General features: G+C 36.9%; 1 protein-coding gene across 1 annotated transcript; it reads right to left on the bottom strand.

Moving 5' to 3' along the window:
- Positions 1–12,804: 12,804 nt before the first annotated feature.
- Positions 12,805–41,622, bottom strand: FAM171B (family with sequence similarity 171 member B). Its single transcript, XM_042993903.1, has 10 exons — positions 41,562–41,622; positions 41,199–41,374; positions 38,586–38,709; positions 37,641–37,874; positions 31,588–31,680; positions 28,268–28,426; positions 24,274–24,444; positions 20,827–20,943; positions 15,270–15,393; positions 12,805–15,009 (listed from the first exon to the last, which is right to left on the bottom strand). Exons 1-10 carry the CDS (start codon positions 41,620–41,622, stop codon positions 13,665–13,667), a joined length of 2,604 nt encoding a protein of 867 aa, XP_042849837.1. The 3' UTR covers positions 12,805–13,664.
- Positions 41,623–65,359: the final 23,737 nt, after the last annotated feature.

The raw sequence follows: 65,359 nt of genomic DNA, 5'->3' as shown, positions 1-65,359 counted from the left end.
CACGCCAGGCTCTGTGCTAACAGCTCAGATCCTGGAGCCTGCTTCAGATTCTGTGTCTCCCTGTCTCTCTGCCCCTCCCCTGCTCACACTCGTACACTCTCTCTTTCAAAACTAAATAAACTTTAAAAAAATTTTTTAAAGGTAAACATTTTTTAAAAATTAAAAAAAAAAGATGAATGATATTATTTCAGTTTTCTTAAATTTATTGGGAATTGTTTTGTGGCCTAACATATGATCTATGCTGGAGAATGTTTCATGTGCACTTGAAAAGAATGTATATTCTGCTGATTTTGAATGGAATGTTCTGCATGTATGTTAAGTCTATCTAGTCTAATGGAGTGTTCAAAGACCCTGTTTTCTTTAATTTTTTAATGTTTTTATTTATTTTTGAGACAGAGGGAGACAGAGCATGAGCAGGGGAGGGACAGAGAGAGAGGGAGACACAGAATCTGAAGCAGGCTCCAGGCTCTGAGCTGTCAGCACAGAGCCCGGCATGGGGCTCAAACTCATGGAGTGTGAGATTATGACCTGAGCTGAAGTTGGATGCTCAACTGACTGAGCTACCCAGGCGCCCCAAAGACACTGTTTTCTTACTGATTTTCTGCCTAGATGATTTATCCGTTGATGTAAGTGGGGTGTTAAAGTCCCCTACTATTATTTTATAACTGTCAATTTCTCCCTTTATGTCTGTTAATATTTACTTTATGTATTTAGATGCTTTCACGCTGGGTGCATAGATATTTACAATTGTTATACCTTCTTGTTGAATTGTTTCCTTCTTTTTCTCATATTACAGCCTGCTTTAAAGTCTTATTTTTTTCTGGTATAAGTATTGCTACCCAGCTTCTTTTTTTTCCTTCCATTTTTATGGAATATCTTTTTCCATCCTTTATTTTCAGTCTGTGAGTCTGAAGTGAGTCTCTTGTAGGCAGCATATTAGATGGGTCTCATTTATTTATTCATTCACCAACCTATATTTTTTGATTATTTAGATAATTTATTGATTACTGATAGATATACAGTTATTGCCAGTTTTAAAATTTGTTTTCTGGTTGTTTCTGTGGTTCTTCTCTGTCCTTTTCTTCTTGCCCTCTTTTTTTTTGTAATTGATGACTTTCTGTAATGTTATGTTTTTCTTTCTTTCTCTTTTTGTATATTTGTTAAAAGTTTTGGGTTTGTGGTTACCATGAGGTGCATATATAACATCCTAAGTGTATAATTGTCTATATTATGATCACTTATGTTTGAGCACATTCTTAAAAATCTTTTTTATTCCCTCCATCATGTTTTATATATATGTTGTCATATTTTACATCTTTTTATTCATAATTTTCTTCTAATTATGTTATTTTCACTTAAGGAAGTCCTTTTAACATTTCTTATAAGACTGTTTAGTAATGATGACCTCCTTTAACTTTTGTTTGCCTGGGAAACTATCTCTCCTTCCATTTTGAATGACAGTCTTGCTGAATAGAGTATTCTCAGTTGTGGGCCTTTTTCTGTTAGCAATTGGAATGGATTATGGTATTCCCTTTTGGACTGTAAAGTTTCTGATGAAAAATCAGGTGATAGCCTTATGGGGTTTCCTATATATAAACTTTTGCTTCTCTCTTGCTTCTTTTCAACTCTATCTTAAATCTTTGACATTTTAATTATGTGTCACAGTGTGGACCTCCTTGGGTTCACCTTGTTTGGAGCTCTATCTGCTTCCTGAAACTGGATTTCTGTTTTCTTCCCCATGTTAGAGAAGTTTTCAATTATTATTTTTTTCAAATAAGTTTTGAAAAAACTTATGATCTTTTGATCATTTCAGTTGTGTTTCTCTTTTGATCATTTCAGTTGTGTTCTTCAACTCTAATTGCTTCTTTTTTATATTTTCTATCTCTCTGTTGAAGTTCTCACTGAGTTCTTCTATTCTTCTCTCCAGCCCAGTAAGCATCATTATGATCATTACTTTAAACTATCTATCAGGCATATTTCTTATCTCCATTTCATTTAGTTACTTTTCTAACATTTTATCTTGTTCTTTTATTTGCAGCATATTCCTCTGTCTCATTTTTCTTGACTTTCTGTGTTTATTTCTATCAATTAGGTAAAACAGCTACTTCTCCTAAATTTGAAGAAATGCTTTCCTGTATGGTCACCCCTGTGTGTAGAGTGTGTGCCTGGGGACTTTGGCTGGCTGGCTGGTGCTGTGGCTGATGTGGACAGGAGGTCCCAGAGCACTCCATGCTGGGGTTGCTGTGGCAGGATGGCTGGAGCTGAAGTAGACATGTCCCAGGTGATGCTGGGGCTCTTTGCATAGAAAATGCCCTATTAGTACAGCTAAAGCTAAATTTGGGGGCAAAATTTTGGTGCAAGCCAGAGGGCCTTAGGGTGTTCCACACAGGGAGTAGACTGGCAGAGTGGCGGTAGCCAAGCTGGGGTGCAGGCCAGGGGGTGACAGAGTGCTCTGTGCAGGGGTTGCTCTGGTATGGTAGCTGGAGCCTAGGTGGGGCTCTCGTAAGACAGCTCTAGCTGAAGTGGGTGCAAGGCAGGGTATCCCGGGGTACTCTGTGCAGGGGGTGCCTTGACACAGCAGCTGGAGCCAAGGTGGAGTGTGGACCAGGGTGTCCCAAAATGCTCTATGCAGGGCATGCTCTGGTGGGACAGTTGGAACAGAGCACAGGCTATGGTTCATGGGGTGATCCATGCAAGAAGCACCCTGGCAAGGTAGCTGGATCCCAAACAGGCATGAACTAGAAGGGCTCAAAGGACTCTGCACTGGGGGTGCCCTAGGAGCCAAATTGGGGTGGGCCTGGAGTGTTCCAGGGTGATTGGCACCCGTGTCACCTTGGCAAGATGCCTGGAGCTGTATTGTCCCAGTGCATGCCATGCTGAAGTCACCTTGTGGGGCTCACCAAGGCAGCAAGCCAGCTCGAACATCTGGACCCTGTTCCTGTCCATACTATCAAGGTAGAGAGGGAACATAAACTATGGTATTTGCCAACCTCTCTGACCTGGAAAGAGTTCCAGCAACTCCCTTGCCATTTGAGAGGGTTCTAGGGGCTAGTTCCTTCATATTCTAGGTGTTTAAACCATGGCTTTTTTTTTTTTCCTGTAGCCAGGGCATCCAGGGCCAGAGTAGAGTAGGGTCCCAAGGCTCACTGAGGCACCAGGCCAGCTATGGTTCCCATCTGTGCTATCAAGATGGAGGGGGGGTATAAACCATGGCTCACCAGCCCCTTGAACCTGGAGAGTTCTAGCAGCAACCCCACTGTTTGGCAGGGTTTTAGAGCTGGTTTCTTTATATTCTAGTTGCCTTTTTAGACTATTGCTTTTTTTCTGTGCTCCAGAGCAAATGAATCTGTTCATGGTCCTGTAGTACTATTTCTCCCCACTGTAGTTCACAGCAGGAGGTTGGTTTTTTTCCTTACTGTGTCTTTGTCTTTCTTGCCATTCTCTATCTCTGTGTGGTCTGTATTTTGTTGTGCAGAAACTGTCCAGTCAGTCCTCAGTTCTTCTTCAAGAGGAATTATTCTATAAACAGGTGTAGATTTGGTATGTCCAGTGGGGAGGTGAGTTCAGGGTCTTCCTACATCACCGTCTTGGATTGGAACCCACATCTTGCATCTTTTATTTTATGGACTTCATGTATTCCTTAATTATTATACAGTAAAACCTTGGATTGTGAGTAACTTGTTCTGCAAATGTTCTACAAGACAAACATTTCTAATAAATTTTAACATGATAAACGAGTGATGTCTTGCAATACAAGTAGAACGTGACACTGAATGTCACATGATCACAAGTAAGCCAATGGTTCTGAAATTCGCTTTGATATATGAGTCCTTTGAATTTCAAGCATGTTTCCAGAACAAATTATGCTTGCAAGCCAACTTTTTAGCTTTTACTGCATTTTTTTAAAATTAATTTTACTACTATCTTTTATCCTTCATACTTTTATAAGTAGTTGATCTACCACCTTTATTTATAAACTTCTTCTGGTGACACATCTATTCTCCTATATTTTCTTATTATTAATTAGTGCCTTTTCTTTTTAGCTCAGAGAGGTCCCTTTAACATTTCTTGCAAGGCTGGTTTAGTGGTGAAGAACTTTGGCTTTTGCTTGTCTGGAGAATTCTTAATCTCTCCTTCAATTCTGAATGATAACCTTGCCTCCGTAGAGATTTCTTGGTCGGTGGTTATTCCCTCTCAACACTTTGGATATCTTATGCCACTACCTTCTGGCCTGTAAATTTTCTGAGACATCTGCTGACACCCATATGAAAATTCTTTTATCCATATGTTGCTTATCTCTTGCTGATTTTAAGATTCTCTTTATCCTTAAATTTTATCATTTTAACTACAATGTGTTTCAATGTGTTTCTCTTTGGGTTCATCTTGTTTGGAATTCTCTGGGCTTCCTGGATCTGGATGTCTGTTTCCTTCCCCAGGTTAGGGAAATTTTCAGGTATTATTTCTTCAAATAATTTTTCTGGCACTTTTTTTCTCTCTTCCTTCTGAGATATCTATAATGTGAAAGTTATTTCCCTTTGATGTTGTCCCTGAGCTCCCTTAAGTTATCCTCACTTTTTTTTAACTCTTTTTTTCATTCTGCTGCTCTGTGTGGATGTTTTCTGTTGCTTTGTCTTCCAGCTTCTTGATTTGTGCTTCTATTTCATCAATAATGCTGCTGTACCCCAATAGTGTATTTTTCAGTCCAGTTATGACTTTTGTTTGGTACTTTCTTTTATTTTCTAACGCGTTGTTGAAGTTCTTGCTGTCTGTGTTCATCTAATTCTCCCAAGTTCAGTGAGTGTCTTCATGACCATTACTTTGAATTCTGTATTACATAGGTTGCTTGTCTCCATTTTATTACAGTCTTTTTCTGGGGACTTGCCATGTTTTTATCTTGGAACATTTTCCTCTGTCTCATTTTGCCTGTTTGTTTGTCTATGTGTATTAGGCAAAACAGCTACCTCCCTTAGTCTCGAAGGACTGGTCTTGTATAGGAGCTGTTCCATGTGGGCCAGAAGTACAATCTCCCTTGGTAACCAGAACTAGGCTTGGTCACCAGAGCCAGGAACTATATGAGCATCCCTCATATAGGCTATTGCCCAGCAGCTGTGATAGGGCTACAGCTGCTGTGCAAAGCCCAGGGCACTCATCCAACCCACTTCTGTGCAGAATAGCCATGGTTCAGGGTGCTCACCTAACCCAGTTGTATCTTAGGTGCTGAATAGGGAGGGAAGGGCTCAGGGTACTCCCTTGGCCAGTTGTAGCTTCATATCTGTGAGGGCTGGGCAGGACCTGATGCTCTAACTCAGTCTGTCTCTCCACTGCTGAGCAAGGAGCATGGGGCTCAGAACTCTGACTTGGCCCTGTTGGGGGTTGGGTGTTATGATTTATGAGTGGGGTCTTGATTCTCACCCAGTTCAGTTATGGCACAGGGTAGGCAGATCATTCCCTCTGGTGCTCGCAGGTTACAGGGAGGGCACCAAAAATTGTGCCCTTTGGCTCTGTTACTAGCACGTTAAGAATGAGATTGTAAAAATAGTGTCTGTGAGGACTTCCATCCCTGGATAAAGTCCCTGAAGATTTCTGCCTCTCCAGAAACTGCTTTAAAATTAGTAAGTGTGTAGGGGTGCCTGGATGGCTCAGTCAGCTGAGCGTCCGACTTCAGCTCGGGTCATGATCTCACACTCCATGAGTTCGAGCCCTGCGTCAGGCTCTGGGCTGACAGCTTGGAGCCTAGAGCCTGCTTCAGATTCTGTGTCTCCCTCTTTCTCTGCCCCTCACCTGCTCATGCTCTGACTCTCTGTCAAAAATTAATAAACATTAAAAAAAATTTTTAAATAAAATAAAATTAGTAAGTGTGTCTCCCTTGCTTATGGCTTAGTCTTAGATCTCAGGGCAAATGAGTTTGTGTGCAAGCCCTATGAGAGTGGGATTTCTGTTCCCTATAGCTCTACGATTCTACTGATTTTTATTGCCCAGATTTTCAATGCCAGATATTTTGGGAGTTCATCTTTCCAGTGCCAGCTCCAAGTGTTGTGATGCCTAGTGTGGGAATAGGCCCTTCACTTCTCAAAAGAGAGTCCCATATTTTGGAGATCCTTCCTGATTGTGGGGTCACCACATCTTCAGTGGGATCCATAACAAGGTCATGTCTTTGCCTCTTTTATTCTTCTCAGTGCATCTCTTTGTTGTGAATATGTTGAATTGTTGTGAATACATCGTTCATCTAACTCTCTGGTTCCTCCCTTTCAGAGGAAAATTATTCTATATATAGCTGTAAGTTTGTTGTGTTCCTGAGAGGAGGGTCTTCCTACACCACCATCTTGGATCCCCTTCCCCCTAATTTTAGTGATTCTCTTTTTTTCCCCCAATATCTAGTGGTCCTGATGGAAAACACAATAATGGCTGTAAGAACTCAGTCAATTATCAAAGTGTAGCCTTCAAATACCAATTAGTTTGCAGTGATGCTAATGAAATCTTAAATGAAATAATGTTGGTTAACAAGGTTGAACCACAAAAAGCAACCCCTTATAATTTGAATTCATCAAATGTAGTGTCAAAAAACAATAACCAAGAGTACCTAGGTGGCTCAGTCAGGTAAGCGTCAGGCTCTTGATTTCGGCTCAGGTCATGATCTCACAGTTCATGAAATAGAGCCCCATGTTGGGCTCCGTGCTGGGCATGGAGCCTGCTTACGATTCTCTCTCCCTCTCCTCTGTCCCATCCCCCACCACGTGCACATGTCCTTGCTCTCTTGCAAAACAAACAAACAATAACTAATATTTGCCTAGCCTGTGCTTTTCCTCTATACCACCTTATTTAAGTTTTCCATCAGCCATGTAAAGGAGGTATTACCGTTGTGGGCGTAGCTAGATGGCTATAACATGAGGAAATTGAAATTTGCTAGAAATGTGAATCACCATGATTTGAACCCAGATCCTCCTGACTTTTGTTCCTATGTTTGTCAAATGTTTACTGAAAATCTACATTGTGAAAATGCTATACAGAAAAAAATTTCAGTGAAGAGGATAGAAATTAACATAAAAATAGTTATTCATCACTTTTTCTTAAAGTTTATTTTCAGAGAGAGAGAGAAAGAGAGTGTGCACATGAGTGGGAGAGGGACAGAAAAGAAGGGAGAAAGAGAGCTCTGCACTGTCAGTGAGGAAGGAGCTCAATGTGTGGCTCAGTCTCACAAACCATGGGACCATGACCTGAGCCAAGACCAAGAGTCAGACACTTAACTGACTGAGACACCGAAGCTCCCCGCCACTTATTTTTAAATAAAATTCTACTTACAAAAATTGAATTTATACCCAATGAGATATAAAGGGAAAGTCACATTCATAAAATTTAAGAGGAGACACTGAAGTCACTCTTTTTTCCAACTTAAATACATGTTTATTTATAAAAGTTAATATTATTGATATTTTATTTATATTTTTAAGTTATTTATTACACAAATAATTTAATGATTTCAGTGGAAATCTTTTCTCACCTTACACACTCTTTCTGAGACATCTCCCCTTCACCTTTAATTCCAAACAATCATCTGGAATTTTCCAAATCTCTACTATCTGCATAAGAACTAACATCTGATGTTACCTGAGTAGCTAACCCAAGATGGATTCAAAGATGCAGTGGAAATCTAGATGCCCCACCAAACCTTGTAACTCAGAACATCTGAAAGAAAAGGACTAATCTCCCCCCAGACACCCCCAAAAATCCGTAATAAACACTAAATGAAAAAAAATTAGTAACAAGAACTAAGTATCTATAAAAGTACATGTTAATAATGAAACATTTCTGTATCTAATTTACACAAATCTTTCAGAAGTTATCTAAATTAGAAGCCAGGGTTTCAAAATAGCATTTATAACAGAAAGCTGGATATTGGAGGCAAATTTAAGCTGAATAAATATACTTGAAAGAAATATTTCCTACGTAAAACAAAAATCTACATTTTCTGGACTGAACTATAGAAATATATAAAATAAAAATTATTTTCAGCCAAATACTCTATGTTGCTTAATAGCCACAATTATGCTTTTCAATACAGTATTTAGGAAAGGTTTTTAACAAAGCTGTTCAAGTGTAATAAGCCCAGAGACTCCTGGGAATGTAATTATCTGGTTTGTTTTGAATCGGACTGTCTGAGGTTAGTCGAGTGTTTTAATAAGGTCTATAAGGATTAGAATCAGTCAACATATGAATTATGAAACTTCTAGTTTCAGGCTGAAGTACAGACAAAAAAAACCTAAATCATGTGGGAAATTGGGTATCCCTACAGGACTATGAAGTATTATTTGCAACCATAGCAAGTATAGGTTTGAAAACCAGGAAATAAAAGCTTCAATCAAGAAAGGTTTTATCAAAGGGAAAAAAAATATCATATATTTCTCAACATGTAAACTTTCCCAACAGAAGCAGGTAGGTATTTATCTACTATAGCTAACAAAGTGAAAAGAAGTGTTATTGCAATGTTTTGATAAACAACTCAAGTAATTTTAAAATATGATCCTTAAGTTTATCTAATTTAGAAAGAAAATAATTATCACAACTTTTTCTCTAAGAAAATTGCCATATATATAAAGTGAAAATGTTTTTCTATCATTTGAATTGATTTTGTTACCTTTTTGGTATTTAACATTATAAATTGATTAAAATCAATATGGTTTATTTCTAGATGACTTTTTTCTAGTCAAATTCTGAAAATGTTTTTATAAAAAAAAAAACAATGGACATAAGTCCATAATCCTAAAATAAGCAGAGGTTCAAAATAAAGGATAAAGAAAGTAAGCAAATCAAGGATTTTGATGGAGCAAATAAATCCAAATCTAGGGACAATAGAGCAGAGTTCTTGAATTAACCCCACAATTGATTCAGAGAGAGCTAACTCATAGAATTAGTTTATTTCACTGTAAACCATAATAGAGAAATCTACCTATAAAAAGAAGGCCAAAAAGTGATTTTAAGCAGTCTGGATAAAAGAACACTGTGGTATAATTTTAATGGGCACTATATTAACAGCATGTAGTTTAGGGAAATGTCCTTAATTAGCTGTCACGATTATCAAGTACTAATAGATTTTTTTTTTAATGTTTATTTATTTTTGACAGAGAGAGACAGAGCATTAGCAGGGGAGAGGCAGAGAGAGAGGGAAACACAGAATCCGAAGCAGTCTCCAGGCTCTGAGCTGTCAGCACAGAGCCCAACGCAGGGCTCGAACTCACAAACCGTGAGATCATGACCTGAGCTGAAGTCCGAGGCTTAACCGACTGAGCCACCCAGGCACCCCAGTGTTTATCTACTTTTTGAGAAAGACAGAGCGTGAGTGGGGGAGGAGCAGAGAGAAAGAGAGACAGAGACACAGAATCCGAAGCAGGCTCCAGGCTCTGAGCTGTCAGCACAGAGCCCAATGCAGGGCTCGAACTCACAGACAGCGAGATCATGACCTGAGCCAAAGTCGGACTCTCAACCGACTGAGCCACCCAGGCACCTGTGATAGGAGATTTTTTTAGTGAATTTATCAGAAGTGATTAACCTAACTTCATCCAACTACCTCTCCTATAGTTCTTACATACTAGTCGTCCCATATTAATTTCCCTTCTGAGATGAGCCTGTGATGACCAGCTCATGAACATCATCTGTTTGGCAGCTATGTTTGTGATTTATGAAATCTATTTTCTATTACAATCCATTCCCTGTGAGCTTGGGTCTTCCATGACTCCTCCAGAAACTGCATTATTTCTGTTAAGACTCTATACTATCCAGTGGGAGATCAGGCCTTGGAAAAAAGGTAACCACAGCCTGGCTTATACTCTGCAGGGATCCAAATGGAAGTGTCTGTCTCAAACAATAGTGCTGGGTCATAATCTCCACTATAAATGTAAATGGATTCAGAGCCCAATTCCCATTAGAACTAACCAAAGGTATTTCTACTACAATATTAACTTATATAAGTTATACAAAATGTCTGAAAACATGGCAGCCAAGATAAGGATTCTAAAAGATATTCTAGGTGTCCCTGGCTGGCTCAGTAAGTAGAGAATTTGCCTCTTGATCTCAGGGTTGTAAATTTGAGCCCCATGCTGGGTATAGAGGTTATATAAAAAAATCATACATACTAAAACCCCGAAGTGCAAACTGCCTGAACTTAAGTATGGTTCAACTAGGTGAGCAGAAGACCTCTTGAAGTTCTAACACTCTTAATTGTGAACAACCTTTGTGTTAGTATCTTGTATCTGCTCTTATGTTTAAAGTCCAAATAATTTTTTAAGTGGAGAGGTGATATTGTATCTTGTTCTCACTTAGGAATTTTGGGTACTGCAATTTAGTTTATATTCTATCACACAATCTTAAGAACTCTTCTCATTGAATGGAAAAATAATTTCTCTATACTTAGCTTTAACAGTAAAAACGTGAACTTTGGAAAACATGAAATATAAAGAGAAATCAAGTTCATTATATAACCAAATGGTATTCAAATATATAATATTTATTGTTCCATAGGGAGTGTAATAATGGGTGAAGTAATAACTGAATTATTATTCATTATTAAATGACAGTTTAGGGAGAAATGTTTTGTAGTTTACCCAAAATTAAAGAATGAATCAAGTACATTTTTATATTTATTATCTTTAATGAACTATGTTTAACATTTTACAAATCTTCAGATTGTTACAGTTTTCAGCAGTAAATATAGTAATAATGGCAATAAACACAGTGAAATGTGAGATTTCTCTGTTGAAATACAAAAGATAGAAATACTTGGAAACAAGAGGGCAAAATGTCAACTTAAGATTCGAGATGGAAATTAAAATGGTCAAATTCTTTACAATGTCAATACATTTTGAGGGACATTATTTGACCCACAGATTCCTAAAATTCTATATGTATTGATATCAGAGGATTCAAACACAGAGAGTGATCTGAAAACGATTGCCAAAGCAAAGAAGTGCTTTTATTCCTCAACATTTGTGACCTTCGTGGTATACTGTGTATTATATAAAAGGGCATAAACCCTAAACTGCATAAATGTCGTAAAAATTGATTTTATAAAGTCTCAAGATCATAATATGTATTCAAAAATACACACAGCTGTGCTTTCATAAACGAATCCATCAGTTAATTGAGGGATAATTTTGCTTTTAAGATATAGCCAAAGTATATACAAAGGATACACAAATGTTAACAATTTGTGATCAAAATTCTCTAGAGTTACATTTGCAAAAAACTGTGTTGGTTTTCAATTTAAAAATTTAAGAAATGTGAATATTGTAGGCTTATTATTACTTGGGTTAAGAAAAAGTAGATGGCTTCAGCTTTTTTAACAGGAAATTTGTGAACTACTCAAAATGAGAAGTTACACATTTTTGATCATTAGAAAAGGTAAATTGCCTATACTTCCCCACTGAGAACAGAATGTGCAGTGTATTAAAAAAAAATAAGGTTTTATTCTGAAACCAAAGAAAAGGTATTTCTAGAAAAGCCCCTGGGGATACGTCTTCTCATTTCCTTTACATAAGAATGAATAAGTGGCATACTTCAATGGTGTACCATTATGTCAACATGTGTATTCCATTACCAAACTAAAAGATGAAATATTTTTATTTAAAGGTAGAGAAAATATAAACTTAAGATATTGAAGTGCAACATCTTACTATATAGTTTCTAACTTCATTCCAGCACAACATAATTTATCAATATAACCTGGATTCAAAGAAACACACAAAAGAGAGAAATGTTACTTGCATGCAAAATTCATTGTTCCAACATGAAACACTAGGTCTATATTTTTTAATTAAAACCTGCACATCTGTTTAATTTGGCTAACAAAGAAAATGCACATTAAAGAAAGATGTTCTCATATCCTTCCAATAAAGCAAGTCTATATCAAAGGCACTTCAGCAGAGCACTAACTCCTTAACCTTTTCCAAGTCCTTTTCATTTATGCCGCTTTTAATGCATCTTTCTGTAGACCAAGAAACCTCCTCCTCAAAAAACTAGACCTAGGTATTACCCCAAATATTTAGCTCTTCTGTGGATTGGGTAAAAAATGGGTTTTTAAGTTCTTTGGGTTAATACAGAATGGGAGGAGTGTGATCTGACAGGTTAGGTGTTACAGGAAAAACTGAAGTAATTGTAGGAAAAAACTGGCTGAAGTCTATCTTGGGGGAAAAAAAGCTGTTGTCTTTCACTGGATATCCATCTGTAATTTGACTACAGCTAATATGGCTAATTTTGCTTCTTTCAACTTGTTTATGTGCCTTGCGTGTCTATGTTGCTCCCATGTTGAGTAGACACGAATGAGAAATAAAGCAATTTAGTTTTATTTTTCCCCCAAGGGACAGGGGAAGCTGCTTCAGACATTTGCCTTCATGGGGATTTTTAGAAAATTGGATGAGTTGATTTTAATTAACAAGGAGCTTTATTTTTAGGACATATGAATGACAATTCAGAGTTGAAGACACTTATAATTAAAAACAGCTGTTGAGTGTGTTCATACTGAACTCTTTGCTATGATGAAAATAATATGGATATATTACTTCCAAAACTAGAAAAAGAATTGTAAATTCTATAAGTGATTTAAGAAGAGACCATATGGATATATACCTAAATTCTGGAGATATTTTTGAGTCTTAGGGAAATAGAATTTCTTCTCCTGTTTATCAAAATTTCAGAAAAAAATGAAATATTTTAATAAATTAATATTTAGGTGTTCATAAGAAACTTAATTTTTTAACCAAGTTTAAAAGGTTTAAGTGAATGAATTAAAAAATATCTTAAAGCTGCCTACATGTATCAATGAATCTTAAACTAAAGATATGGGTTGTTTTTTTGTTTTGTTTTGTTTTGTTTTATGTTCAGACTGGTAAGAAGTTTTCCTTGACAGCTAAGCTCATTTCTCTTTAGAAACAGGGGGAAATTTTTTTAAATAAAAATGAAAGTATCAGAGCATTCATTTTCCATATTTCTAAATAACAAATTAACACCTTATTATTCTGTGAGGTTATATCTAAAAACAACCAAAGAGCTGGCATTTTCCTCTCTAACCACCAAGTAGCTTCTTGCCCATCTTAAAAGTAAGATTTATTTTTGGGTTGACACAGTACACATGCTGTTGACTGCAAAAAAAGAAAATATTGTTTGGCCTTTATGTTCTAGAATAACATCAATTCCCAATATTTGTCCTTATTTTCAGGGACAGGCAGAGGAGAACATAATAGTAACATTTCACAAGACTATGATGCCTGAAGAATACAGTTTCATTCCTAAATGTTTCACAGGGGCAGTCATCAAAGCAGAAGCAACATTTTTTGAAAGCAACTTTAGGAGTACACATTTCACAGTTGTTCTTTAGAGAGGACTAAAGTGGCTGAACATTTTCAGATAAATTACATCTTGAAACTATTTTACATTTTGAACTCTTGGATACTTCAAATTCATCACCCAAAAATAAATGAAAAGAATAGGCCAGAAAAAGCATTCCTTGGTATCTTTCTCTTTTGTTAGTGAATTGCCATTTTACTATTTACTCTGCTTGAGACATGTCCAGGGACCATGAGATTGCTCAGTCTCAACTTCTTAGAAAGTTCATACAGCAATTTACACGAAGCAAGAATAAACAACACGAGAGAGCAGAGACACAACCACCCTTGATGTTAATTTATGGGAATCAGTGGACGTTCCTCTCGCTTCTTCCAGATACTAGTCTTGCTATCTTTTTTGGCTAGTGGTGGTCTGCCCCTCTTTTTAGTGGGGGACATATTGGCTTCAAAATCTTCAACAGTGCTTTTTCTTCCTGGAGACTCTTCCCCAGGGTGTTCCATGATAGCTCCACTCCCTCCATCTAGAATGTGTCTTAAAGCTGGGTCCTCGGGGGAGCAGACAGTGGTTCCACTCTCACTGCTGCTCAGGTCTAAATCTTCTAAGTAAAGGATCTTAGGCTGATGCATGCTTTTGATGAAAGTTTTCTCCCTCTCGAGTTTTCTACTTGAGTGGTGCTCATTCATGTCCACCCCAGAGTCCAAACTCGTGTCATTGCTCTGGGCTCTCTTGCCCTTTTTCAGGTCTATGAAGGAATGTCTCACTTGGGCAACTGGTTTTCCATCAAGAGATACAAACCATGCTCTGGGATGGGGGGAAGGCTTTCCTTTGGACAACTCCAGGAGGGTCTGTTCTGAAATTCCTTGAAGCTCTGATGAAAAGGGAGTCATTACAACAGCTTCATTTAGTGTTCCAGGAACAGAAACAGATTCTAGTAAGCTGTTTGAATACCGGCTCCAGTCTGAAGTTTGGGATGGCAGGCTCTGTTGACCTTCGAGTGGAATATTCTCTTCCCTCGCATCTGGGGGCTGTGTGTGAGAATGCACTGGCATTTTGGGCAACGTCTGTGTAAAGTTCTCTCTACTAACTGGTTCCATCAATTGGCCATAGACTAACTGTCCCTTTCTTGGCAAAGTAGCTGACTTAGCAGCATGTAACTGCTCTGGAGTGGAGAAAAGGTCAGATGTTTGAAGGATGGCGATGGGCTGGCTATAGATGTGCATAAGCTGTTCAGGAATGTGGGAATGTCCATATACCTCTTCGTTACCTGTGAGATACCTCTTTTCCTCTTGTGCATCACCTAGAGATGAAGATGGTTTGTTGTTAATGTGTTTAGGTTGTTTGGACCCTACATTGGGCTCCAAAGACTGTGTTGGGTTTCTTGAGTAATTATTTGGATTGGCTGATAGAAATGAAACCTCTTCATTGTAGACTTTAAAATTGTCCCGAGTTTTTACCATGGAAACTCTTTCTTCTGCTTCTGCCTTTGATGGTTCCTTTTTCTGAGGGCTATATGAGGAGTTTTTGGCATTAAATAACTGTGACTTGTCCTCGGCTTTTAATGCAACTTTGACTGAACTGATGTGGTTTATGTGTGTTGTTGAAGTTGTCTGGTCTCTCTTGAGGACCTCGAGTTTAGTGATATTTCTTTCTCTCTTCTGCGGAGTACCACACTTGTCCCTAAAGGAGAAGAGATAGCAGAAAGTGTTCAAAACTTATGACCTAGAAAATTCATTTTTAAAAACCATCCCATGATATATTATATATATATAATTATATATATTATATATGCAGTGCTCTTAGACTGTATCCAGTTTTATTTTAATCAACATATTTTAAAGGTCACACTGATTTTTATAAACTGTCATACCCAGAACACACTGACATGATACTATGATCAGATAGTTTTCTGTGTTTATGCATGTTAATATTCTTCTTACCTGCAATAACAAAGAAGCACAGCAAAAAATCCAATGACAATGACTATTGTTCCTCCTAATATGGCTGTAAGAAACACTGTGTGGTAGGCAGTTATATCCCTTGAGTCTCCATTTATACCTGAACCTAAATGGTTCAATAGAAACAAGTAAAACAGAGAATTTATTATTTTAGGTAGATCAGATTTTCAATCATGTCCTATCCTGGGTAAAGCAGATTAAGTGTGTGTACACAGCTATACTTGTTTGCTCCCATCCAATGGCGGCTTCCCTGTGGGTAGAACATAACTCCCTATGTGTTGGGCTTAATCAGTTCTTGTTCTGTTCAATGAAATGTGAGCACCTTAAATGAAGTGGCATGAAATGGCCCTGCCCTCTTGCTAAGATTTTCTAGTATCCAGACAGAATATCCAAAAGTGCTGCTATTCCTTCAACCTAGGTTCTGGAATGAAAACAAATGCTGAGCTGAACCAAGCCAGGCCCAAAAGTCATGAGGCCCTGCTGCTGGGCCAGTGAGGAAATCTGCTTCAAGAGGCAGTAAAACTGACTCCTGTTGTGTGGTAGCAAGATATGTAGTGGAATAAACTAGGGGAAAATATTTCTGTGCAGAGAGGTTTGGGGATAGAATGTTGGTAGCGAGGGTTGACTTAGTAGCTATATTCAATTATAAACGAAAATCTAAAGATAAATTCAAAAAGGAATTTGCCAAGGTAAATAGGTATGAAAGGTTTTCTAGAGAGAATCTAAAAATTGGGCACTCGAAGGATTCAGAGTTGCAACTTTCAATCTGGCCTTTAGAATAAGACACCATGCAGAGGCACAAGATACCCACCGTCTTTCTTTATGAGAGCACAGATATACACTGCTGTTGTAATCACCTTAACTGCAGTAAAAGTAGATTAATGCACTAGGATGATCAGTGTAGGCTATTAAGATTCTACATGAGGGGTGCCTGGGTGGCTCAGTTGGTTGAGCCCCCAACTCTTGACTTCAGCTCAGGTCATGATCCCACGGTTGTGGGATTAAACCCCACACTGGGCTCCACACTGAGCATGGAGCCCGCTGAAGATTCTCTCTCTCTCCCCTGCATGTACTCTCTCTCAAAAAAAAAAAAAAAAAAAAAAAAAAGGAAAAAAAAGATTCTGCATGAGCATAAATGCAATTAATTTTGAGGTAATCTGTTTTAATATCACTAAGATTTCACTTTGTTAAAAAACGCATATAGGGGCACCTAGGTGGCTCAGTTGGTTAATCGTCCGACTATGGCTCAGATCACGATCTCATGGTTCAAGAGTTTGAGCTCCTCATCAGGCTCTGTGCTGCCAGCTCAGATCCTGGAGCCTGCTTTGGATTCTGTGTCTCCCTCTCTCTCTGCCCTTCCCCTGCTAGTACTCTGTCTCTGTCTCTCTCAAAAATAAACGAAATGTTAAGAAAACTTTTTAAAATACATATAACAAGTCTACTGATCATTATCAACTAGAGTCTAATATGAATTCAGGGTGATAAAGTGATAAGACTGGTCAGACAGGTGGTTCTCTGGCAATCTCTACCACGAGAAACATCCAGAATGAGGCTTTCAGCTTCACCAAGGACCCTAGAAAAGACTGAGGATGACAGACTTTAGATCCTTTAACTTTTGCATCATCTTATTTGATAAAAATAAAATAATAATAATGGTAGTAAGAAAGGTTTTGGAGAAGTAGTATTGTGGTTATGCATACAAACTTTGGAGCCAGAGTGCCTCAATTAGAATCCCAGTATCACTATTTCTTTTTTCTTTTCAGAGAAACTTATTATCAAAATGTAATTTCTTGGGGCGCTTGGGTGGCTCAGTCAGTTAAGCATCCCAGTTCAGCTCAGGTCAAGATCTCACGGTTCATGGGTTCAATGATTCTGTGCTGACAGCTCAGAGCCTGGAGCCTGCTTTGGATACTGTGTATTCCTCTCTCTCTCTCTCTCTCTGCCTCTCCCCCACTCACGCCCTGTCTCTTTCTCTCCAAAATAAAATAAACATTAAAAAAACTTTATTAATGTAATTTCTTTAAATATATACCCTTCTCCCACCCTCTACCCTCTCTGGGGAGGAACAGAATATCCCCAGGAGATTCCATGTATAAAGTCTTATATGGTGAGGATGAAGTATAAAAATACTATTAAAAAAAGGGAAGAAGGTACCTGTTGCTACCTTAACCTTCAGAAACCCCCAGCCTGCATTACCACATGCCCCTTTTGCTCCTTTAGATTTGAGTGTAGAATAAGCCCTTCCTCTAGAGGAGGACTCAAACCCAACATCATCACTTATTTCTTTGTAACATTCTCATTTAGTTTTGGGGCAACTTTCATTACTTTGTGTCTCATTTCATATCTATAAGATCTCACCTATATGGCTTGTTATGAGGATTAAGAGAGTTAATACTTATTAGGGGCATCTGGTTAAGTATCCAACTCTTGATTTGGGTTCAGGTCATGATCTCATGGTTCCTGGGTTTGAGCCCTGAGTCGGGCTCTATGCTGACAGCACGGAACCTGCTAGGGATTCTCTCTCTCCCTCTCTCTCTCTGCCCCTCCCCCACTTGCCCTTTCTCTCAGAATAAATAAATAAACAAAAAAAAAAAGAGTTAAGTACTTATTAAAACACTTAGTGCTTGGCACATGATAAGCACTCAGTGTACAACATCATTGTTATTAAATGAAACTTCACTGGCACTCCAGTATTAGCCACACTTTCCTATATATATGGTAAGTGTTAACAAAGTATTTATCATATCTGATAGACAACCAAGTACAGCACTCACAACATGAAATTCCTTCAGAAAGAAAAGAAATAAAAGTAACATTTCTATCTGCAGATTCTTATTTAGGATCCAGGGTTGCAATGGAGTTTGATTATAACTGGGTGAAATTCAACTTCTCTAAAAGTCTATGTTTCCACAATACAGTAACACTTTTCATAGCACACAATTCCAACAGAACTCCCTTTTGGGCACACGAGGCTGATACTTTTGGGTTTCTCCCAAATTTTATATACATGACAACACCAAAAAGTATGCATCTGTGTGTTTGTGTGTATGCCTAAAAAGAGTCAAAAAGGCAGGAAATTATATTTTCATTTAAATATATTTGAAACTGCTTATTTAAAAACTGTCATAAGTACTTGTTTATTAAACTCTACTCAGCTGTCTACTTGCCTATAGCAATCACTTGATTTTAATTTCTTGCACTTATTTTCCAAGGAATTCTAGAATTCCATTCAAAATGTATTTAAAAAACAGATTTAGTATGTTATTGGCTAAACTTTACATAGCTCCAGCACCTAGTCCATCAGAAGACCAATGTTGATTTTACAAAATGTGATTTTACTCACAATCTAAAATTTTAGGGGGCATTAAGGATCATCATATCCAACTCCTACCATTTAGAAATAAGAAACCTAACACTCAGGCAAGTACGTATTTCAAACTCAGCCGGATAAATTATCAGCAAAGCCAGAGCTACAATCAAGCTATCCATATTTCTAGTGGAGTGTTCCTCTGTGATAGGCTCGCAGAATGGATTTTTCAAAAGCATCACTAGAAGGTATCTAATTCAAACTAAATGGGAATCCCACATTTCTATTTTCATACTCTGATTCACACAAAATCTTCTCTGAACTATAAGCTAAAACAAAACTGCCACCTACTTTGGAAAATTTGGCTTTTGTAATTCATAGTCATCTTCTATAAATTGATTTCAGGTATATTTTTAATGGAAGGTACACTTCTCTATAAAACTCAAGTGTTCCCTGGGTTATTTTTATTGGAAATGAAATAACTGGGATTTAGTTGAGCTGAGTATTAAATATTAATTGTTCTTTTTCATCAATATTTCATTATAGTTGCAAATCTAGAATGAAATATGGCCAGACAGCTGGCAAGACTGCAGGATATTTTGCATCATGAAGAACAAAAGTAACCACCCTCTGGTTTCTGAATAAATAATCTCACAAGTACTAAGTTCAAACAAAAACAGAGAGAACATCCCCCTTGATCATAATGGTTAAATGGCTCATATTTCTTCTATTGGAATATTACATGTTAGCTTCATTGAAAAAAAAAAAAAAGTCTTGTTACCTTGCATGGTTTAAAATTCAAAGGCTGTCAATATAAAATGATAAAAATTAAACTATCGAAAAAGACATCTTCAGAAAGAACTGAGAGCCTTCGAATTATTAACAGGCCGCCATAACAAAGTTAGGTGATAGAAGGCTGCAGAGAAATGTACAATGTCATCCACATCCTGGGTCAGGGTGTGCACTGGGGCTGTGCCTGACTAGCGTGAAATAGCCAGGTTGCAGCTGCCTCTCAGCTGGGAGCCAAAACACTCAACAAACCAAAAGAATTCTCTGACACATGATTAAAGATGTAGGAACGACATATGCATTCAACCTTCACACTCCCCCAAAGCTTCACTAAAATGACCCTGATGGTTTTGCTTGGTTTTGTTTTTATAAACAAACCCACAGGTTAAAGGAGAATGTCGTAAGAGACCAGAGCAAGAAGATGATGAAGGCTGGAAGCTGACTTAGCAAAGCTGGCGACAGGCAAAGCCACGAAGCAATTCAATTGATACGGTGAGCACCCAAAAGGCCCAGAAAATGATACTAAGCCCGTGGTGCAATCAGACTACACTACAGCAGGTTAGAAGACTTTAAGAAGATTTCATGGATAAAACATGCAATGTTTGAGTATTTTGAGAGATTTACACAACTCAAGATGCATGTATAGGATTTCCTTACTTTAAATCATATAAATAATCTGATAGCATGTCCAATCTAGGAAAAATAATATACTCATTTGACCTAGAACATGAATAGATCATTCCTAGTGGACAAGACTTAGTTTTTGTCCACCCTCAGCTCCTATGTCAGGCCAACCTTCATTTGGGGTATCACATGTCTTATATTGAGAAAATCTGGGGACACTATTTTTCAATAGCCCTCACCCCAGGGGTGTGCTCATGACCCATGTCCGGGCAAACCAAACTCTTTATCTCTAGAATGAAGGAACAGTGTGAGGAAAAGATCACAAAGGGTTGGAGTCAGCTGTACGTGGAGCAGCAATTCTGCAAAGACAGTCAAGTAGGCCTGGTAACCGGGTGCCCTAGGATTCCTGCCTTTTAGAACCTAGTTCTTCAGCCTTCCCTGGGATCCTATGAACTCCCTGCATCCTAATACATCTTATGTAATTATCTGAGATCTGTTCCTGTTGCTTGCAACCCAACGCTTTAACTGATCTGGGTAAAATTTATTCGTGAAAAGTAAACGCTTTATTGAACAAACTTTACACTTTACAGATTCATCAGACATCATGCTATAAAAACCTCGGAGTTCACAGAGCTTAATCTTTTCTTATACACATGAAAAAAATTAAAAGAAAGCGGAGATCAACAGACTAGAAGCTTTTTCCAACATCATACAGTCTGTGAGTGGCAAAGTTTAGAATAAAATTGAGATCTAGTGATATCAATTCCAGTTTGACTATTTGGATTTTTTCAAATGCCTTTTGTTTCATTTTTACAATACCTCTAGTTCCTGGAAGTGGAGCAGCTATCCAGTAGCCCAAACGTGGTGCATCATATGTCCAGACGAAGTGATTGTTATGTTCCTTGACCATTCCCTGGCCATGGTTTACCCAAGCACCTAAAAAGGTAAGTAAAAAATCCCAATCAGTTAGTGTATAGATCTTTAAGGCTGATAGGAGTTTGCTGATAGTCATGTATAGACTGTTTTTGCAGAACTCTTTCAAAAATTATGAAGACTCTGGCAATATATTATCATGAGATAATACATATTATATCAAAATATAGTTTACATTATAATATATACAGTAGGATGATTTGAATGATTGTTATGACTAAAGGAAAGAAAATCATTATAAATAAACTAAGAATGTACACATATTTAGAGAAATCACAACTCTCCGAATAATGTTTAAATTGTACATATTGAGATAGGTTTTAAGGATGTGAATAGTGAAATTCAAATTTATCAATAGGTGGCTATTTGTCACCTGTTCCAGGATTCTGATTAAACACTTGTAATATATGTTTTATGGCCTCATTAATTTTTTTATTAAATACTGTTTTGGTCTATTACTGTTGGCATAGCTCTTTTAGAATGAAATTTTTAAGAATGTTTTTAAAAATACTATCTAATAAAATGCCATCCATAGAAAAAAATTCAGTAAAACCCAGATCTTTTATAAAGTTCAGCATGACAAAGTTTTTTGTAAGTTCAGTGTATATTTGTACTTGGTTTATTAATTCACTGTAATGATATACCTACAGCATGTAAAACAGTATTTAATAAGGTAGACAAACTTGAAATGACAGAAATGGATCAACTTACTGGTTTTTAAATAGTCATACAATTAAGCATTATATATCGAATATATGAATTTAAAAATTTTGTTACTGGAGGGTACAAAGCCTCTGTCAGGACGAATAATCAGAAATCAGAACTCAAAACAGATACTCTTTAAAATGTTGTTTTAAAACAATTCTTTCATTCAACAAATTAGGAAATTCAGGCCCAAATAAGTGATTAGTTCAAAATCACACGGCTGGTGGGGTGCCTGGGTGGCTCAGATGGTTAAGCACTGGACTCTTGATTTCGGCTCAGGTCATTATCTCATGGGTTCGTGATCGAGCCCCGCCTTAGGCTCTGTGCTGACGTACAGAGTCTGCTTGGGATTCTCTCTCTCTACCCCTCCCCTGCTTGTGCTCTCTTTCTCTCGCTCACACTCATAGTAAATAAATCTCTCTCGCTCTCATAATAAACATTTTTTTAAAAAATCACACTGCTGGTGAATGGACTAGAATCTAGGGCTTAGAGCTCTTAATCCAATGATTACAATATATTATATTTGGTTTTAGTCCCCAGTCCTTACACAGAGCTTTGGAAATCCTTGGAGTTATCTATGTAATAAAATGCAATGTTACCTATGGAAAGAGTACCTCTTGTAGTTCCTAACAAGCCACTTTCAACCACACCTGAGTTCATGTTAATGAGGTGACTTTTGGAAAGTCCCTGTGGATTGGGCTGGTTGCCAGGGAAACCCACCAAGTGATTAGAAGGTTGGAATTTTCAGCTTCACCCTACTCCTGCAGAAAGGGGAGATGGGCTGAAGATTAAGTTCAATCACCAATGGTCAATGACAATCATGCCTACATAAAAATACCTGAACTACAGGGTTCGAAGAACAGAGCTGGTGAACACATGGAGGTGGTGGGAGGGGATGCACCCAGAGGAGAGGATATTCTTCTATAATAAACTGATAATATAGCAAGTAAACTGTTTTCCTGTGAGCTGTTCTAGCAACTATCAAGGTTGAGGAGAAGATCATGGGAACCTCCAGTTTATAGCCAGTTGGTCAGAAGCACAGATGATAAACTGAACTTGTAATTGGCCTCTGAGGTGGGGGTTAGGGGATACTCTTGGAAGACTGAGCCTTTAACCTGTGGAATCTGATGCTAATTCTAGGTAGGTAGTGTCTGAATTGAATTTTAGGATACCCAGCTGGTAGAGAACTGCTTGGTGTGAGAAAAACACCCCCACATTTGGTGACAGAAGTGCAGTACTGAGTATAGAATCACATTGAGAGACTTTCTCTTACAACTATCCTTTTTACTTATATACATGTTTTTAAAAACAGTGGCAACTATATATTATTGTTTACATTTTGTAGTAAACAGGTATTTGGATTTTTTTTTTTTTTTTTTTTTTTTTTTGCCTAACTACCCTTCCAATCCAACTGCAGTGAAATCTCATTCCAAATCTCTTTTGAAGGTTAACTGCTCCATATTCTCAGTCCACATGATTAGTTTGGGCCTCCAACACAGAATCTTAAGCCTAAATAAATCTGTACATTCTATTTGCAGACCACAAAGGCTGGTTCGGAGATGGGCATGAAAATTCTATAATTGCAGTGAATCCAAGAGCTTGCACAATTGCTACTGGGAAAAGAATCTCTTTCCATTGGACTTCAACCTGTGTGTCAAGTCAGAGCACCTATACTCTCTTCTTGTCACTCTGAAGGTAAATCTTATCCCAGAAAGGTATTAACACAGAGAAAACATGAGAGAAATCAAATCCTGTGAAACTGTCTTGGCTCTGTATCTTGACTCATCCAAAACAATTGCGGATCATATCCCCCGCCCCCTCCCCCCTTTTTTAGTAATTTAAAGACACTCCTCTTATTTACATGGAAACACAAGAACAAAACCAAGGGAAGCAGAGAAGGAAAAAGTACTTCTACTTAGGAGACTAAACTCAGGACCAAAACTGGTACCTGAGATTTTTTTTTTTAATAACCACTCTGTATCTTAATAGCACAATGTCATTTATTTTCATGAAATTAACATACATTTCTTAATTGCCTTAACCAACCTTTTAGATATAAGTTCATATTGCTTATCGAAACAAAAACCTAGAAGAGTAGAAATAGTTTTTTAAAAATTTATTTATACTTTTCTGTTAAAGATCTTGGGAAATATAAAAGGCAAGGGAGGGGTGACTGGGTGGTTCATCCAGTAGAGCACACGACTCTTGATCTAGGTTATGAGTTCAAGCCCTATGTTGGGCATAGTGCTTACTTTAATAAAAAAGGAATGTGAATAAATAATACTATTCTTTACATGTAACATATTGGCATCATTTTCCCCACAATTGTATTATATTAATCAAAGTGGGGCCAAATTCTGGCCATTGATAAAGTGCTTAAAATTGTAACATTACTGATTTAGTGCTCTACTAAAGATAAATCATTCAAATATAAATGATATATTTTAATGTTTTAAATAAGACACATTAATTTTTAATTATTCTATAGTCAGCATATAAAAATTTGCCAATTATACCTCAATAAAGCTGAAAAAATCTTTAATAGTAATATGGAAACCTGTCTTTAAGATCAAACATTCAAACACCCAAAAGGAAAATATTCAGAGTATTTTCACGTAGTTCACATACCTATGTTCATATCAAATGTCCAGGCAGGTATCTGATCCCCTGCACTTACATCATTTGTATGTATAAGGGGAAGAGAAACTTGAATAGAGCCATCCACCTTTAATTCTTTTCCTCCAGAATATATTTTCACGCATATTGCAGCAAGAGGAGTCAATTCAGTACTTTCAAAACCTGAAAAAGAAGACAGTTTATTAAAACCATATGTAAAATACACGTTGTAGTTACATATTAATAACAAAGTAATATGGGCCTAAAATATCTAATTCATTTATTTCACCTATGGTTATCCACTTTAATATTAAATAGATACTGGGTCCTCATGAAAGAATTGTAAAGTATATCATAAATATAGGTTATACTCATGTAACTTGACAAATCAACATGAGCCCAGAGATCTAATTCTTTCAGAGTCATGTGATTTAAGGTCACCAGAACCTAATTCAATGTTTTAAAAACCTACAAAACAACAGCAAAAAAATACAGTTCACAAGTGTCCTACCCAAATAAAGGTTCTACCACCTCAAGTCATCAATGCAGATTTGGGTCTATAAGCCAGTTTCTCCTGTCCCCAAGAGTGTCTGTTTCAAGTACAAGAACCAACAGACTGAGCTGTGTTCCTTGAAGTTACCTCGTGGAAAAAACATTCTGATTCAAAATGCAAATTTTCACAGGTTTGACAAACATGAAACAAAATCAGCAATATTGTTTGCTGATAAAAGTAATAAGCTTTGATATATATTTGATTAATAGCATAACTGAAGGAATATAAACAGACTAAATATTAATAATACAATATTACTTAGACTTCAAAGCTTGAAAGGAGGGAAATGAGATTAAGAGAAGAATTGGTTATAGTGTTTTGCCTAAGGTTTTAAAGTATAATTATACATACAATTTATAATATGCCTTCTTAAACACCAGGAGCTACCTATATTTCTCTATTACTGACAGGAAAAGAGTAGAAAATGCCTTTGTTTTGTTTTTAAATATTAGCGATGCCAAAAATAATCTATACCAGAATAATTATAATGAATAAAGTAATATGGTTACAGATGTTAAAATTTAATATAAATTTTCTACAAATAATTTGATAATTTTAGATTTTCCAAGTAATTTACTAACACATTAGAAAGAGTTGACTCTAGTGTATTTATTATATATAATTTGCTCTTTGTAGATAAACCTGAATCTTTGAATAAAAGCTAGAGTTTTGTTCATCATTTAACAAATATTTATAACAGAGCCCCTATTGGCACCACCTACTCATCTTGGTTCCAAAGACACAGTGCGTACATGATCTCTTGAGATATGTTTTTCACAATCTGCATTACCATCAAGAATGCTTTTTTTCCATTTCTTTGCTCATTGTCAATTTTTCCTCCACCGGAATGTAAATGTATGGTAGAAGCTGCTTTATCAGTGCTTTAAGGAAAATCTGGAAAGGCAATGTAATTGCATGGTCATAAAAGTTGCCTCTCTAAGGAGGGGATGTTTGAGCTGCGGCCAAATGATAAGATGCCATCCATACAAAGACCTCAGAGAAGAGCTTTCCAGGAAGAAGAAACAAGTGAAAAACCTCCAAATCAGAGGTGATCTTGGCATGTTTAAGAATGAAAGAAGGTTGGAGGGCAGAGAGGTAGAAATAACAGAGGGCCTTCCAGGCCCCGGAAAGGAATTCTCATTATCACTACTACTATATCTGGTGTGTATCTTCACCTGTCAGAGCAATTACTGGCTTAATGAAAAACTTCAATGAAATAGAAGACAATTAGCCTTGGTAAACTTCCTGAAACACTAATATAAGATAAGCAAAGTAATGGCATACATATTTTGTAGACCAGTTACACTAGTACAAATCCAATGTAAGCACAAATAAATTACTATGTAATCTGTAAGTAGTTATAATTTCTTATGTCAAACTGTTTAGTAAAGCCAGCTGGCTTTCTGAGGTGCCTGCTCTTCACTCCACTCCCACCCCTCGGTTCTGTGCATCGGTGGCTTTACATCCTAAATGCAGCTGAAATTATGAGATCAATTCCCCACCATGTGAGATAAGGCCAACTCAACTCAAAAAAGAAGGAAAAGAGAATGGTACAAGAGAAAAAGAGACTAAAAGGTAATGATAAGGACGCAACTTGAAAAAAACTTTTACTCACAGACCACTAGAACTATACAATACAATAGCCAATCCAATACAGTAGCCACCCGCAACATGCTGCAATTTAAAGGACGTTAGTGCTTTAGTTCCTCAGTGTACTAGTTATATTTCAAGAGCTCAACAGACACATGTGGCTAGTAGCTACCATATTGGATAGAGCAGAAGAACATTGCCATTGGCGGCACTGCTGTAGAACTTTTAAAATGTTAGCAGCACTCTCAGGATAACTGAAACAGTGAATGAATAGTCTCAAAAGCAGGTGGTAGAGGAATGCTGGAAGGAAGCACCCATTATGTCCCCTTCCCACTGGGCCTATTCTTGACCATAAAAACTCCTCAGGACCACATGAGCTTCATTTGTGATATGGTAGACTGGTCCCATCCTTGTAAATGTTTTTATTTTGAGCATCCTATAACTTCCATCTGGAAAATTTTGGCAGGTGTCTTAGAATGGCTTCTTGAAGAAGCTAAGCCTGAGATATCAATTTGGGAGGAAGTACCCACCATTGAGGGAGTGGAGACATATAAAGAAGAAGAAGACAAAAAAAGATTATTAAGGAATAGATATGTACTCTCTTTGTACTCTTGTCTATTAGTTGAGAGCTTGCCCTAGTGAGGGCCTCGCCTGCTTGCTGGACCACAGAATGCCTTTAGGCAGAGTCACAGATGTGTGCAGCAGGAAACACAGGCCCATAACAGAGGAGGGACAGTCATCTTGCTGGAGTACCAATAGCATCGGCTACAATAGGTAAGAAAAAAAAAACAAAACTAACCAAAACATCTATACGCTTATTACTCTAATTTCTGGTTGTTCCCCAAATGAAATGGAACAAAATTTGACCTAAATGAAATCCTCAAAATTATAGACTGAGGTGATTTTTAAAAACAGTGGAGTTTCAGTTATATGTTGCCACAGGTGGTAGAAATAGTGGAACAAAGGTGGATGTACAGAGAAGAGAGATTTTACAGGGTTTATTCATGGGTATATTAAATAAAATGTAAAAGCCCATCATCCTCTTACCTGTTAGGCTGTGACAGCCCTATACTGTGTGTGTATATATATATAGAGAGAAATATATATATATATATGCTGCTGAATCTGGAATACAGCTGACCCTTGAATAACATGGGTTTGAACTGCACAGGTGCACTTACGTGCATTGTTTTTGATAAATGCAGTACCGTAAATGTATTTTCTCTTTCTTAGGATTTTCTTAACACTTTCCTTCCTCTAGCTTATTGTAAGAATACAGTAAATAACACATATAATATACAAAATATGTGTTAATTGACAGTTATTGGTAAGGCTTCTGGTCAACAGTAGGCAATCAGTAGTTACATTTCTGGAGAATCAAAATGTTATGTGAGTTTTTTAACTGGGGGGAGGCAATCTCTACATTGTTCAAGGGTCAACTGTATATGTTTTTTAAAAACTTATAATTTTACTAACTTAGAATATCAAATTTATTTAAGAAAAACTTCCAGTTGGTTACTCCCATCTATAAACTTTTTATGTCTAACAATTATTGACAGTTCTGATTAATTTGATAACAATAATTGAAGGTCAAATTCTAAAAACACGTATAAACTTCTTTAAGTCAAATTTTCATTTTTATGTATTTTTTTAACCTGCAAAGTTATACAGTATCATTACTATTTTCTTTGGATAGAAATATCCTGTACATTAAATTTTTCATTAATTTAATATAATGTATGCAGAAGATTATGGTATAATTTTTCTTTCACTGGATAAAAGGAAATTGCCTTATAACATTTTAATAACTAGCTTTATATACTGTTTCTTTTAAGTATTATTTATATAAAAGCTAGATAGTACCTGATTTATTGAGCATAATTCCAGTTGTATACAGGAAATTGTCCACTTTCAAAAATTGTTGTAGAACTGTAAGATAGCCTGTTACGTTGCTAATATGATGGTTGTCAGGTAGTTTAATTAAGGCTTTTGAAAACTGAACACTTGGTTGAGATTTGGCATCTGGAAAAAGGAAACTTCATTAACAAATGGACAAAACAAATGCATATTAGGCATAACATCATTACTCAGGACATTTTACGTTAACATCTCCTTATAATTAATATTTTAAATTCTGAATTGAAATAAGAAATCTTCCTTTCTTTAGGTCACACAAGGCACCTTTATCCTGGAGACCACTTGATTCTACTGCCCAGAATTTCTTCATCCTTTTTGGGTTTTACTCTAGGAAACCACATACCGACCATTTTAGCCCATTTGATTCACTTGGGGTTTCATTTCTGTAACACAAGCTAATGGTGCATGCCAGAATGGGCTGGAACCAATCCAAATGTCAGGTATTCAATTGATAAATGTTATCTCATGTTAATAACTTTGAATTGACTATCCTTCAATATAACTTACAAAGTGAAAATTCAGTGATAGTATTGATATTTCTGTAATCAATGTATTTTTAACAATTTAAGGGTCAACTCTTAAATCCTTGAAACTTATCAGAAATATCAGCTATTGCTTTGGACTTTAAGGTTGCTGACAAAGACAAAAGCAATCAGTTCAATTATTAGAATTTTTTAAGTGTCAGTTTCTAAATAGTTACATCACAAAACATGACAAAGATGTAACATAATTTTCAAAATCAGTGTATTGTTTACATATGAAGCTAGAAAAACTAATACCTGGAAAGTAAGAGATATAACTAAAAACAACACATTTATATTATTCTTATTTGGTTAAATTGAGGGTATAATCTAATACCTTCTGATCACTTTACAAGTACTATCTACACCTTACTCTGTTAAAATACCTGCCTTAAAAAAGTGCTGTGGAAATATTTCACATTAATAGAGGCTGAGACATGAAAACTGAATGTAATATTTGACCCTAAACCGGAGTGACAAAAAAAAAAAAAAAAAAAAAAAAAAAAAAAAAAGGCGCCAGTGGACAAAATTGGAATTTGGATGGTAAGTTATCCTATCAACATTAAATTGGCTGAACTGTGTTGTGGCCACTTAATATCCCAAATCTTAGGAAGTGCATGCTTAAGTATTTAGAGGTAAAAGGCCACGATGCATGTAACTTACCTTCAAATGGTTCAGAAAAAAAGTATGCATACCCAGAGCACAAATACACATATAGTAAAGCAAATGGAATAAAATGTTATCAATAGCTAAATTTGAGTAGAGGGTATACAGGAGTTGTCTCTTATCCTTGCAACTTTTCTATATTTTGAAATTATTTCTGCATTTGAAGTTATTTTCAAATATAAAGTTAAAAATATACATGTGCTTTAATTATGCTGAAACCCAAATTTCTTATAACTGCAAACATGTACACTAAGTAAAATGTCTGTCTGAGCCTCTGTAAGGTTTTGTACATTCCTGAAGTTTCTAATTTCTCCTGCTCCCTTTTTATCACAAACACACACAAACCTAACACATTTTCATTGTACAAACTGAACACCTTTCTGATCAAATCCTGGAAGAAAAAATATCAATGTTTTATGGAAGTTGAGAAGTGAGGATGTGTATCTTCCAAGGAAGGATTTATCATCTGCAGAAACACCCCTCCTTTCCTGCTTAGCTTTTCAATGGGTCAACTCTTAGGACACTGAGGTAGTAAAAGGAAGCTATCTGAGAACTCAAGAGAGCCCACAGTGTTCTCATGGAGATATAGACAGTATCTCCCAGATAAATGAGTGCTCACCATTGCTTGGTAAAATGCAAAGGAGTGGCATATGGACATGTTCACACTAATCTATTTCATATGTTCTGGAGGAAATTACAATTTGTAATGGGGTTTGAAGAAGACAGTATGAAGTAGGAATGTGTCAAAACACAACCTTAACAAGAAGGTGCTGCTGAAGAGGGACTGTTTTTACTAAGGTCCCAGCAGCATAACGTGTACCCTTTCTCTATGGTAAATGGTTCCTATTTACTTTTTATCCTTCTGCACACCATGCCACATGCACCCATCCTGCCAGGCAGAGCAAACTTGCAACTCAAAATTCTATTAAATCTATTAGATTTCAAGAGTAAGATTCTGGTAATTTCCTCAGTAAATTAATCACACCCTGGTTTAATTTTTTTCCAAATATTTTCTTTAATATTTTTGAAATAAGATAACTTCCGAGGGGCGCCTGGGTGGCTCAGTCGATTAGCAGACTTTGGCTCAGGTTGTGATCTCACGGTGAGTTCAAGCCCCACATTGGGCTGTGTGCTGACAGCTCAGAGCCTGGAGCCTGATTTGGATTCTCTTTCTCTCTCTCTTTCTATTCCCTCTCCCACTTGTACTCTCTCTCTCTCTCTGTCTCTCTCTCTGCCCCTCCTCCTGTCAAAAATAAACATTAAAAAAAAAGATAGCTTCTGAAAATGAACTTTCACAAACAATTTCTTTTTACCATGACTCTTATTGGACTCTTACTTTGAGGATTTTCTGCCTTTACCAATCAGTCATTACTATTATGCTTTAGTCTTAAACACTGATTCCCCAATACAAAAAAAATAATTTTTTTGTCATCGATAGAGGTTTTATATAACATGCAGTAAAAGAGTGCAAAATGTGGGGGTTCCCCTAAGAACTAGTTAAGGAAGATGGCAGGGGGGTAAAGGTCATGCTGGAACTGTCATTCTCAGGGTTGGTAAAGCAGAACTAGAGGTCATAGTTTAAGTCAGACTCCAAATAAAGCTTCCTGTATTCTGGCCCATGGGATATGCAAGTGGGGTAAATTCCACCTGCTATGGAAAGACCTTACCCACTCTCAGGCCCTTCCCACTCAGGGATGGAAGTGCCTGCAAATTAGAGAGTCCCAAAGTTCCAACCTTTTCCTAATTTCACTGACCACTAAAGCTCAGTGAGAGATGTGATTTGGAAAGAAGCTCAGAATCTCAGTGCAGTCTTTCAGAAACTCAAATGTTCCTACTGGGGCCAGGATGCTAAAATAGTAGAGAATGATTCCCACTATACAAATCCCCATATTGTTGTTTGACAGTGAAATAAGAATCAGTTAAGATCAACTTACAGCAGTACTAATCATCCTTGAGCAATTTAGACTTTTCTCCAAGTTACAACTAACGTGAATTCATTAGTGAAGAACTACAGTAACATAATTAAAGTGATTATCACTAAGTTTTTACCTACAAGTTGAGAAGAGGTGTTGTACTTACCAGCTAATTTTCCAGTAATTAAAACAGTGTCTTCAAATAGCCATATATTTGCTTGGCTTTGCGGGAACAGCGAAAGTGTAACTGATGAATATACTGTGAAATATAGAACAATTAAAATATATTATTAAACGTGGGGAAAAACTAGGTTAAATATAGTCTGTTCCAGCAGGCCCTAAAAAGTGGGAAGGGAAGGGGGGACTGTGGAAAAAAAGGAAAAATAAATGTAAAATACGATGAAGGGGGAAAAAAGAGTATCACAGTAAAGTCAGGGGGAAAAAGGTCAGGCATCACTATTTTACTAATCCTTTCTATTTCCAATAGTTTGTACCAAAATTACTAATGATGTTCTATAACCCCAGACATGTATTGTCAGATTAAATGCCTGAATAATCCTCTGTTTTCTCTATACAATTGTTACTTGTTGTTTCCTTATGATTAAAATAAATAAATAAAACTTTGGCTCCACAATTCAAGGTTCTCTAAGATAGAGACTACATGCACTGATGTTTTTTTCACTTCCTGCATAAGGGCACAACTCTCTTCACCACACAGTATGGTTTGCCAGCTCTAAGTTGGCAGAAGAGGAAACAGTTTAATGCATTACAGAACAAATTATCCACAGTCATTGGTAGCAATGCAGGATGAGGCCAAATCTGCCTACAAGAGTAGGTACCTTAAATAACGGGTGGGATCAGTAAGTGCAGATGGCCTGAAAGATAACAAAATTATTTCAAGATCAGAAGTGTGTGGGGGAGGGAAGACCATTTTATAAGCAAGAAAAGATCAAATAAACTTACTAAAAATGAGTTCTCATTTGATAGCTCTCTTCTATTCGATACAAGCACTTAAAAGAAATAACAAAATCCTAAATCACTTAGGACAGGATAAAATACATTTGCATGGAAATATGTTTTAAGATATTTCAAAGAGCTGTAAAGACTGATAAGAGGATAAAACACAAAAATATATGAATGGGTATAAAATGAAATACACCATTTTCCTACAATAGGAAAAGAAATACCAAACAAAAGTACAATTTCAATTCAGAATACATTGATAGCTAGACTAATTAGTGGCTTTATGAAATTAGAAAGTGTCAGGGTAGTAGCTTGGACCTTGAGATGATTATAAGTAGAGCACTTTCCCACATTTGGATACTTTGTTAAAAGGGGGGGGCAGCCCTCACAGTTGAAGGTTATTAAACCCGAGGAGAATCTTTTGAACTTCACGAAAACTTATATGTGGATTTCCTTTCACTTAAAAAAAAAGGTTTCTCATTATAAAAGGGATGAATATCCACTCTAGAAAAGTTGAGAAATACAGAAAAAAAGAATAAAGTGATGGCCCTCCCAATCCCATGACAAAGACAATCACTACTAATATTTCAGTATATTCTTCCCGGCTTTTTCCTGTGATTTTTTTAAAATAGGGAGTACAGGGGCGCCTGGGTGGCTCAGCCGGTTAAGCGGCTGACTTCGGCTCAGGTCACAATCTCTCGGTCGAGAGAGTTCGAGCCCCGAGTCAGGCTCTGTGCTGACCGCTCAAAGCCTGGAGCCTGTTTCAGATTCTGTGTCCCCTTCTCTCTCTGACCCTCCCCCATTCATGCTCTGTCTCTCTCTGTCTCAAAAATAAACGTTAAGAAAAATAAAATAAAATAGGGAGTACAATATTATATGTGGAATATTTTTACCCTGTTTTTTTCATTTAAGATAAAATAAGCATTTCCATCCCTCATTAGAAACTCTTCCTAACATTGTCAAGGTCACTTATGTCCTTTCTTGAAATATCAAGACTTAACCACTGTACTAGTATCACATATTTAGTTTTCATTTTTACCATTATTGCAAAAAATAACATTTGAATCAACATTCTTATGTACAAAGATCTGTCAACTTTAGTTATTTATATATCTATTTTTAGGATGGACTCTTAGTGGAATACTGGGTCAAAGGTGAAGATTTTGAAGACTTTTGACACACATATTTCAAAATTGCTAACCAGATAATTTTGCTGACTTGTACACCCACCAACCATGTTCGAGAAAGCTCACTATACCTCACTCTCTCAGTACTATGTTCACTTTTAAAAAACTTAGTTCTAAGGTGAAAAATCTAAGAAATGTGTATGTCTTTGGTACAGCAAATCTGAGACTATCAGGAAAATAAAACAGTTTATCACATCTAGTAATCTTTTTGTTTTTCTGGTTTTGAAAAATTCCAGGTAAGGATTTTGCCCATTTACCTTATTTAGTTAGGACCTGAATGTTTTCTAACTAATTTGTATGAATTATTTACATATTGAGGCTATTACTCTTTATTGTCTAATATTTTCCTATTTTTAGACATTTTTTGAAATATAATTGATGTATGACTTATTAACTGCAGGTGTCAACATCATGATTCAATATTTATATATATTGCAAAATGATTACCACAGTAAGTCTGGTGAATATCCACCACCTTACATACATTTTTCCCCCTGTGATAAGAACTTTTAAGATATACTCTCTTAGCAACTTTCAAATATAGAATACAGTATTATTACCTATAGTCACATGCTGTATAATACCTTTGTTAAAAATAGTGCAATCTACCTTTTACGACATCTTTCATTGCTTTTAGGTTTAAACAGGCCTTCCTTATAAAAAAAATCATTTTTGGGGCACCTGGGTGGCTCAGTCAAACGTCTAACTTCAGCTCAGGTCATGATCTCACAGCTTGTGGGTTTGAGCCCCATGTCGGGCTCTGTGCTGACAGCTCAGAGCCTGGAGCCTGCTTTGGATTCTGTGTATCCCTCTCTCTCTTCCCCTCCCCCCCCCCACACACTGTCTCTCTCTCTCTCAAAAATAAACATTAAAATTTTTTTTTAATCATTTTTATTTTCTTGTATTTAACATAATTTGATTTTCCACATTTGAACTCTATGAGCAATATATCTGGAATATGAATCCAAAATATCCTAATACTACTTTTTTTCAGCCTTTTCTTAATGATTTATACTGGTACCTTATCATAGATTACATTTTCTTATACATGCTACTTAGTATCTAATTTGTATCACAGTATTACAGAATTTTAATTGTGTAGCTACATATTATTTTAGTTATATGAAATGGCATATCACCTCTAGTAAATCTTCTTTTAAAATGATTTCCAGATTTTTATTCTCCAGAATATTTTCCTGCATATTTTGTTTGTCCTTGTTGTTTTGAAAGGGATTTCTTTTCATTATTTTTCATAACTGGTCACTACTTCTGGTATATAAGAATATGTATTGACTTGTACCAATGCTAATTCTATACTTAGTAGTTCTGTCAAATTCCATTAATTCCATTAATTTTGAGATTTTTAAGATTCATGCTTTGTAATTTTCCAGGGATATGATAACTGGAAATAGTAATGTCTTTGATTCTTTCTTATACTTATCCTCTTTTTTGGTCTGTTGATATATTTTTGCTCTGATAAGAATCTATAATGTGGGCGCCTGGGTGGCGCAGTCGGTTAAGCGTCCGACTTCAGCCAGGTCACAATCTCGCGGTCCGTGAGTTCGAGCCCCGCGTCAGGCTCTGGGCTGATGGATCGGAGCCTGGAGCCTGTTTCCGATTCTGTGTCTCCCTCTCTCTCTCTGCCCCTCCCCCGTTCATGCTCTGTCTCTCTCTGTCCCAAAAATAAATAAAAAACGTTGAAAAAAAAATTAAAAAAAAAAAAAGAATCTATAATGTAAAATAATATGGACATCTGTGTTCTGTTTCTTATTTTCATAGGATCACCTCTACTATTTTATAGTCAGGTATGAATTCGAGATATTTACCATGTTAAGGATATCTTTATGGTCCTAGTTTTTAAAGAGCTTGTTCTTAGTTGGGCATGGATGGTCAACTTGTAACATGCATTTCAGAAAATTATTGATGCTATCTGATACTTCTAAAGTGTTCCACTAATATGATATGTAAAATTGACAGAGTGACACCATTCACATCCTTATAATCCTGCAAAGAAGAAAAATCCTACTTGGTCTTAACAGAATGCTATATTTAAACAATGGTGAAACTCTTTTGTATTATTCTGTTTAGGATTTTTGTATTTAGAGTTATAAGTAAGATTGGTCTATAAAGGAGTACATGTGTATATGAGAGAGAGCACATATGAAGGCATTTAATTTTTCATTACCTTTGTTAGATCTCATAATCAAGGCTGCACTGGCTTTATAAGATGATTTGGAGTATCTTTTTTTAAAATAGCCTTTTGCGGGGGCACTTGGGTGACTCAGCCAGTTGGGCGTCTGACCGGCTCAGGTCACAATCTTACAGTTCATGGGTTCACGCCCTGCATCGGGCTCTGTGCTGACAACTCATAGCCCGGAGCCTGTTTCAGATTCTGTGTCTCCCTCTCTCTGCCCCTCGCCTGCTCACACCCTGACTCTCTCAAAACTAAACATTAAAAAAATTTTAAATAGCCTTTGAATCAAGCTATTTTTATTCAGAACATTTATCCATGGTTATGGTCTACCTCATCTAAAATCAATATAGTCATTTATATTATCACAAAATTATTAGATTTTTTAAGATTATTGCTTTGATACAGAACATTTGATTTTTTAAAGATTTTATATATTTTTTCTTATCTTTTATTTCCTTATTTGTTTAGATTACAGATGCATGTATAATTTATTTTGAAGAATTAGCATTTTGTCAATTCTCTCTACATTTTCTAATTAATGTCCATCTACTTTCATCTTTATTTCCTTTTTCCCATCTTTTAGTTTCTTTCATTATTTTTCTAATTCTAATTTAATTAATAAGTGTGCTTCATCTCCGTCTTCTAAAAAAAACTAAAGTGGGGTGCCTTGGTGGCTCAGTTAAGCGGCTGACTTCGGCTCAGGTCATGATTTTGTGGTCCGTGAGTTCGAGCTCCGCGTCGGGCTCTGTGCTGACAGCTCAGAGCCTGGAGCCTGCTTCGGATTCTGTGTCTCCCTCTCTCTGACCCTCCCCTGTTCATGCTCTGTCTCAAAAATAAATAAACGTTAAAAAAAATTTTTTTATAAAAAAAACTAAAGTATATAAGACCAAGAATTCACCTCAGACTTTTATATCCCTAGTCAGATTTTTGAGTCATGATTTTATTAAATCTCATTCACATGAGTCCTTATTTATCTAATTCATTTTTCATTTTCTTTCTCATTCTAAACTTGAATAAGAGTTCAAGAATTCAAATGTTTCCAGTATGAAACCAAATTAAGTATCTAAATTCTAATAACCATCACACACACACAAAAAAAAGATTGATTACCCAAGTATCATCCTTCCAATGAGACTTGCATTCTAGTATCTTCTATGGCTTGTACTTCTCAATATCCAATTAGTCACACTAAGTCTTATCCACTTATTTTTTTTCCTCAGATTTATTGAGCTATACCTGATATAACTGTAAGTTTAAGGTTTATATGATGATTGGCACAGTAATTACCAATTCTTCCTTCAGTATGCCTCTTATATTTACCTCCTCCCTTTCATTCCCTCGCTTACATCAGACTGTTACTGTCCACCAGGAGCACAACCACAGCTTTGTAGCAAGGCTCCCTGAATCCATTCTAGCCCTGTTTTTGGCCTAAACATCATACACTGTTAAGTAAATTCAGTTTCCAAACAACTTACAGTTATTGTACTCAAGAATTTGCACTGCCTTATGATTCACATAAATCTAAACTTTTTGCCTCTGCTTTCAAGAACGTCCTTGCACCATCTGGCCCACCCTGCTCCTCACTAATCCTCTGGGCATGCCAAGCCTCTCACCGCCACCTGCAGACAAGCTCTGTACCAGAGCAGAGCTCTTGCTCAGGACTCTTTCAAGCCTCTGTGAGGAAAAGAAAAAAAAAAAAAAAGACTTTCATGTTTTCTTCCAACTGGCACTCCTTTCTAACCTCTCTGTATTGACTTCACATGGGTTGTCTCATTGTCAGTTTACCAGAACAAGAGATTCCCAAAGCAGGAAAAAAAAAAAAAAAAAGTCATGTACATTTAAGTAAAGGCTTTTACACTGTTGTTAAGTGCTTACTTGGCATTTTTCCAGTCTTCCAAGGCAGAGGTGTCAACACGTAGCCATCCTTGTAAGCAACAATGGTTAAGCTGAGCCCTAATTTATAGGGTACTTTTATCAACACTGCTCCATTGTTCTTAGTTACTGTGGAATTTGTTTTCGTGTAGTTTACAAACACTTCTACAACTGCTTGACTCAGGTACTGACGACTGATGATGTCATTCACCTGTACTTTCAGCATAAATACAGACGCTGGAAGAGAAAGAAGCCAGAAATAACAGCAAGTCAGATCCTAGGGTGCATATGTCACTATACCTTAAAATGTCATTCAAGACATCTGAATAACCATACAAAACTGATAAAATCTGGAAATACATATGTATGGATGCATTGACACAGGGGGAGAAACATTCCAACAAATTCATTATTCTTTCTAAAACTGAATAAATTTTTATTATTAATAAGGCACAGTGTTATTATCCCAATTTTTTTCTGCCAGTAAAAAGAAGAAAAGGAAGCAGTGAATAAGAGGAAGACAGAGGTTCTGTCTTCAGAAAAACCCATTTTCACTTGGCCTCACTAATTCTAATGCTATCAAGTAACTAATTCAAAATATAGTCAAAGTTCCTGGAATAAAATGCAATCTCACTAAACCTTAGTGCATGACTAGCTCCTTTATTTTGTTCTGTTGTCTGGAAAGCATGGGATGTGTTTCAGTTCCAAATTACCAAATATCAAAATAAAATCTTTAAAATACCAAAAAGTATATTATCTGTTAAATATGTAAGAAAGCACAGTAAGATAATAAATTGAGGAAAATAAGAATTAACTGGTTTCTAACTTAAACCTACAGCTTTATAGATCTTTGACAATATGTTCATGGATATACCAATGTTAATGTCTCATAAAAAAAACTTGTATCACCATGGAAATGCCTTTGTAAAGCCTGTATCACAACTTTACCACCTTTGCCAAAGATGCCTTCTCTTCCACTATTAATGGGCTTTGGAGTCAGTCGATGCCCATCTCTGCCGTTCCCTAGATGTGTGACTTTGGGGAAGTTACCTCTCAAAGTCCATTTGCTCATCTGTAAAATTAGAATAGTAACTACTTTGAGGTAATAAAATGAAATAATGCAAATAATGTGTTCAGCACAGAGGTTAGCTGTCACTTAATATCATTAATAATAAAAATTATTTCTCCACAGTTGGAGACCATTTCACAAACATTAGAGTCATCTGTAAGAAATAACTCATGAGGACTGATGTTGTGGGTATACATTTGCAAAAACCCATTTCACTCCAAATATTTTTTCACAAGAATAGCACGTCAGGTAAAAAATCCTTGTCACCATTGCCTGAGCTGCAATATTACTACCAAACTATTCTTACACCTTATATACTCTAACTTTGTTAAAAATAAACTAGATTTTAAATTGCTTTTGGACCATAACAAAGACATTTTAAATACAAATCGAACTACTGCAGTAATCACCCAGTCCTAGAAAAGATGCAATCTAGCAGGCTAGAAAAGAGCTCTGATCCTTTCAAGACTCTAAAATTCAAGTTAAATGTTATTCAAACACTATTATCTATTTAGACACAAAGATTTTTTAGTATATTTCCTCTTCTGTATGATAATAAAATGTTAATAATATATAGAATAATAATTATAACCACAAGAACTAAAATGTGTTGAGGGTTAATGAGTAAGGCATTGTGTTCATTTTTAAGTGCATCATTCCATTTACTCTTCAAAATCCTAATTACAGAGACATTATTGTTTCCTTCATCATATATATTGGTAACTGTGGGCTAGGTTTGTAAATCATCCATGGCCAACCCTCAGTAGATGGAAGTAACAGGACACAAACTTGGGACCATCTCTCCTCAAAGTGTGTGCTCTTAAGCCACTGCATTACAACTGCCTGATTTAACTCTTTTCTTTTTAAGTTTATTTATTAAGTGTGAGAGAGAGCACAAGCAGGGGAGGTGCCGAGAGAGAGGGGGGGAGACAGAGAGACAGAGAGAGATTCCCAAGCAGGCTCTGCACAGCAGTGCAGTGTGGAGCCTGATGCAGGGCTCGAACTCACAAAGCTAGAGATCATGAGCCAAAACCAAGAGTCCGATGCTTAACCGACTGAGCCACCCAGGCACCCTGCCTGATTCAACTCTTAAAAGCAATCCTAACCCCAGTTTAGAGTGAAGAGATGGGAAGAATGAATTGGGAAAAAGGAAAGAAAAGGGAGGATTATATTCTGGATAGCTATACCTTAAAATGAGGTTCCATTAGTCTGTCTAAAAAGCTGTTAATTTCCAGGACAACAATCTCTATACATTCAAATGTATATATGGAGAATAGAAAACAAAGCAAAATATATATTACTGATATTTATCCATACCTATGCCCTCTCAGCATTTTTAATAATAGGCAGCTTTGTGGGAGGTTAAATTATTTGTGACTAGTCATTACTATCATTGCTTTTAATAAATTCAGGAGCATCAGGTACTAAAAGGTCAACGAAGCCTTGGTTTTTAGCACCTACTGTTCCTCAAATTATTTATTTTCCCATCATTTTATAAGTTCAGCCCATTACTCTAAAATTAAAAAAAAAATCATGTAACATTTAAAATCAAAATATGAAGAAGGGCTGTGGATAAACACATGTTCCTAATGCCAAGCCTTGAATGTATATTATCACAAAAATCTCAATATACTTTTATAAAATATGTGATATCAAGTCTACTTTACCAATGAAAAAATGAGAATTCAGGTAAGTAATGTGAACTGCTCCAATTCTCGCTCATTTTAAGAGGTCTTGTTAGCTGAAACACGTCTCTGTGAATGACTGCAAAGCCATCTTTACACCATGTAACAGGGAGTCTTGGGATCATGCTACTAAAATTAATTCAAGGAATATATTGTTGCAATTACTGAGAAATGCTTATATAACATGAACTAAAAAGAAAAAAAGGCGGGGGGGGGGGCGTCTGAGTGGCTCAGTGGGTTAAGCGTCCAACTCTTGGCTTCCATCCAGGTCATGATCTCATGACTCATGAATTCATGCCCTGCATCAGGCTCTGTGCTGACAGTGCAAAGCCTGCTTGGGATTCTCTGTCTCCTTCCCTTTCTGCCTCTCCCCCACTTGCACTCTCTTGGTCTCAAAAATCAATCAATCATTAAAAAAAAAAAAAAAAGAAAGAAAAAGGAAAAAAGGGAGCTCCCCAACAGACAAACACATTAAACCATGGCCTTAAACTCATATGGGAAATATAACTCTTGTATAAAAAACAAGTAAGACATGTGACATGATGGCCTCCTAAACTAAACGTCCTTGAACAGGTCCACCTAGAATAAAAGCTATGTGTAGAAGACAAATAGTTGCCCCATTCAAAATAATTTCTCCAACTGCCCAGCTCCTAATCCCCTAGATGAAATTTACTGAGCCGCTGGCACAAAGTACCTCACTAACGGGGGCCAGAAAGATTCTGTCAGGACCTCAAAATGTGGCTGAAGATACACAGAAGCAAATGGTTGCGGAAGCTGAAACATCTTAGAAAGTCTAGGAGCACCTACCCACTGAGCTTTCCAAAGTCTCCCTGCCCTTTGTCCTTCCAGAGGTGGGTTGTACAGCTCCTCCTGCTGATCTGTGAGCTGTAGCATCATCCCTCCCCAGAGGCCCTTTATTCCTTGTAGCCAGAGGCAGATTCTGTTGCTTCCAAAGCAAGCACCTTGGATGATATAGGATACAACTGTAAACGCAGCATGTGTTATTTAATGGGCTACTCTATCTTTCGTAAGAGAAGGTACAGGAAGGAAGGATAATGTTATGTACCAAAAACAGGATAAAGCATATAAGAGGGAGACTGCACATAACTAAAAGGGAATTAAGATTCGCTAATAAAATTTAATAATGGGTCTTATTCAAATCAAATGTACCCACAATGGCTCCTTCAACAGCATCTTCAGGAGTAGGAATTCTGATTAATTCCTTTGCCATAACGATTAATTTCAGAAATTCTGAGAGTCTTTGATTTATAGACAAACTCCAGTGTGTAGTAAGATCTTAAGCGAAATTCATAAAAAAACCAAACCTGTGTCTTCTGTCTCCTCCTGCAAAAGTACAGTTGTCAAAATAAGACACACTAAAGGCTCCTGACATTCTGAGGCTGGATTTGATTCTTAATGTTTTCCAAAACATTTTTTAATCCAGAATGGATGGTTTTATTTTTCCACATGTAATAATTATGTTAAAGAATAAATTTGATGAGAAAGTGATTATCAAGTTCAGGAAAAAAATGATTTGCAAAGGTCAAATATCGCCGATCAAAATCAGTGTTCCTCTGAAGAGATCCCGTATTTCTGCTCCTTAGATCTATTAGACTCAGGACATAATGTAGCCCTGACCAGCAGGGTCCTCTCTAGCTCAATTTGGAAAAAAAACTAATGCTATTTATGACATGCACATACACACACACACACACACACACACACACCAAGCTGAGTGCGAGAAACTTTATCCATGTTGTCCAATTTCATCCTGATACAAACCTGCAAGACTTTCCCCCCATTTTAAGGCAAGGAATCTAAGGCTAGAATTGCACAATTAAGGCAGGATTCACAGACAGGTTCATCTGACTCCGAGTTCTATGCATTCTACTCCCCACATCTCTTCTTGAAAACCAGTAGGGATTTGATTTATACCATATTCAGTAGCTTACTTGTTTCCTTCCAACTAGTGCAGAGAAGAAAGTGCAGAGAAGAATTTGCTGGTCCTATGAGTCTTTCACCCCATCCCTAGGCTGGGTTTGTGTGGCCCCAGCATAAGCAACAGCAAAAATAGCATTAAAAAAAAACAAAAAGTCTCAGCTGGAAGCCTGCTTGCTGCTATTAAAGGGGCATAAACAATTCTTTCTCCTACAAATAAAAGGACAAGAATAAAGAATTGCCTGCCCAAGACTTAAATAGGACACTTCTGATTTCCATGGTGTTAACATTTTGATTAAGCAAACAGGGCTGGCAACCAGATGTTATAGATGTATATATAATCTCCATAACAATCCCCCTACTAATTATCCAACAAAAATACTTTGGCATTTAAATGGGACAGATTCCGCGATTAAACATATAATTTTCAACCACAGGTGCTTTTGTCTCCATAATCTATCCACTCTTCTCCGTTGCATTTTTCAGCTTTTCATGCACTTATTATTTTCTCTGTCACTTAATTATAATCATTATGTCTTGCCCACATAATCTTCTTTTCAATATGTCACGATTAGTTTAAAAATGGTTCAATATCAAATGATTTCAACTGCACCCTTAGAAAACATATAATCTAGATGTTGAGAGAAACAAGTAAAAATAAAATACACATCAATGAGCACAGTCCTAAGGTTGCTGGGGAAAAAATTAACTATCATATAATTAAAAGCATTGGTAAGTAATGAGAATAACTAAAATTCAAAAGAGTATACATAAAGAAGTGCTCTTGAAAAAGCATATTAGAACCAACACTATATTATGATTTTGCTATAAGATATAGATGAGTGAGTCAGTCTAATAGGGGTTTTAGAAAAATAAAGCTAGCTATTTGTTTGGGTGACATCTAGAGCTTGAAGTGGGTGGGCTGATAAATTATAACCCCATTTCTTTTCAAAAGAACTTGACATCATCTTATTATGTTGTTACCATTATGTAGGTTACAACTGTATCCATAGAGTTGTACCTTATTTTCAGATTTCTACTGTACAAAAACTAGCCCCCTTCTTTTCTGTTATATTTCAAACATCTACAATAATTTCATTTAATATGCAACATTTTTCTCTCTATGAATGTAATGCTAAAAACACAGTAGGTTTATAAAGCTTTTATAAATAGATCATAGATCAAATTTTAAGTATAAGATACTCTGACAATAAAATAAATTTTAAAACTTTACTGAGGTTTAAGCATTCAAATGAGAACTAGACTAAAAATGAAGAGCACAAAAATATAGTGGAATAAAATGGTTGGGAACAATTAGAAATATTCACCTACATTAATTCATCAAATGTTTATTGACTGCTCACTTTGGGCCAGATCTGCAGTAGCTAGGTATTAGGGACAAAAACATTAAGAAGAAACAGTCTTGCCTTGAGGATTAATTTAGAATCTATGTAGATGACAATCTGTATGATAAGTATCCACCTCAAAGAGATACCTTCATTCCCAGGTTCACTGCATTATTCACAACAACCAAGATATGGAAACAACCTAAATGCATATCACTGCATAAACGGATAAAGAAAATGTGGTATATACATACAGTGGGCTACTACTCAACCTTAAAGAAAGAAGGAAATCCTGCCATTTGCAACAATACGGATGGACCTGGAAGACATTATGCTAAGTGAAATAAGCTAGACACATAAAGACAAATGTTATGATCTCACTTATGTGTGGAATCCAGAATAATCAAACTCATAGAAGCAGAGAATAGAATGGTGATTGCCACGGGGTGAGTGGAGGGGGAGGTGATGGTCAAAGTGTACTAAGCTTCAATTATAAGATAAATAAGTTCTGAAGATCTATACAGCATAGCGCCTATTGCTAATAATATGTATTATATATTTAAAAATTGCTAAAAGGGTAAATCTTTAAGTGCTTACCACAAAAAAAATTCATTGTTAATAGGGATGGGAGGAAACTTTGCAAGGTGATGAGTACATCTATGGTCTTGATGCCTTGATGGTGATGATGGTTTCATGAGTATAACTCCAAACTCATGGAGTATATACATTAAATATGTACAACTTTTTACATGTCAATCATACATTGATAAAGTAGTTTTAAAAAGTATCGAAAACTGTGGATTTAGTATTTACTTTAGGATCAGTTCACACTATCATTTTTTGAACAGGGAGAATGTTGATATTTTGAGTTCAGATCTCTAAAGGGCCTGCCCATTCATTCTTGCTTGTTTTCCATAATCTGACTTTTTGGTCCATTATAATAGAGACTTTGTGGTGAGAACCCAAAAGATGACAAACTTCTGGCTATGACGCAAATCAGGCTTTATTTGTACTTTGCCATTTTCATACAAGATATCCAGTCACAGAAATTTTAATTTAGCGCTAACTATATAAATATCTTAAAATGTACACAGAAAACATCTGGTCCCAAATTCCAATGTCTGGGTATTTGAAACCTTTAGTAGAGACGTAACAATCATGATTTCACTAAAAAGAATATAAATTAATTCCCAACTCTTTAGCCTGGCATTCAAAATCTAAGATCTGGCCATCACCTTCCTTTCGAGCCTTATCTAATTAGGGGTTGACAAATGACAGCCTACAGGCCAACTCTGACCCACCACTTACTACTGTAAATAAAGTTTTCTTGGAATACTGCCACAGTATTCATTTATGTATTGCCTACAGCTGCTTTTGTTACAACAGCTGGGTTGATAGTTGCACCAGAGGCCATATGGCCTAAAATGATCTATCTGGCACATTACAGAAAAACTTTGCAGACCTCTGCTCTACTGTCACATAAATGGGTCAAGGGTCACTATCCAAGACCAACCCACTTTCTTGCTACATTATTCATTTCTTTCTTTCTACTGAAAAGTCTCCCTTTTTTTTTTCCATCTCTCCCTGCCAAAATCCTACTCCATTCTTTAACATTTAGCTCAAACACCCCCTCTTCAAATAAATTTACTCTTATTTCAGTCAGATGGGAACTTCTCTTCTGTACCTGCTAGTCTAATGGCACATGATATATTCTGGCCTTTGCTTTGCTTTCTGTTTATTTGTCTTCTCTGTGAGAATAAGTTTCTCCACAATCAATGCATTTCAAACTCAGCCTTGTGTTTTGCCGGAGTTTAGTAAGGGATTTAGAATATGTATTCTGAATGGAATAAAGGTCAGGAGGAAAAGTGGGGAGAAGGAGAGTAGGAGAAAGAAGAGAAATAAAGGAAGAGAGGTAGAGGGAGGAGGACACAGAAGATCAAAAGTGGCCAAACACCAGGGAAAGAATGATAACTGTAGAATTTCCACAGAGGCCACCTGAAGTTACAGCCAGCTTTCTAACCCCACTATTTGGTAAAATTTTGAGTTTAATCTCAGTTACCCAGTGAGAAATATATTACTGCAACGATCACAGCAACAAATAAATATTATGATTCCTTTTCCTTTTCGAAACTAATATTTTTCCTTCTTTTTCAAAAGAATATTTGACTGGGAAATTTTGACTACAGAATAATATGGAAGTAGCAAAACTTGCTTAATAAATATAATGCAACTGTATTACAGCAAAGATTAAAATTAAAATTTTTACTTCTGTTACAGAATAATACCAACATAGTTTGACAACTCTTTCTCCCAGGGTACCAGCACAATTTCCCTATTTGAGTTGGAAGGAGGGTTGAAAGTTCAGCAAAAAAGCAAGGACAACAAAGAAGCTCGTAAAGAGAAAGGAGCATATGATTCCACATTCTGTAATGCAGAGTGGAAAGGGCTGCAACAGTTTACTCTTTCTGGCATTTCAAATGTGGACACATAGCCTTCTTTTAAAGGAACAAAAGGGTGCTGAATTAAAAAAAAAAAAAAAAACTCGCTAAAATAAAAAAGTCTCCTTTTCACTGATTGCTTAAGTACCAGATTGGATCCAAAATTCTTACTGGCTCTGGAGTTTAACAAACAAACAAAAATCTGTTCCTGTTTGAAACAGAAACAAATTTATTTGCAGTAAATTAATATTACAGAGGAAATGTCAAATCTAAAAAGAAATCAAAGAGTTAGATTAAGAACATTATCTCCGAAGGTGAAACATGCTATAAAGCAAATAAAATACATATTTTCTTCATTTCAATCAGGGGCTTCAATGAGTATGATTCACCAAAACTAATGAAAAGAATGACATAAAAAGAATCCTTATAATTTAAGAATAAGCACATTGCAGACGACTCAATAGGGAACAAATGAGAGGGCTGGGCCATTAGCACTTGGACTCTGTTCCTTCTTATCATGCAAAAGACCTTTTCCTCAAGGCAAATAAGTCAGTCTGACTCCAGCTCCTAAAACATACTGTCCAACTCACTCCACAGGTATTTCTCATCCTGACTTTTATCTTTTCTTCCCAATTTTTCATCCTGCTTCTTAATCACTTACAATTACTCCCTCACTCACTCACAAATTCTCTCATAAACTATGGTATACAGGGCTGCCTGCGTGGCTCAGTTAGTTAAGCCTCTTACTGGAGATCAGCTCAGGTCATGATCTTGCAGCCGTGAGATCGAGCCTCACATTGGGCTAAGTGTGTAGCCTGCTTGGGATTCTCTCTCTCCCTCTCGCTCTCTGCCCCTCCCCTGCTCACACATGCTGTCTCCCTCTCGCTCTCTCTCTCTCAAAATAAATAGTTAAAAAAATTTTTTAAATAAAGTATGCCATATATGGAGGCACTAAATGTGGAGCAACAGAACCTAGAATCCAGAGAGGAAAGGTTAGGGATCAGTTTTTCACTTGTTTGAAAAGGCATTGGTCCCAGCTGCCACAGAAGTACTGGGTACCTAACACAGACTGAGGTGGAGAAAGGGGCTTGCTTGACAAGCTAAAAGAGCATGCCCCATTGCTCCAGGCATATACAGGAGCATTCATCAGTAACACAAACAACATCACAAGGGCCGCATTCCCAGAATCTAGCCAAGGAGCAATCGTGGTCACAGGCCCCACTGGACACATGCAAGGACTGAGCAACCAACTCTGCTGTGTTAACACTCTCCTCGCACCCTATTTTTCCATAATACCTTCTTTACATACTATATAATTTACTCATTATGTTCATTTTGTTTCCCCTACCAGACTGTTAGCTCTATGAGGGGTGCCTGGGTGGCTCAGTTGGTTAAGCACCCGACTTCGGCTCAGGTCATGATCTCACAGTTTGTGAGTTCAAGCCCTGCATCAGACTCTGTGTTGACAGCTCAGAGCCTGGAGCCTGCTTCGGATTCTGTGTCTCCCTCTCTCTCTGCCCCTCCCCAACTTGCACTCTAACTCTCTCTCTCAAAAATAAATTTAGAACATTAGCTCTATAACATGGACTTTTTCATTTTATTTACTCCTGTATCCTCAAATAACAATCCTTACTTTTGAATGAATGATTGAGTTAGTGAATGAATTCCTTCCTCTGATACCATTAAGTAAGATCACTGGCTCAGAACTACTTAACTGCAAGGGAGGATGCAAATGTGTAAAGTGAGGTAGATAAGCCTTGAAGTAGAGGGCAGGACAAGGAGATGGGTAAGCAATAATTTCTGCACACAGACTATTTGTAAGTGATGTACTTCAAGCTAAGTGCATGGTCTTTGATTCATTACCACTTCTTCCTTCGGTAATTTCTTTCAACAGATACATTCATTCTCATGATATTGAGAAAGAACTTCAAAACACAAGTTTTTTGTTAGGGCAACCATTGTTGCTTTAAGCAATTATATGAGGATCAGTCTCCACCAATTATTACTCAACTTTAATTTGTAGGACAATACTCCAGTAGATTACCAAGAAACGAGAATTGAAGTTGGAAGTAAAAATGGAACAAAGTAATTTACGTGAAAAAAAAAAAAAGACTACTAGAAAAACCCCATTTGGGAAAATAATAAAATAAATAAGAATATTTTTAATATAAAGTTTTTATTATATATATTTCACAATGACTTATGTTTCTTAATACATTGCTACTGAAAAGGAATAACCGTTAGGAATCTTTGAGTAGCTCATGTTTTCCCCTAGGTGTTTCAAATATATGGGAGAGACAAGAACAACTTTAGAGAAACATTCATGAGAGGGAAGAGTGATGAAACAATGGAAATCGGGTTGGATGTGTTAGCTTGGGTACAATACCCTGCTGGGGATGATCTAAGTATAAATTGCTTAAATTGAACACAAAGTACTATAGCCTCCTTTGCAATTTAATGATGCAGTGTTCTTCAGTACTCCCAATTAGTATAATTTATGAAATCTAGAGAAGACTATGTCATGCATGCCAAAAAGAAATCAAATTATTGCTATTTATATACCATCCTGAAAAAGGATTTAGTATACCAAACCGACAATGTCCCCCCAAAATTACCCCCCCCCACCAAGTTTCTAGAAAGGATGTAAAATCTCCAAACTAAATAATTGTAGAGTGTGATTATTATTTTCAGCTGCACAACTCTGACTCAGGAGACCTGGAGTAAGAGAGAAGTCATCGCTAAAATCCCTGTTAACACCTTTCTCTAGACTGGGCTTTAAGGTAGGTCAACTGTCTGTACCAACTGGGACAGCCAGCAGCCTTCATCTCCTGCCAGGGGATCTGTCCAGTACTGCCCAAAGACCGGCCTATCTATCCCTCCTGCAAACAGGAAAATTTTCTTTACCATTGTGTATAAAATGAATTAAAACTTTAAAGACAACTCAGAATCAAAGAATACAGTACTGTAAAGTACTTATTAGTACAGTGCCTTGAATCTAGTTAAGCACTTTTTTTAAGTACCTCTTTTTAATGGTTCCATATCTTAATGCTACAAAGAAATAGTGTGATTAATCTCCTCTCTTAGAATGTATGCAGAGGTTTAGCACCTGAATATCTAAAGCCAATGACATAATCAACAAATATTTAGGAAACAAATCTTCCGTGATACCTAAAACAAAACAAAAACATCAAAAGCCCGAGATTTGGGGCCACAGTTCCCAAACTGTGCTCAAAGCCAACAGAGGGGACATAAATTCAGAGGGGTAAAATTCCACGCAGGCACGATAATAACATCCTCTGGACATCGCAGAAACTGGAGACCGCCCACGATTCAATGTACTACACTCAAATCAAGGCCATTCCATTTTGTGAAGTTGGGTGTTCAGTGACTGCTCTGATAAAATGCAAATACTGCATGAAAACGAATGTCAAACAGGAAATGAAGAATGCAGTGTTCAATCTCATTCCAAAGTCTGAGAAGTTGTGCCATGTCTAACAAATACATCCCATTAAGTAATTAGCAAGTATTTTTTTCTTGAAATGACTACTAAGTTGTTAGGTCACACACACAAAAAATTACTGAGACACTAAAGGATCTGTGAACAAAGAAAATTTAGGAGTCTTTGTATTTGTTTGCTACACAGTTTTATTAAGTACCTACTATATGTAAGGTCTATACTGGTCACTGTGAGAGATAAAAGGAAATTAGTTGCCCTCAAATAAGTAAATGAAAGAGTCAAATGGAAAGAGTGAGGGTACCAAGAAAAGTGCATGCAGAGTGTTTGAGTTCAGAGAACTGTAGAATTACACTATTCTGGTTAACAATGTTATGAAGCAAGAAATGAGTCATATGTGAATTCTGAATGTACATCTTTCTACAAAGTGCCTGTTCACACTTTATTGTCTTACTATAAATATTCCAGGAAACAACTGTTCTTTGAAAACACATGTGTTATTGTAAACACATATGTGTCTACTTAACTCTTTTTTGAATGCCTAATTGTTTAAATGAACAAATAAGTGAAATATTAAATGAAAATCTTACAAAACCTCAAGATTATCAGTTTGCATAAAGTGTCACTATTGTTACCGTTTCTAGTACACTCGACTCCCTTGACCTAAGACATGGTTTCTCAACCTGGGTAAACATTAAAATCATCTGGGGGAACTTTTGCTGTATTCCCAGGCCCCACTCTAGTCCAATTAAGTCAGAATCATTGCAGATGGGGTCCAGGGAGTCACAGTTTTAAAAGGTCCCAGATGATTCTAATGCATAGCCAAGATTGAAACCACTGACCTAGGATAAAGGATAAGTATATCCCAAAGGGGCAGGGATATGACCTAAAGCCATCCTCTTCAGTTCAATTGTTCTGTCTCTTTTAATATAAAAGAATTTAAATTACTTATCTGGGATTGAAATGGGCATGCCCATTTACTCCAGGGCTTGCTGGTGGTTCCTGTTGCACACCCCTAAAGGCGTGAGCACCCCAGAGAATCGGAGATATAGGACACAGATGTGAAAAAAACCTAACCTTAGTGGCTGCGTCTGCTGATAGTTATTGTTAGTTGTTTAGGTTTTGTGTGTGTGTTTTCAATCACCGATAGCTGCCATTTTCTAATCCCTTATCTCTGGGTCCTCATATTTATTTAAGTAGACTCCATGTGCATCATGGAACACAACATGGGTCTTGAACTCATGACCCTGAGATCAAGACCTGAGCTGCTATCAAGAGTAAGCTGCTTAACTGATTGAGTCACCTCTGTGTCCTCATATTTAAAAGGGTTTGGCACCACTCAATATTTTCCATTAGTTTTCTTCTTTTTTAATGTTGTATATAGAAAATACAGAAAAAACAGAGGAAAATAAGTTATTTCCTAATTCAACCTCTCAGAAGTAACTTGGATTCCACCCAGTACTTTGAAAATACTTAATCCAGTACTTAAAAAAATAGATTTACAAAATTAAGATTACATTGTGTATATGTGTGTGACTGTGTATATGGTTATATAAGCATGAAGTAAGGTATGAAAAAAACTCACCACATTAATATTAACTATATCAATTGGGTCACTGAGGGAACAGAATACCATTTCACTTGCTACAACATGTGACATGACTTACTACAGTGAGCTTGCATTATACGTAGGAAAGAAAAAAAAATAAGCCAATAAAGAATGTTATAAGCTGGGTTTTTCAGTTAAGATTGTATTGTGAACATGTATCAATAGTATTAAATATTTTTCAAAATTACCACATTTCACTACTGAAGAACATTCTATAGGTTATTATTCATTTAACTTTCTCCTATTAGTGTATGTTCAGTCATTTCTATTTTTCACATTTGCAAATAATGTTTTAATTAAAAATCCATGTACACAAATGTTCATCTGAATTTTCAATTATTGCCTTGGTAGGAGAAATAATAGGTCAAAGTATAAACTGTTTCAAGCTTCTTGATTTGTATTACTAAAATGCTTTCCAGAAAGTTACATCCATTTATACTGTAAATGTAGAGTATTCATATTTTATTTTACCATAGTTGATATATCATCAACATGACTGCTCCCTTACCCCAGGGAGTTAAGGTGAAAACCAACATTCAGTAAAGTTTCAAAATCATTCTATTGTCCTTTAAGTTTACCTTTTATTCCCAACATTGTTAGTTGCTTTGTCCTGTTTTTTCTTCATACCTCTTGATAGGGTGAGAGAGCCTCTTATGAAGAAAATTAAATATACGAACAACAGCGTAAGAATAACAGGAGCCCATCATACCCTCTTTGGTTGTTTTGGGATTGCATTGGTGAATTCATGGACTTTATTCACAGTAAAATCAAATGAAAAGGATTTAATAAAACATCCATTTTCCCTTTTACAGAGTCTTTCTTTCTTCTTTCTATATGCAAAGTATGTTGAAATCAATAAAGAGAAAATGGAATTTATTTAGAACCTGCCAGACACATGCTTCAGCGTGTCTTTTAGAAAGGGTTTGAAACCTACTATCAGCATTTCGTTAAAGCAGATGGGACCCACCCTGCTGGGAGAGTGGTTAGATTTACACAGAATGAGTCCAGCATTTTCTCCAATGCTTCTCTGACACTCTAGTAGCCTTTTCCTGGTAATTAGACATCTGAGAGGAATACTGACCAGTAAATGGAAATTCAGGTGCTACACCAAAAACATCGAGTGCCTAAAGCATTAGCCCAGCATGAATTCTACAACATATACAAGATGCAGCCTAGTATTAGTAGATAGCCAATATACTGCCAGACCTGGAAATTTTAAGCAAAACGAATCATTCATTAATTTATTTTTTCAGTGAAAAACTAACATGAAATTGAAAGATCTTAAAAGACAAAGCAGATATGACAATGCGCATGCAGTATGAATTTTGTGTGAAAGAAAGGCCTATAGGTAGCATGGCAATATTTTTGAACTTCAGATATCAATTAAACTGACTTGAGTAAACATTCATTGCATCCTGACCAGGCATCAGATGAAGTGCCAAGTCCAGAGGGAGCATATACCATAACTTCTATTTATTCAACACCTTCTTTGTGCAGAAACTGTGCCAAATTTTTATGTATGTTATTATATTTAATATTACACAGTTTCAAGTCTGAGGTAGTTGAAAATCCAGTGGGAAAAGTATACAAAAATAATATAAACAAATTATATACAGAAAAGGGAAATATGAATTCTAAATGAGGGATGTTTTCAAGTAGGAATGAATTGAGGCTGAACTTGAAGGAAGAGATAAATTTTATTTTTTTAATGTTGTATTTATTTATTTATTTATTTACAGAGCATGAGCAAGCATGCAGACAGAGGGAGACAGAGAATCCCAAGCAGGCTCTGCACTCTCAGTGCAGAGCTCGATGCAGGGCTCAATCCCACAAACTATGAGATTGTGACCTGAGCCAAAACCAAGTCAGACGCTTAACGAAATGAGCCAACAAGGCATCCCGGAAGAGATAAATTTTGAAGTACAGAGTTGAAGTATGGACATGTAAGTAACATGGAACAGCGTGAGAAAGGGCACCCAAGTTTCCAAAAAAAAAAAAAAAAAAGTAAGTAAATGCAATGTTAAGGGAGTAACAGTCAGTTGTAGCAAGTAAGAAAAAAGGAATCTGGGAACAATGGGAAATGACTGAATCTCATTCTATTCTCTGTGTAATGACAGGTTGAGAAGCATGTGACAAGATCAGGAGAGACATGCACGATCTCCCTGGGAGCAATCTGTAAAATGGACTTGGATAGTGAGAAACCGGAGGTAGCTATTGAAATACTTTAGGATCAAATGAAGAAAGTCAAAATTAGAGTAGAAGCAGTATAAAGAAGGATCAGAAGCAAAAACATCATCTGGCAACTGATACGATATTGCAATTGAGGTCAACTTAGAATAATAAACTTTTGAGTTTCAATGACTAAGGGAACAGAAAAAATACTCTTTTATTCAACAATTATTGAGTAGCTGATACTTGTTGATCAAGGTGATAGGCATTGATGTTTAGCCAAATAGCACAAGATCTTGACAGTGTGCCAGGAAGTTCAGTAGGAGGCCACAGGCAAGCCGACAGGCCATTTCAACTGAGCACCCGAAGTGTTCCAATACCTCAAATGCTATGGAAACAAAGAGCAGGGACACCATGCCAGATCCCGAGGGTCCATTATGGTTCCTGACAGAAGTGAGAGTTAAGCTGATATCAGAAAGCACCTGTGACCTTAACAAAAGAAACCATGCAGACAGGAGAAAATTCTAGATGGACTGGGCCAAAATGCTGAGTCATAAGCCAGCAGAGGGCAGGAACTACAGACAAGAGAGCATAGAATGGAACCAAAAGGGGATGGAGAAGAACAGAAGCACCCATTACAGTAGATTCATCTACTGTCCTTCTGGAAAGAAATATAAATTAAATGAGCTTTCAAATTTGCCCATCCTGGTCATTATGATCTAACTCCACTTAAGAGATTTCCCCCTCTTTATACCAGAGCAGCGATTTTTTAATCCCTTTGACAATCTGATGGATCTATGATCTCTCTTTACTACCACCCCCACAACACACACATACACAAATACATGTACCCATAAATACACAAAAATGTTGCTTGTGATTTCACTGAGCTCAAAGATTCCCATAAACTAAATTTCTAAATGTTGCTAAGGACATCAACAGGTTCCCTGTGTCACATTTTTTGAAAACAGAAATGACTGTTAGAACTATCACTGCTAACTTCAAAACTGTGCTTTAACTTTATGGATACACATGGGTCATTTTTCCCAGAGAGATAGTACAGTTCATTTTAAGTTTTTTATTTGGAGAGAGAGAGAGAGAGAGCGAGCGAGCGCACATGTGGGGTAGAGACAGAGAGAGAGGGGAGAGAGAGAATCCAAGCAGGCTCCATGCTGTCAGCACAGAACCTGATGCAGGGCTCAAACTCACAAACCATGAGATCATGACCTGAGCTGAAATCAAGAGTTAAGACACTTACCCGACTGAGCTACCCAGGTGCCCCAGTATGGTCTATTTTTTTTTTTTTTTTTTTTTTTTAATATATGAAATTTACTGTCAAATTGGTTTCCATACAACACCCAGTGCTCATCCCAAAAGGTGCCCTCCTCAATACCCATCACCCACCCTGCCCTCCCTCCCACCCTGCCCTCCCTCCCACCCCCCATCAACCCTCAGTTTGTTCTCAGTTTTTAACAGTCTCTTATGCTTTGGCTCTCTCCCACTCTAACCTCTTTTTTTTTTTTTTTTTTTTCCCCTCCCCCATGGGTTTCTGTTATGTTTCTCAGGATCCACATAAGAGTGAAACCATATGGTATCTGTCTTTCTCTGTATGGCTTATTTCACTTAGCATCACACTCTCCAGTTCCATCCATGTTGCTACAAAAGGCCATATTTCATTTTTTCTCATTGCCACGTAGTATTCCATTGTGTATATAAACCACAATTTCTTTATCCATTCATCAGTTGATGGACATTTAGGCTCTTTCCATAATTTGGCTATTGTTGAGAGTGCCGCTATAAACATTGGGGTACAGGTGCCCCTATGCATCAGTACTCCTGTATCCCTTGGATAAATTCCTAGCAGTGCTATTGCTGGGTCATAGGGTAGGTCTATTTTTAATTTTCTGAGGAACCTCCACACTGCTTTCCAGAGCGGCTGCACCAATTTGCATTCCCACCAACAGTGCAAGAGGGTTCCTGTTTCTCCACATCCTCTCCAGCATCTATAGTCTCCTGATTTCTTCATTTTGGCCACTCTGACTGGCGTGAGGTGGTATCTGAGTGTGGTTTTGATTTGTATTTCCCTGATGAGGAGCGACGTTGAACATCTTTTCATGTGCCTGTTGGCCATCCGGATGTCTTCTTTAGAGAAGTGTCTATTCATGTTTTCTGCCCATTTCTTCACTGGGTTATTTGTTTTTCGGGTGTGGAGTTTGATGAGCTCTTTATAGATTTTGGATACTAGCCCTTTGTCCGATGTGTCATTTGCAAATATCTTTTCCCATTCCGTTGGTTGCCTTTTAGTTTTGTTGGTTGTTTCCTTTGCTGTGCAGAAGCTTTTTATCTTCATAAGGTCCCAGTAATTCACTTTTGCTTTTAATTCCCTTGCCTTTGGGGATGTGCCGAGTAAGAGATTGCTACGGCTGAGGTCAGAGAGGTCTTTTCCTGCTTTCTCCTCTAGGGTTTTGATGGTTTCCTGTCTCACATTCAGGTCCTTTATCCATTTTGAGTTTATTTTTGTGAATGGTGTGAGAAAGTGGTCTAGTTTCAACCTTCTGCATGTTGCTGTCCAGTTCTCCCAGCACCATTTGTTAAAGAGACTGTCTTTTTTCCATTGGATGTTCTTTCCTGCTTTGTCAAAGATTAGCTGGCCATACGTTTGTGGGTCTAGTTCTGGGGTTTCTATTCTATTCCATTGGTCTATGTGTCTGTTTTTATGCCAATACCATGCTGTCTTGATGATGACAGCTTTGTAGTAGAGGCTAAAGTCTGGGATTGTGATGCCTCCTGCTTTGGTCTTCTTCTTCAAAATTACTTTGGCTATTCGGGGCCTTTTGTGGTTCCATATGAATTTTAGGATTGCTTGTTCTAGTTTCGAGAAGAATGCTGGTGCAATTTTGATTGGGATTGCATTGAATGTGTAGATAGCTTTGGGTAGTATTGACATTTTGACAATATTTATTCTTCCAATCCATGAGCAGGGAATGTCTTTCCATTTCTTTATATCTTCTTCAATTACCTTCATAAGCTTTCTATAGTTTTCAGCATACAGATCTTTTACATCTTTGGTTAGATTTATTCCTAGGTATTTTATGCTTCTTGGTGCAATTGTGAATGGGATCAGTTTCTTCATTTGTCTTTCTGTTGCTTCATTGTTAGTGTATAAGAATGCAACTGATTTCTGCACATTGATTTTGTATCCTGCAACTTTGCTGAATTCATGTATCAGTTCTAGCAGACTTTTGGTGGAGTCTATCGGATTTTCCATGTATAATATCATGTCATCTGCAAAAAGCGAAAGCTTGACTTCATCTTTGCCAATTTTGATGCCTTTGATTTCCTTTTGTTGTCTGATTGCTGATGCTAGAACTTCCAGCACTATATTAAACAACAGCGGTGACAGTGGGCATCCCTGTCGTGTTCCTGATCTCAGGGAAAAAGCTCTCAGTTTTTCCCCGTTGAGGATGATGTTAGCTGTGGGCTTTTCATAAATGGCCTTTATGATCTTTAAGTATGTTCCTTCTATCCCGACTTTCTCAAGGGTTTTTATTAAGAAAGGGTGCTGGATTTTGTCAAAGGCCTTTTCTGCATCGATTGACAGGATCATATGGTTCTTCTCTTTTTTTTTGTTAATGTGATGTATCACGTTGATCGATTTGCGAATGTTGAACCAGCCCTGCATCCCAGGAATGAATCCCACTTGATCATGGTGAATAATTCTTTTTATATGCTGTTGAATTCGATTTGCTAGTATCTTATTGAGAATTTTTGCATCCATATTCATCAGGGATATTGGCCTGTAGTTCTCTTTTTTTACTGGGTCTCTGTCTGGTTTAGGAATCAAAGTAATACTGGCTTCATAGAATGAGTCTGGAAGTTTTCCTTCCCTTTCTATTTCTTGGAATAGCTTGAGAAGGATAGGTATTATCTCTGCTTTAAATGTCTGGTAGAACTCCCCTGGGAAGCCATCTGGTCCTGGACTCTTATTTGTTGGGAGATTTTTGATAACCGATTCAATTTCTTCGCTGGTTATGGGTCTGTTCAAGCTTTCTATTTCCTCCTGATTGAGTTTTGGAAGAGTGTGGGTGTTTAGAAATTTGTCCATTTCTTCCAGGTTGTCCAATTTGCTGGCATATAATTTTTCATAGTATTCCCTGATAATTGCTTGTATCTCTGAGGGATTGGTTGTAATAATTCCATTTTCATTCATGATTTTATCTATTTGGGTCATCTCCCTTTTCTTTTTGAGAAGCCTGGCTAGAGGTTTGTCAATTTTGTTTATTTTTTCAAAAAACCAACTCTTGGTTTCGTTGATCTGCTCTACAGTTTTTTTAGATTCTATATTGTTTATTTCTGCTCTGATCTTTATTATTTCTCTTCTTCTGCTGGGTTTAGGCTGCCTTTGCTGTTCTGCTTCTATTTCCTTTAGGTGTGCTGTTAGGTTTTGTATTTGGGATTTTTCTTGTTTCTTGAGATAGGCCTGGATTGCAATGTATTTTCCTCTCAGGACTGCCTTCGCTGCATCCCAAAGCGTTTGGATTGTTGTATTTTCATTTTCGTTTGTTTCCATATATATTTTAATTTCTTCTCTAATTGCCTGGTTGACCCACTCATTCGTTAGTAGGGTGTTCTTTAACCTCCATGCTTTTGGAGGTTTTCCAGACTTTTTCCTGTGGTTGATTTCAAGCTTCATAGCATTGTGGTCTGAAAGAATGCATGGTATAATTTCAATTGTTGTAAACTTATGAAGGGCTGTTTTGTGACCCAGTATATGATCTATCTTGGAGAATGTTCCATGTGCACTCGAGAAGAAAGTATATTCTGTTGCTTTGGGGTGCAGAGTTCTAAATATATCTGTCAAGTCCATCTGATCCAATGGATCATTCAGGGCCCTTGTTTCTTTATTGACTGTGTGTCTAGATGATCTATCCATTTCTGTAAGTGGGGTGTTAAAGTCCCCTGCAATGACCACATTCTTATCAATAAGGTTGCTTATGTTTATGAGTAATTGTTTTATATATCTGGGGGCTCGGGTATTTGGCGCATAGACATTTATAATAGTTAGCTCTTCCTGGTGGATAGACCCTGTGATTATTATATAATGCCCTTCTTCATCTCTTGTTACAGCCTTTAATTTAAAGTCTAGTTTGTCTGATATAAGTATGGCTACTCCAGCTTTCTTTTGGCTTCCAGGAGCATGATAAATAGTTCTCCATCCCCTCACTCTCAATCTAAAGGTGTCCTCAGATCTAAAATGAGTCTCTTGTAGACAGCAAATAGATGGGTCTTGTTTTTTTATCCATTCTGATACCCTATGTCTTTTAGTTGGCGCATTTAATCCATTTACATTCAGTGTTATTATAGAAAGATATGGGTTTAGAGTCATTGTGATGTCTGTATGTTTTATGCTTGTGGTGATGTCTCTGGTACTTCGTCTCACAGGATCCCCCTTAGGATCTCTTGTAGGGCTGGTTTCGTGGTGACAAATTCCTTCAGTTTTTGTTTGTTTGGGAAGACCTTTATCTCTCCTTCTATTCTAAATGACAGACTTGCTGGATAAAGGATTCTCGGCTGCATATTTTTTCTGTTTAGCACACTGTAGATATCGTGCCAAGCCTTTCTGGCCTGCCAAGTTTCAAAGGAGAGATCAGTCACGAGTCTTATAGGTCTCCCTTTATATGTGAGGGCACGTTTATCCCTTGCTGCTTTCAGAATTCTCTCTTTATCCTTGTATTTTGCCAGTTTCACTATGATATGTCGTGCAGAAGATCGATTCAAGTTACGTCTGAAGGGAGTTCTCTGTGCCTCTTGGATTTCAATGCCTTTTTCCTTCCCCAGTTCAGGGAAGTTCTCAGCTATAATTTGTTCAAGTACCCCTTCAGCACCTTTCCCTCTCTCTTCCTCCTCTGGGATACCAATTATGCGTATATTATTTTTTTTTAGTGTATCACTTAGTTCTCTAATTTTCCCCTCATACTCCTGGATTTTTTTATCTCTCTTTCTTTCAGCTTCCTCTTTCTCCATAACTTTATCTTCTAGTTCACCTATTCTCTCCTCTGCCTCTTCAAGCCGAGCCATCGTGGTTTCCATTTTGTTTTGCATTTCGTTTAAAGCGTTTTTCAACTCCTCGTGACTGTTCCTTAGTCCCTCGATCTTTGTGGCAAGAGATTCTCTGCTGTCCTGTATACTGTTTTCAAGCCCAGCGATTAATTTTATGACTATTATTCTAAAATCACTTTCTGTTATATTATTTAAATCCTTTTTGATCAGTTCATTAGCTGTTGTTATTTCCTGGAGATTCTTCTGAGGGGAATTCTTCCGTTTGGTCATTTTGGAGAGTCCCTGGCGTGGTGAGGACCTGCAGTGCACTTCCCCTGTGCTGTGGTGTATAACTGGAGTTAGTGGGCGGGGCCGCAGTCCGACCCGATGTCTGCCCCCAGCCCACTGCTGGGGCCACAGTCAGACTGGTGTGTGCCTTCTCTTCCCCTCTCCTAGGGGCGGGATTCACTGTGGGGTGGCGTGGGCTACTTGCACACTGCCAGGCTTGTGTTGCTGGGGATCTGGCGTATTAGCTGGGGTGGGTAGGCAAGGTGAACGGGGGGTGGAGGGGCAGGCTCAGCTCGCTTCTCCTTAGGTGATCGACTTCAGGAGGAGCCCTGTGGCAGCGGGAGGGAGTCAGATCCGCTGCCGGAGGTTTGGCTCCGCAGAAGCACAGAGTTGGGTGTTTGCGCGGAGCGAGCAAGTTCCCTGGCAGGAACTGGTTCCCTTTGGGATTTTGGCTGGGGGGATGGGCGGGGGAGATGGCGCTGGCGCCTTTGTTCCCCGCCAAGCTGAGCTCTGCCGTCCGGGGGCTCAGCAGCTCTCCCTCCCTTTGTCCTCCAGCCTTCCCGCTTTCCGCGCAGAGCTGTTAACTTATGACCTCCCAGACGCTAAGTCGCGCTTGCTGTCAGAACACAGTGTGTCCGGCCCCTCCGCTTTTGCCAGCCCGACACCGGGGGCTCTGCTTGGCCGGCGAGCCGCCCCTCCGCCCCGGCTCCCTCCCGCCAGTCTGTGGAGCGCGCACCGCCTCGCCGCCCTTCCTACCCTCTTCCGTGGGCCTCTGGTCTGCGCTTGACTCCGGAGACTCCCTTCTGCTAATCCTCTCAGTATGGTCTATTTTAAAAGCCAAACAGCCAGAGTACCAATCCCAGCTCCATCTCTTACTACTTAAAGTGATTGTGACAAGTTACACAGCCAATCTGTGCCAATCTCATCTGTGAAATGAGAACAATAACAGCACCTGACTATAGATATGCCTCATTGGGTTAATGGGGGATTAAATGAAATAATATACAGTACTTAAGACAGCACCTGACCATGAACATTATACTAGTGTTTAGTATTATTTGTCCATACTTGTAAATATTTTTTTAAGCTTCTGAAAATATCTCTAAGGAATGCTCTGACTTCACTAAAACCTCCCCAGAAAAGCTAACACATATTTTATACACATTTTAGCTTGTATAATTTGGCATTTCTGGACATTTTTCTTTTACTTTAAGAAATTGGTAAGGCTATTTACTTCTGTGAAACTAAACAACCTCAATAAGATACTTTTGCATGAAAGACAAATTATATAAGTATAATGCAATAGAATAATTAGTATTTACAAAAATATTAAGTCAATTTTGATAAATGATTCACATTTGTGAATTACCAATGAGAAAAAGACTTCATTTGTCTTTATTACTTCTGTTAGGCAAAGGTATTAATCATACATTTTAACCTTCATTTAATCTATCTGGAATGAACTGGATAAAAAAGAAGTCTAGTTCAAATAAGAAATGTTATGTATTCAACAAACATTTATTAAGCAAGAAAGGTTAACACTGGGTGGATAAGAACACTTTGCCCAGGGAGTTACATTGTTTTCATTGTCTTGTATCTATTAACTCATCTCAAGTCTCATAAACCCAATTTACAAATGAGGAAACAGGATTCAAAAAGTAAACCACTCACATCTCATTGCTACAAAAGTAGTGAAGATAGTGTGTTGCTCAATTAAAGACATTATTCTTTCTCAAGCAGAAAATTCAGGCATCCAAAAGGTGATATCAGCCATTATGGAATATTGTAGAACATTAGATGAACTTCTATATAATTCTTTTCCCCATCTCAAGCAATGCCAAAACTGTATATATAGAGAGACATATTTATTACTGAACAAGATACACTCCTTTTTTCCACTCCCAAATCTGAATACAGGTTTCTCTATACAAGCTGTATAATTCAATTTCTGAAGCAGTCAACTCTAGAAACAAATCATATATGCAAGAATAAAAGAAGGCACCCTCACTCCTAAGACAGACTGTTCTGCAACCATGGTAATAGGTAGCCACAAGAACAAGCATTAAATTTCCTTAATCAATATAGAGTTCTATATAGCCTTAGAACCACAGAACGGGTTTGAAGCTCCTTTAACCAACAAATCATTGACAACTTGGCTCACTGAACTTATTCCTGTAAGGCAACCAATCAATAACCAACGGTCTCAAACATCAGCCAATGAGGAAAGGACTCACTCCGATAACAGTGCCTCTGTATGCCAACCAAACAGCAAAAATCTCAGAGAAGCCAGCTTCTACTGACGTTATCCCATCACCACCTCTGAAAGTTCCCCAACCTCTGAATCCAGTATTTCCCCAGAAACATTATGTGAGTTCAGTTTCTTGCTTTGCTGAGAAAATCTGTGCCTGACTAGCATGGCTCCCTCTCTCAGTAAGCAATAAATTTAGCACTTTTTGTTTGTTTGTTTCAGACATCAAAGGGTAGCCTCATCCATTGACACATAGATGCTGTTTCAGGCCTTAGCAGACACTAAACACAATATTTCCCACGTGAAAAAATAATTTCACTAACATTCTTCGAAGCCTAATACTGCTTGCTGCATCTTTCACACCAGTACTAGGTATGACATGAGATCATTTTCCATAAGTATCATTTTCACTTTGAAAGCTTTGAAAGCAAGATTACTTCATAAATAAAGTAATTTAGGAGAAAATACATATGTAATTCTAATATTTATTGAAGCTTACTGGGAACTAAAAACAGAATAAAGTATGTAATACGTACGGGTTTTGAAGAACTTGAAAGATTTAAATTATTTCATCTTACGCCTGTACACAAAAATAAATTCCAGATGGATTAAACACTTAAATATGAACTGAAAAGCCTTTAGAATTAAATACAGAGGGTTTTTTAAATTACATCAGATTAGGGAAGGAATTCTTAAGCTGGATACATAAATATGATTAAGAAATTTTGCTACATCAAAATGTTTAAAAATTTCCACAAAAGACTCTAAAAAACACTGTTAAAAGACAAGCTAGACACTGGAAAAAGGAATCTTCAAAAAATATATATAAACTATAAAGACTACTATTCAAAAGATACAGAAAACTACAAAATCAATAAGAAAAAAGAAGACACAAAGAGACAATGCATATAAGAAAGACAACTCACAGAGAATAAAAGTAGAAAATTTTGGAAAAAAAAATGTTTGGCACCTATCTATAACCAGGAAAATGCAAGTTATACAATTACTTAATTGGACAGACCCAGAAACATTAAAAATGTACACAGCATATGATGTGGCAATTCCATTTCTCTGTATGAACACCATATAAATTCTTAAAGTCATCTAGGAGACACCTGCTAGATTGACCACTATCCACTACATAATAGCAAATTGCTAGTTAAAACCTAATTGTACATCAATGTGCCTTATTTATATCATGGAATACTATGCAGTAATTAAACCAAATTAATGAAATGCGAATGTATCAACAAGTCCCCCAAACACGATGTTGAATGAAAAACATCAAACTGCAATATGTATAATATGTACATACATTTCTTATAGATTTTCAAACAAAAAGATTGACACCCACTTCAGAATAATTATTATATAACATATAATAATATAATAATTCTGGATAATGTAGGGTAAAGGAATGAATCTTCAATCTTTATTTCCTAAAGAGGGAATGAGAAATCTGAAGCAAATACAGCAAAAAGCTAATATTTGATTAACTTCAGTGGTGAGTACATGGATGTCCAATATATATAGATCATATTTTTATGTTTGAAATATTTCATAATTAAGATGAAAATGTTTTAAATAAAAGCAGAAGTACAGGAATTTATTCCTACAGTGAAGATACGAGTAATTCTAAAAATACAAACCAAAATCTTAGTTTCTATTTCCTGCCTTAAGTTCTACCAGCTAGTCTTCTTTTTAGACACAATAGGAAAAAAAATTCTATTTCTTTCCAGCCACCCTGCCTTACATAAGTTCTAAAGCTGTGGTGATCAAAAAGCAGGTAATTAAGCTATAAACAATCAGAAAATCAGCCCCTTAATAATTGAAAGTCTGTCTCCTCATCCTCCTGTTCCCACAGCACTTTAAAACTCTTGGGGCGCCTGGGTGGCTCAGTCGGTTGAGCGTCCGACTTCGGCTCAGGTCATGATCTCACAGTTCGTGGGTTTGAGCCCCTCATGGGGCTCTGTGCTGACAGCTCGGAGCCTGGAGCCTGCTTCTGATTCTGTGTCCTCCTCTTTCTCTGCCCCTCCCCAGCTCATCCTGTTTCTCTCTGTCTCTCAAAAATAAATAAATGCAAAAAACAATTTTTTTAAACTCTAATGGACATATTATAACATCCTGCCTTGTATTGTATTTATATATGCTTATGTCCTCTCCCCCTATAAACATTAGATATCTTGAGAGTAGAAAACTTGCTCTCCAATGTTCTACTATATGCCCATCTCTATTTGACTGTTTGAATAATTTTCCATCTTAGAATCTCCATATATCATATTTAATTTTTCACTATTGGACTTTATAGACTAAGAAATTACCATCTCTAAAGTTTTCTAATTCTTTCTCTTATGACAAAGACTAAGAGAATAGCATAAGCTGCTGTATGTTAAAAATTGAGTGATAGAGGTGGGGCCACCTGGGTGGCTCAGTTGGTTGAGTGACCAACTCTTGGTTTCAGCTTAGGTCATGATCCCAGGGGTTGTGAGATCTAGCCCAACATCGGGGCTCCATGCTCACTGCTTAAGATTCTCTCTCTCTCCCCATCTGCGCCTCTCCCAGGCTCGCATCTTCTCACTTGTGCTCTATCTAAAATAAAAAAAAATTTTTTTAATGAGTGATAAAATCTTATAGTTAGCCAGCCATCAGTTTAGACATAGCTCTCTTATTAGCCTTTGCCACACCTGTCAATCAGTTTCATCTAACCAATCAAGAAGCACACATTTATTCATTGATCCAACCATTCAGGAAGCTATTACTGTGAACCCCACACAAGCCCAAGGTTAATACTGCATTCCTGCCATTTGCCAGGCTCTGGTAGTTTAGAGAAAAAGAGATCAGTTTGACATGGCTCATTGCTTTGTTTTCAGTTATATTCAAAGAGGACAAAAAATAATTCCTACACTACTTGCTCTGGTTTATTTTTGTCCTATCAGCTTTCCAAACCTTTGTCTGGTTTATTACTTTAATTTAGACACAAACCATATATATATATATATATATATATATATATATATATATATATATATGTGTGTGTGTGTCTAAATTATATATCATGATATATATATATATATATATATATATATCTCATGGCTAGGAATTTTTAATAAATTCCTGATGAATTCTATTTGGCCTTTATAATTCATGACTTTCTCCTGCTTCCTACTTAGAGAAATAAGAATAGCAAATCATTTCTGAACACTTTTCTCATAATGTATAGTTTATAATTCTATCCCATTCTTTCATCCCATCTTTTAATGAAAACTGCTGAAATTTGTTTTGTTTGTGAATACTGTTAACATTAGAAAATTTTTAAACTGGTTAGGTGCAAATGCCATACCAATTTGAGAATTCAATCAGCCTGGAATTTCACAGAACACAATCCTCTAGATCTAATCAATATGTTAATCAATCAGCTGCCTCCATTAGGATGTGAATG

This window comes from Panthera tigris, chromosome C1 (assembly GCF_018350195.1).
Source record: "Panthera tigris isolate Pti1 chromosome C1, P.tigris_Pti1_mat1.1, whole genome shotgun sequence".
Lineage (NCBI taxonomy): Eukaryota > Metazoa > Chordata > Mammalia > Carnivora > Felidae > Panthera > Panthera tigris.
The sequence above is the reverse complement of the archived record's forward strand: the minus strand, read 5'-3'. Positions and strand labels throughout refer to the sequence as shown.

What these genes read in the sequence shown, in the direction of transcription:
- FAM171B (XM_042993903.1), bottom strand. Translation starts at nt 41,622, where the DNA reads ATGGCAAAGGAATTAATCAGAATTCCTACTCCTGAAGATGCTGTTGAA. An exon ending in AATTATGCTCAATAAATCAG is followed by an intron (nt 24,445 to 28,267) that starts GTACTATCTAGC and finishes CTTCTTTTTCAG; the next exon opens with GTTTTGAAAGTACTGAATTG. An exon ending in GTGCTTCTTTGTTATTGCAG is followed by an intron (nt 15,010 to 15,269) that starts GTAAGAAGAATA and finishes CTTCTCCTTTAG; the next exon opens with GGACAAGTGTGGTACTCCGC.